Source organism: Littorina saxatilis, linkage group LG12, assembly GCF_037325665.1.
Source record: "Littorina saxatilis isolate snail1 linkage group LG12, US_GU_Lsax_2.0, whole genome shotgun sequence".
Classification (NCBI taxonomy): Eukaryota; Metazoa; Mollusca; class Gastropoda; order Littorinimorpha; family Littorinidae; genus Littorina; species Littorina saxatilis.
The window spans coordinates 65405904-65470658 of record NC_090256.1 but is presented as its reverse complement, the minus strand read 5'-3'; the positions used below and the strand labels follow the sequence as shown (position 1 = coordinate 65470658).

Sequence of the window (64755 nt, the reverse complement as noted above, 5' to 3'; positions counted from 1 at the left end):
TCACAGATACTGTCAGGCTTTTACACACAGTACAAACACCCGGCTTCCATTTGAACGCTCACCAAACGGGAACATCCAAGGTGCCCTCCGTAAAGAGCGAGCAATTGTCAAAGAATTTATTTTTGCGTGGTTTATCTTACCCCTGAGCCATCGTAAACCCGTGTGATCCAGTTTCCCTTTTGAAGCCGCCATTAGTATAATGGGGCTTACTGGATTTGCTCTGTCTGTTTGTTTGTTTGTTTTGCAGTTTGTTTGTTTGAGGCCGGCGGGCGGGCGATGTCTTACAAACAAGTCGGGTAAGACTTGTATTTCTGGGTCAATGAAGCTCAAATTTCGTGAAATTGTAAGGAATAGGGTTAGACGGGTATATGCAAAAAATTACATTCCTAACGGTAGTCAAACGGAAGATATTAGCTTTTAACGCATTTACAAACCGAGCCAGGGGACGAAACTGACAGATTCCTATGTTTGTGGGAATTCCCGCACCCAGAATCCGAGTTACTTCCCTTCGAGTGCTTGGCCATGTCACGTGCATGCATTCGTGAGTGGTTTTGCTCTGAGTGAGTACAGGTGACCTCAATTAGCTGACGGTGACACCTCTCTGCCCACTGAGGGACTGGGGAGGGGGGGGGGGGAGACAGGGGGGGTGGGGGTGGGATGGTAGTCAGCTGGAAGTGAAAGATCTCTGGAGGTAATGAAGAGGTGTACTCTTCCAAAGTTCAGTTGTCACGGCTTCGGGTAAGGAAAGCGGTGTTGTGTACAAGCGTCTCAGTGGTTAGTCGAGACTATCTGAAATAAGGTCTCGGCGACCACTGTTGTTGTTAATCTGTTACTTTGATGCCGACAGCTCTGTCTGTCTGTCTGTCTGTCATTCTGTCTCTCTCTCTCTCTCTCCCCCCCTCTCTCTCTCTCTCTCTCTCTCTCTCTCTCTCTCTCTCTCTCTCTCTCTCTCTCTCTCTCTTTCTCTCAGAATCTGCACTAACAAACGCCTCGGCGTCGAGCATGCAAGAAGTAAAATACGGTGTACCACAAGGATCGGTTTTAGGACCCCTCCTCTTCTCTATATACATTAATGACCTCCCCCTACATATTCAAAATGTATGTGAACTTTTTGCAGATGACACCACAATTCACTCCAGCAACACAAATTTAACTCGCTTATCAGAATCACTTCAAAGGAGTTTAAACCAGTTGACAGAGTGGACTGAACTAAACCATATGTCTCTTAACCCAAAGAAAACCAAATATATGGTCATAACAACAAGACAAAAACGCCAGAATATTTGTTCAGCTGGTCCTGCTTTAATGATAGATGGTGAAATAGTGGAAAAAGTCGACCATCACAAACTGCTGGGTGTTAATATCGATAACAACTTGTCTTGGTCAACCCACATAGAGCAACTTAGTAAAGTGGTGTCAAAGAAAGTGTATCTCTTATCTAGAATTAAACACTTCCTGAACTGCCACACCAGAAAGTTATTCTTCATTGCTCATATTCAATCTGTTATTGATTACGCATCCACTCTATGGGACTCAGCAAGTGAAAATTCCTTAAAACCACTTAGCAGATTACATAAAAGAGCGCTAAAAGTAGTATTACTAAAGCACACTACCCTCACAGAGTTAGACTACATACATTTAGGGATCTTACCTCTAAAGTCAAGACTGCTTTTTAACAAAGGAATCTTTATGCATAAAATTATATCCGAAACTCTACCCCAAACCATTTGTTCAAAGTTCTCTTTGAAGAATTCACATCACCTTATGAAATTTAACACTCCTCTTCCTAGGATAGACTTATTTAAGTCTAGTCTAGTTTATTCAGGTGGCCGTCTCTGGAACGCTCTTCCGAATGCCTTACGGGAAGCTACCAGCACAGATTCTTTCAAAAACAAATATATATCCCATTTAACGAAAATAGTATATTCTTGATTGTTATATCCTTTGGGGCACAGTCACTCACTTTTGATTTATAGTTTTGTTCACGAAATTATGATGTTCTGCATACTATCCATTGTCTTGCAGAGTTGAAGTACTATTGCATAGTATTCTGACTCTAATTGACTTGCAAATTTTTGCTTTGCACCTTGTCATGAACATTTATAAACTACAATGTTTCAAATAATGCACTTATGTACATAAACTTATACTGTTTTACTAATTATGTAAGTATGTAGTAGTAGTTATTATAGTAGATTTAGTCCCTCTTTAGGGCGAGGGCCAGATGCAAAAAAGTATACCAATGCTTATTCTGTTACCCTCGTAAAATAAAGAATTGTCATTGTCATTGTCATTGTCATTGTCTCTTTCTCTCGCTATCTCTCAGTATGGTTTGAAACTGTTGCGTGACTTAAGGTCGCGGATTAGGTCACAGGTCAACTGTTTCTGCAGAGACGGTATCCATGTCCTACCCCGGCTATTTTGACTGTTAAGGTCAATGCTTGTTCACAATGTAGTCGTCAGTTAGTAATTTGAATGCGACTAGATGTGAGCTTATCTGCAATAGCACGTTATTATGTACCTCTCACTATAGACGAAACAAACGGCTGTGGTTCACAAGAACTCTAGCGATGGCTTTTGACTGTTCAGAGGAACTGGCGATGCCTCTAAACCGTCGTCTGCAACGAGAACCACGACTTTGCGTTATGTCCTGCTTCCGGGCTTTTCTTTTTTCAAACTTTCAAAACTTCGAATTGTACTGATCTTGTCTTGATGAAAAAATAATTCTTTTATGATTTAAGAATGTTTGTGTAACAAGTTGTCAATTTATTATTTAGATTTTAAAAGTTAGATCTAGCGCCAAAACGCACCACGGTCCGATTGTCTCTGAGCAATCGGCGCAAAATTAATTCTTTAAAAATTGCTCGCTCTTTACGTAGGGCACCTACGATGTTCCCGTTTGGTGGGCGTTCAAATGGAAGGGTGTTTGTACTGTGTGTAAAAGCCTGACAGTATCTGTGATGGTTTACGGGAGGCTTACTGTGCCTTTAACTGACAGTGCGCTTTCGCCGATTTACAAGCGAAAGCCAGTCTCCTTTTAAACCAATTCTTACACCCGCCAAGGAGACAAAACAAAGCACATCAAAAGGAAATGACTTGGCGTATTATCGACATAACTCAAAACCTCGTACACAACTGGCAGTATTGTATTACACACACGGATGCTGGTGTAGCCTACTCGGTTGGCCGTATCTTGGTTGGCCGTATCACGGTTGGCCGTATCTCGTTTGACCGTATCTCGTTTGACCGTATGCATTCATTGGAACAGACTCGCAGTCTCGTTTGACCGTATTTGCTCATGTTTGGTTGTTTTTCATTTGTGCACACACACACACACACACACACACACACACACACACACACACACACACACACACACACACACACACACACACACACAAATCCCAAATTTTGTTAAATGGCAGGTGTATTCGCTAATAACAAATAGTAACACAGAGATAAAAGGTGTTTCTCATTCAAATATGTTTGTCAATTAAGAAAATCACATGTCACCGTGACTGTAATAAAAACGACTAAAAGTTGTTCTATAGAGGTAGTGATTCAACTGAGACAAAGGGAGATTACCCCAAGCTCACAACAGCTGCACAGGCATCGATATAACTAGTAATATCTCCTTTTGCTGTGTCCAGTTCTTCTTTCAACCGTTCAAGACGCTTTGATGCGTCAACGTATCGCCTTTTGCGCGGCTGTGGTGGTTGACCAGCTGTCAAAAAGCGGAGTGTAGCCTCATTTTTTTCTTGCACATACACACACACACACACACACACACATACACATACCAGCACGCGCACGATCAGGTAAAATCATACGGTCAAACGAGACTTTCCAATACGGTCAACCGCTACAACGCTTCGGTTACTGTCACGGTTAACTGGGCGGGGGCGACATCAATCATACGGTCAAACGAGATACGGCCAACCGGACCCTAACTGACGTGTGTGCGGCCTGGCTACCGGAAACGTGGGCCCAGTTGCCGGAAGTAAGTCAACGACTGTGTCTTTATGCAACTGGTATCGTCTGCGTGCCACGATTTTCATCGCTCGAGACATAGGAAAACAAGTAGGGTTGGTTTACTGTAAACACAACATTGAAAAAGACAGCCGCAGTTTTCTTGAAACATTCAATAACCCTGATTTTGTGTGAGCCAACAAAAGAAAAAAATATGGGCTGTTAGTGACGGCCCCTTGAAAGCTAAATGAAGTGTACAGTTTTATCATTTGAAGAGGTCTTCTGTGCGCAAGCCGGTGTAACACGAAATTTTTACTCCACGAAAAATTTACTCCGGAGTAAATATTTCGTACGAAATTCTTACTCCGAGTACACTTTTCGTACGAGAAAAGAACTCCCCAAGGCACGAAAAAATTACTCCCTCCACGAAATTTTTACTCCCCATTTATTTTACTTCCAGTAATAATCTCGTACGCAAAAATGGGATGCGGGCGAAGGGATAATGCCAGTAAGTGATCTCGCGTACACGAATGTCGCGCTACCCTCCTTCCACCCCTTCCACCACCAAGACTAACAGGGGACAAGGGAGTAAAAATGTCGTACACCTGGCATGGGAAGTTAAATTGCTTGTGTTTGGGTGAAGTAATTTATTCGTTATTTATTCGTCAGGGGAGTAACAGTTTTGTACGAAATGTTTACTCGGAACTCACCTGTCTTGGGGAGTAATTTTCTCGTGAAACGGGGGAGTGCTTTTTTCGTAAAGGGAGTAACTTTTTTGTACGAAATGTTTACTCCGGAGTAAAAATCTCGTGGGAGTAATTTTCTCGTGTTACACCGGCAATGATACCGTCCTTTTGTGACCGAACCACTATGCACGTTGCCAGTGAAACTCGGACATTTGTGTAACAGGACACGCCAAGTTCCGGAAGAAAAAAGAAGAACACATAATTTATCTGTTGAATAAAACTGATCAAATCTGTGTGATTTATTACTGACAGTGATACAAAATGGATCTCTTTGTCAATGCTCGGTGTGTGATCTTTCTGAGTAGCGTTGTGTTTCTTTCGGAGTCTTTCAACATTGATGTGAAAAATGCTGTGGTACACCAAGGCAGTAATGGAACATCATTCGGTTACACCGCTGAATTCATCCAGTATGCGAATAAATCAACAAGGTACGTTACAAAAAAAAGCTGCAACTGCGCTTTATTCTTTACCAAAAATCACCCTCAGATTTTTATGCCTTGATGCAAAACAGTCTGAAGAACTTTTTTTCTCAGATGTATGTGTGTCTTTTGACCATCTCACCTCACTTCGACACCGACGTTGACGATCTTCCATGAAATTATGAATGCATGACCTTGACATAGAGTATCTTCCACAAATTATCAATGTTTTCATCAGTGATAGGGTCAGCACAGAATACCTTACAAAAACAAAATCAATGTCTGACACTGACATTTAGGGCCTGACATCAAATAATGAATGCATTACACTGACGTAGAGAATCTGATTTAAATCATGAATACATGACTACCATAACTAAAAGGATCTTATATAACTTATGAATGTCTTTACTGACTCAAAAGAAAATATCGATAACGGACACTGACCCTAAGGATCTGACATGAATCTGTCAATGGCTGTCATTGACACTGGGGATTTGACATCAATCTGTCAATGTCTGACACTGAGGCTCTGACTTCAATCTGTCAATGACTGATTCTGACACGGAGTATTTGACATCAGTCTGTCAATGTAAGTCACTGACAGAAACGATCTGACTTTAAATGATCGATGTCTGACACCGACTCTGTAAGGATCTGTCATAAATCTGACAATGACTGACATGGTGACACTGAAGATCTGACATATATCTGTTAATGTTGACACTGAGGGTCTGGCTATGATTACTCCAAAGAGTCAAATGTCTGACACTGGCACTGGCGATCTGACATTAATCTGTTAATGTCTAACACTGACACTGAGGTTCTGGCATCAACTTGTCAATGTCTGACACTGACACTGACGATCTGACTTCAATCTGTCATCAGTAACACTGACACTGAGGATCTGACATTAATCTGTCAGTTACTGACGCTGCACACTAAATATTTTACATCAATATGTCAATGACTAACATTGACACTGAAGATCTGACATTATTCTGTCAATGTCTGACACTGACACAAACAAGCACTGCTGGCTTCAAGTTATAACTGTCTGGACGCAGGTTATTAGTCGGCGCCCCCAAAACGGTTGTGACCATTCGGAACACGTCTGGAATTCACTACTACTGCTTTCCAAACATAGCAAGTGCCTGTGCCAAAGATACCTCAACACCTGAGCAAAGTGAGAGAGAGAGAGAGAGAGAGAGAGAGAGAGAGAGAGGGCACATTGGAGGGATGGGGCGGGGGGGGGGGGGGGTGGGGGGGGTGGGGGGGGGGGGTGGGGGTGGACAGGGGAATGGTAGTGGGAGGAGATAATGTATGTGTGTGTGTGTCTGTGTGTGTGTTTCTATGTGTGCGTGCGTGCGTGCGTGCGTGTGTGTGTGTGTGTGTGTGTACGTGTCAGTGTGTGTGAGTGAGAGTTGGCGTACCAGTGTGTGTGTGTGCGTGCCAGCGTGTGTGTGTGTGTGTGTGTGTGTGTGTATGTGTAGGTGTTTGCCTATGTAGCCTATTTGTGTGTGTATGTGTGTATGTGTGTGAGTGTGTGTGTGTGTGTGTGTGTGTGTGTGTGTGTACGTGCCGGCGTTCCTGCGCGTGCGTGTGTCTCTGTCTTCACGTGTGTGTGTGTGTGTGTGTGTGTGTGTGTGTGTGTGTGTGTTGGGGGGGGGGGGCGTGTGTGTGCGTTTGTTTCTAAGTAAGGTCAGTAGGCCATGACACTGTTCATAACAAGAACTTTCATAAATTACTTCTACATATATTTAAGACAACATGAATAGAAAATCAGCCCACACTGTCAATGTTTGTTCGAAGTACGTGTACGTAGTGCTTGCGATCACGGAACGTGTCTTTACACGACAGTGACCAAAGACGAAAAGTGCTCTGTGATCTCTAATAGCTTTGATGCAATCTAATAGGTGACTTAAAATAAAGAAAAGATCCTCTCACTATCAAACGTTCATTTTATTTTTTTGCGGTTGAACAGATTTTCAGCGTGCGGGAAGGTTCAGTGAAGACAGCGAACTGTTTGGACTAGCCATGGCATTGGCGAACAAAAACACTGCCGTGGTAAGTTACCTTTTTTCTCATATTCCACCGTACCCTCTCTCCTCCATCGTCTGCCCCCCGCCCCCCCCCAAAAAAAAAACCAACACCCACCCCAAAAAACAACAACAACAAAACAAACAACCCCAACAACAATAACCAAATAAACAACAACAACAACAAAACACCCTTAAACAACAACCACCACGGTAGTTAAAGGCACAGTAAGCCTCCCGTAAACCATCACAGATGCTGTCAGGCTTTTACACACAGTACAAACACCCTTTCATTTAAACACTCACCGCTTGAGAACATCCTAGGTGCCCTCCGTAAAGAGCAAGCAATTTTCAAAGAATTCATTTTTGGTGGTTTATCTTACCCCTGAGCCATCGTGAACCCGTGTGATCCAATTTCCCTTTTTTCACAATGTAGACGTTAGTTAGTAATTTGAATGCGACTCAATGTGAGCTTATCTGCAATAGCACGTTATTATGTACAGAGGTCTCTGACTATGCACGAAACAAACGGCTGTGGTTCACAAGAACTCGAGCCGATGGCTTTTGACTGTTCAGAGGAACTGGCGATCGGCATAAACCGTCGTCTTCTACGAGAACCACGACCTTGCGTGACCTTGCTTCCGGGCTTTTCTTTTTTCAAACTTTCAAACTTCGAATTGTCTTGATGAAAAAAGAATTCTTTTATGATTTAAGAATGTTTGTGTAACAAGCTGTCAATTTATTATTTAGATTTTAAAAGTTAGGTCTAGCGCCAAAACGCACCACGGTCCGATTGTCTCTCAACAATCGGCGCAAAATTAATTCTTTAAAAATTGCTCGCTCTTTACGTAGGGCACCTAGGATGTTCCCGTTTGGTGAGCGTTCAAATAGAAGGGTGTTTGTACTGTGTGTAAAAGCCTGACAGTATCTGTGATGGTTTACGGGAGGCTTACTGTGCCTTTAAGTTATATCAGATGTGTAATCAGTAATGTGAACCACGACAGTATACTAGCCTGTACATCTTGTTCAGTAATGTGAACCACTGCACTATACTCATCCATACATTTTGTTCAGTAGTTATAACCACGACACTACTTTTCAGTAATGTGAACCACGACAGTATACTCGCCCATACATATTTGTTCAGTAATGTGAACCACGACAGTATACTCGCCCATACATATTTTTCAGTAATGTCAACCACAACAGTATACTCGCCCATACATATTTTTCAGTAATGTGAACCACGACAGTATACTCGCCCATACATATTTTTCACTAATATCAACCACGACAGTATACTCGCCCATACATATTTTTCAGTAATGTGAACCACAACAGTATACTCGCCCATACATATTTTTCAGTAATGTGAACCACGACAGTATACTCGCCCATACATATTTTTCACTAATATCAACCACGACAGTATACTCGCCCATACATATTTTTCAGTAATGTGAACCACTGCACTATACTCGCCCATACATATTTTTCAGTAATGTCAACCACGACAGTATACTCGCCCATTCATATTTTTCAGTAATGTCAACCACGACAGTATACTCGCCCATACATTTTTGTTCCGTAATGTGAACCACCGCAGTATACTCCCCCATACATCAAGTTCAGTAATACGAACCACTGCAATATACCCGCCCATGCATCTTGTTCAATAATGTGAACAACAACACTATATCCGCCCACACCTTTAGTTCAGAAGTGTGAATCACAACAATCAACAGGTATGTGAACGCCACTAAAATCACAAAAGCAATGTCATCACGAAACCCACACAATCCCACATACATCTTGGTCCAATTCAATTATCAAGTCACAACTGTTTAATTGCCTCCAGGTGTGTGGCCCGATGTGGTCAGACTTGAAATACTGGGATAAGAATTTCATATTCAACGTGGGTCGATGCAAAGTCCTGTATGGGACCGACGACGGCCGCCCCGGCATCTTGCCCTACTTCAACAGTAGGGGCAACAATTACACCGCTGACATCTCCATATCTGGACGAATAACGAGACAGATGAAGAACGGTGCAGCGGAGTTTGGCTTCTCTGCAGACGGCGATGGGGTAAGAAATGGGAATGAATTGGTCACTGTCATGGAAAGGGGGGGGGGGGGGGGCGTATTGCAAGGGTTGATGGATTTCTTTCTTTATTTGGTGTTTAACGTCGTTTTCAACCACGAAGGTTATATCGCGACGAGGGAAAGGGGGAGATGGAATAGGGGAAAGGGGGGAGATGGGATAGAGCCACTTGTTAAGTGTTTCTTGTTCACAAAAGCACTAATCAAAAAATTGCTCCAGGGGCTTGCAACGTAGTACAATATATGACCTTACTGGGAGAATGCAAGTTTCCAGTACAAAGGACTAAACATTTCTTACATACTGCTTGACTAAAATCTTTACAAACATTGACTATATTCTATACAAGAACCACTTAACAAGGGTTAAAGGAGAAACAGAATCCGTTAGTCGCCTCATACGACATGCGGGGTGCAGAGAAATAAGGATGTGGAAAAGAAGACTTTTGGTAAGTGAAATAAAGGTGATGGATCCAGTCAGGTAGAAATAAGACAACAAGAAAAGAATTGGAAAACTGCAGGGAATAGTAGGGAGAGTTTTCTTGGAAGGAAATATAGGTGAAAGGACTGGTAAGGCAGAAATAAGAAAAAGAAGAGAAGAAACAGAACCGTTAGTCGCCTCTTACGACATGCTGGGTAGCATCGGGTAAATTCTTTCTAGTCCCAACCAATATGGGACTCCCCCTAACCCGCGGGGGGGTGGGTTGATGGATGTCAAGGGTTGATGGATACAAGGGTTGCCGGATGCAAGAGTTGATGGCTGCAAGTGTTGATGGATGCGAGGGTTGATGGCTGCAAGTGTTGATGGATGCGAGGGTTGATGGATGCAAGGGTTGATGGGTGCAAGGGTTGATTGACGCAAGAGTTGATGGATGCAAGAGTTGATGGATGCAGGGGTTGATGGATGCAAGGGTTGGTGAATGCAGGGGTTGATGGATGCAAGGGTTGATGGATGCAAGGGTTGATGGATGCAAGGGTTGATGGATGCAGGGGTTGATCGATGCGAGGGTTGATGGAATCAAGAGATGATGGATGCAGGGGTTGATGGATGCTGGGTTGATGGATGCAAGGGTTGATGAATACAATGATGGATGCAAGGGTTGATGGGTGCAAGGGTTGATTGACACAAGAGTTGATGGATGAAAGGGTTGGTGGATGCAGGGGTTGATGGATGCAAGGGTTGATGGATGCAAGGGTTGATGGTTGCAAGGGATGATGGATGCAAGGGTTGATGGATGCAGGGGTTGATGGATGCAAGGGTTGATGGTTGCAAGGGATGATGGATGCAAGGGTTGATGGATGCAAGGGATGATGGATGCAAGGGTTGATGGATGCAAGGGATGATGAATGCAAGGGTTGATGGATGCAAGGGTTGATGGTTGCAAGGGATGATGGATGCAAGGGTTGATGGATGCAAGGGATGATGGATGCAAGGGTTGATGGATGTAAGGGATGATGGATGCAGTGGTCAATAGATGCAAGGGTCGCTGGATGCAATGGTTGATGGATGCAAGGGTTTCTGGCATGGACACAAAAGTTGATGAATGCAAAGGTTGGCGGAATCCAGTGTCATATTTGGATGAATGGGCCGTAAGAGTCAGTTAGCGCGGTGCTCGATGGATGTGAGAATGCACTAAGATAAACCTGTAACCCATGTTTTCATGGTGTGTGTGTGTGTGTGTGTGTGTGTGTGTGTGTGTGTGTGTGTGTGTGTGTGTGTGTGTGTCTGTGTGTGCGTGTGTGTGTGTGTGAGTGTGTGTATGTGTGTGTGTGTGTGTGTGCGTGCGTGTGCGTGTGTGTGTGTGCGTGTGTGTGTATGTGTGTGTGTATGTGTGTGTCTCTGTGTGTGTCTCTGTGTGTGTCTGCTAACCTAACTCAACCGAACGCTTGTGTCATTAGTTATTATCAGAATAAGTATGATGGTTTTATTTTTCAGTCAGGAAAAGTTGTGATTGGCGCTCCGGGCTTCAGCGCCTCGAGAGGTCAGTCAAATGCAAGACCTTTTCTTTGTTCTTAGACTCAGCTTCTGCCACAGAACACTTTTCAAAAACAAACAAAGGGGTTTAAGTTCTTTAAATACATACGGCTTTACGGTGTAACTAGATTAAGTGAGAGTAATACGGATCCAATCTCATATCATCTGAAAGAATAAGAAATATTGGGTGTATATATTTTTTTTAAAGGATGGATATTATTTGATCAAAAGGAATCATTCTCTTCACAGGAAACAGCCAGATAGATAGATACATGATGTTTTACGCCCTCACGGTGAAACCAATAGGGGCATGTTACCTGTTGTTACCTTGACTTTAGATGAGATACCCAGTTGTATGCGTATTTAGGCGGTACATATTTCAGCCACTTGCACTTATGGCAGAATGACCGAGGTCTTTTACGTGCCACTGTGGTGACGCGGGAATGGCACGTGGATACCGTCTCTGAGTCTGCACATGAAGTTGACACGTGTCCGTCCCGTGACGCCAAAGCATAGCTACCCGGTGTAACACGAGAAAATTACTCCCACGATATTTTTACTCCGGAGTAAAAATTTCGTACGAAAATGTTACTCCCTTTACGAAAAAAATACTCTCCCATTACACGAGAAAATATCTTCCAACGACAGGTGTGTTCCGAGTCAACATTTCGGTCGAAAATGTTACTCCCTTGACGAATAAATAACGAATAAATTATTCCACCCTGACACGAGCAATTTACTGCCCACGCCAGGTGTACGCAACTTTTACTCCCCTGTCCCCTGTTAGTCTTGGTGGTGGAAGGAGTGGAGGGAGGGTAGCGTGACATTTGTTTGCGCGAGATCACATATTGGCATTATTCCTTCGTCCGCATCCCATTTTCGTGTGCGTGATTTTTACTGGAAGTAAAACATTTGGCGAGTCAAAATTTCGTGGAAGGAGTAATTTCGTACAAAATTATTACTCCGGAGTAAATTTTTCGTGGAGTAAAAATTTTGTGTTACACCGGCCCCCTCAAAAGAGTCTGTTGATTTGTTGTTTATTGGCTATTCAAGTGAAATGGTACGTCAGGGCATAGACCAAATAGCCTGGACCGCCAACTCGTCACGTGACCCTTCGAGGTTACGACTCTCGACTTTCAGGGGCGCGTCGCGTCCGGTTTGAAAGGCCAGCGATTCGAAGACAGTGAAAAGAAAGCATGCTCCAGTTATTTGTGACAATGGGAGGTGACAATGAACTGGATTTTCCAAAACTCCAAACTAAACTTAACAAAACTCATCGAAAAACATGTTCCATATGCACTTTTGCTGAGTTTATTTTAGCATTTTCAGAACTTACCTCAGCAACTTCGTCCATGTTTACAATCGACACCGGATATCACGTCCCCCTGAAAGGCTTGAAATCGTAGGTTCCTATGCGAGAGGCCGCTGTCTCGTAATAGAGAGAAAGAGCGGAGAGAGAGAGCAAGTTGGCGGCCCAGGATAAATGGTCTATGGTCAGGGCCACTGTGGACTCGACTTAGTTTACAGGAAAACGTGGTCTTTAGGCGCACGCACGCACGCACGCACGCACGCTCGCACGAAAGCACTTTTGATATTTGATTGAAAATAAACCTGGTTTGTTGATTGTGCAGGTGGAGTGGTTGTTTTTGATGTGGAGACGGAATTGTATGATCGGATGGAAACCATTCTTGACCAGGAACAAGACAGCGTGCTCGGTATTAGTGTGTGTGTGTGTGTGTGTGTGTGTGTGTGTGTGTGTGTGTGTGTGTGTGTGTGTGTGTGTGTGTGCGTGTATTTGGGAGTGTGTGTGTGTGTGTGTGTGTGTGTGTGTGTGTGTGTGTGTGTGTTAGATCACTCATTTACTTCTGTCATTTTTGGTATCTTTAAAGGGTATGACGTAGCAGTTGGCAACTTTTGTGGATCTACACGGTTCTGTTTTGCTGTGTCTAACAAACAAATCAAGGGAAAGGTACAGTGCAGGCGCTTGTATGTTGTTGTGTTCGCATTGTTTCTTTGCAAAAGTCATGTGTTGTTTCTCTCTCTATTTCTTGTTATTTTATTTATTGTGCATGGATCTGCGTGCGTGTGTATGCGTGCGTATATGCGTGCGTGTGTGCGTGCTTGTATGTGTTTGCGACAGACATTGAGTGTTTGTGCGCGCGTTCGTGAAAGCGTGCCTGTGCGCGGCGTGCGTGCGTGCGTGCGTATGTGTGTGTGTGTGTGTGTTAGTCGGCGTAAGTTTGTGTGTGTTATGTGTGTAAACGATCATGAGATACACCATACCCCTGCCGAAGGTTTTACGATTAGAGCATCCCTCCACTTTGACACATAGGCTATATACCTTCTTCTTCTGCGTTCATGGGCTGAAACTCCCACGTTCACTAGTGTTTTTGCACGAGTGGATGTTTACGTGTATGACCGCTTTTACCCCGCCTTTTAGCAGGCGTACGTCGCTTTCGGAGGAAGCTTGCTGGGTATTTTCGTGTTTCTATAAATCTGACATTGAGCTTTTTCTTGATCTTGGTCTTGTGCTTGCATGTACACACGAATGGGGATAAGGCACTGGCAGGTCTGCACTTAAGTTGACCTGTGAGATCGGAAAAATCTCCACCCTTAACCCACCGGGCGGCAGCGGCCGGGATTCGAACCCACGACCTTCCGCTACGGAGGCCGGCGTCTTCCCACTAGGCCACTGCGCCCGTCTGACACATATACTGTTCAAAAAAAGAAACGCATAGCTTGTAATATTTGGTTAATTTAGTTATATGGCAACAAGGATATCCACCAAACTGCAGAAAATGTTTATCTGGTCGTCGACCTTTCGTCCATTGCCACAAGTGAGCTCTGCACGTGACGCATGCGTTATCAGTGGCTACAATGTCAAAATTGCTCATTTGGCATGACCACTCGTCATGCTTGAGTGTAATCTCGTGAAACTCGGGGAATATTGAGCTCTCACCATGTCTTCCAAAACCCATAAAAGCGGATTGTTCGCCACAAAGAAATCAGACGACAATTCAGCGACGAAAGATGGCCCGATTGAGCAGAGAAGACCGCCAAATTGCATTGGGTCGTTTACAAGCAGGCCAAAGTCAAAGTGCAATCGCCAGGCACTTCCACGTGTCCCAGAGCACCATCAGTAGACTGTGGGTCAGGTTTCAAGCCACTGGCTCCGTTGCTGACTTGCCACGAGCGGGAAGACCAAGGGCGACAACTGCTGCTCACGACCGCTTCATACGGCTCCGCCACCTCCGGAATCGTTTCCTGTCGGCCTCATCTTCTGTCCAGGCTCTCCCCGGGCCACACCGATTATCGGACCAGACCGTGCGGAACCGCCTGCATGAAGCTGGTTTGAGAGCTCGCAGACCTCACAGAGGAGCTGTCCTCACCCGCCGCCATCGCCAGAACCGAGTGCAGTGGGGCAACCAGCACCTTCGCTGGACCGTCCGGAATCACTGGAGACACGTGTGGTTCAGCGACGAGTCCTACTTCCTGCTCCAGCGACATGATGGTCGGAGGAGGGTCTACCGGACAGTAAACGAACGTTACGCGCCCAACTGTGTGGATGAGGCACCCGTTCATGGTGGTGGAGGCGTCATGGTGTGGGGGGCGATCAATACCGCTGGAAGGAGCACCCTAGTGCACGTTCAAGGGCGCATAACTGCCCAGCGATACGTGGAGGAAATTCTGCGCCCACACGCCCTTCCTCTTCTGGCTGACCAGGATGCCATATTCCAGCAGGACAACGCTCGCCCGCACACAGCACGACTCACCACCCAGTTCCTCACCGACCACCATGTCCAGGTGCTTCCCTGGCCATCCATGTCGCCAGACATGAACCCGATAGAACACCTCTGGGATGAATTGGACAGACGTGTGCGCAGGCGAGAAGAAGCGCCGGCAAATCACCGCGATCTATTGCAGGCACTTCAGGAGGAGTGGGACACCATCCCACAGCAAGATATCCGGCATCTGATCCAGTCCATGCCCAGAAGGTGCCGGGCAGTTGTTGCTGCTCAAGGCAGTCACACCCCCTACTGACTTGACAGCCTCGGCACCCAATCGTATTGATTGACTGATTGATTTGAAGATGCAAATGAACTGTGTGTGCATTCAACTGTGTCCATACCAAATTTCAAACAAATAATCTAAATATTGGATTTTCTGTTAATTTTTTCGAAAAATAAAACAAATTTGGCAAGTAGCAACTATGCGTTTCTTTTTTTGAACAGTATACCAACAATCACAAGCTCATTATTCGTTGCCACGTACGTTATCTAACCGTTGGCGTTGTCAATCTGGTATGAAGCTCATGAGCACCATTTACTGATATTATTTTTTTTAATTTTTTTTTAAAGAATATTAAAACAAGTCGCGTAAGGCGAAATTACTACATTTAGTCAAGCTGTGGATCTCACAGAATGCAACTGAACGCACTGCATTTTTTCACAATGACCGTAGTCCGCCGTTCGTGCAAAACGCAGTGAAACTGACGAGCCTGGTAGTGGTTTCGCTGTGCTGCATAGCACGCTTTTCTGTACCTCTCTTCGTTTTAGCTTTCTGAGCGTGTTTTTAATCAAAACATATCATATCTATATGTTTTTGGAATCAGGAACCGACAAGGAATAAGATGAAATTGTTTTTAAATTGATTTCAAAAATTTAATTTTGATAATAATTTTTATATTTTTAATTTTCAGAGCTTGTTTTTAATCCGAATGTAACATATTTATATGTTTTTGGAATCAGAAAATAATGGAGAATAAGATGAACGTAAATTTGGATCGTTTCATATAAAAAAAAATTAATTACAATTTTCAGATTTTTAATGACCAAAATCATTAATCGATTTTTAAGCCACCAAGCTCAAATGCAATACCGAAGTCCGGCCTTTGACGAAGATTGCTTTACGAAAAATTCAATCAATTTGATTGAAAAATGAGGATGTGACAGTGCCGCCTCAACTTTCACGAAAAGCCGGATATGACGTCATCAAAGACATTTATAAAAAAAATGAAAAAAACGTATGGGGATTTCATACCCAGGAACTCTCATGTCAAATTTCATAAAGATCGGTCCAGTAGTTTAGTCTGAATCGCTCTACACACACACACAGACAGACAGACAGACAGACACACACACACACACACACACACACACACACACACACACACACACACACACACACACACACACACACACACACACATACACATACACCACGACCCTCGTCTCGATTCCCCCCTCTACGTTAAAATATTTAGTCAAAACTTGACTAAATATAAAAAGGAACGAAAGAAAGAGGGAAGGAGGAGGGGATTTTGTTGTTATGTGTTAGGCTAGAATTTGTTTGCCAATTTTGTATTGAGGACACACGATACTAATATGTCTTTCATAATGATTGCGGTTCAATCGCCATGACTGTTTGCAGGTGTACGTGATCGAGCATGCCGTCGAGTCACGAGTCCACTTCAGGGTGCTGTGGTCAGCGCAAGGCAAGCAGGTCAGTTCCAGACACCTTGAAATATTAACACTTATAATTATTATATCTAATAATAAATAACAATCCATAGAACGCTTTTTCAGAGCGCTACTCACCACTAGGTAGCTGACTGAGGGTACTTTATACATTTAATAACAAGTCGCGTAAGGCGAAAATACAACATTTAGTCAAGTAGCTGTCGAACTCACAAAATGAAACTGAACGCAATGCAACGCAGCAAGACCGTATACTCGTAGCATCGTCAGTCCACCGCGCACGGCAAAGGCAGTGAAATTGACAAGAAGAGCGGGGTAGTAGTTGCGCTGAGAAGGATAGCACGCTTTTCTGTACCTCTCTTCGTTTTAACTTTCTGAGCGTGTTTTTAATCCAAACATATCATATCTATATGTTTTTGGAATCAGGAACCGACAAGGAATAAAATGAAAGTGTTTTTAAATTGATTTTGAAAATTTAATTTTGGTAAAATGTTTTATATTTTTAATTTTCAGAGCTTGTTTTTAATCCAAATATAACATATTTATATGTTTTTGGAATCAGAAAATGATGGAGAATAAGATGAACGTAAATTTGGATCATTTTATAATTTTTTTTTTTTTTTTACAATTTTCAGATTTTTAATGACCAAAGTCATTAAGTAATTTTTAAGCCACAAAGCTGAAATGCAATACCGAAGTCCGGGCTTTGTCGAAGATTACTTGACCAAAATGTTAACCAATGTGGTTGAAAAATGAGAGCGTGACAGTGCCGCCTCAACTTTCACGAAAAGCCGGATATGACGCCATCAAAGATATTTATCAAAAAAATGAAAAAAACGTCTGGGGATATCATACCCAGGAACTCTCATGTCAAATTTCATAAAGATCGGTCCAGTAGTTTAGTCTGAATCGCTCTACACACACACACACACACACACACACACACACACACACACACACACCACGACCCTCGTCTCGATTCCCCCCTCTAAGTTAAAACATTTAGTCAAAACTTGACTAAATGTAAAAACGACATTGGACATTACAATTTAACATTGTGCTGCCTGTTTTAATCTCTTGAACATTGAGGAGGATAAAAAAAGAAAAACCACAGGGATCATGTAAGCTAGTAACCAAGCGGTGAAACAAGCAAGCAAGCAAGGTATCAACTCCCCATTTTCTCCATCCACATACCAGCCAGAAACTTGTACACAAACAAAGGAGGATTTTGTAATCGACAAGGCATCGTTGATTTACAGATCATGAAAATACAGAAGTAAGGACCGATTGACAGTGAGCGGACACTGATCAACACCCTCCCCCCCCCCCCTTAACACCCTCCCCCCTCCTCCTCCACCCTCCCCCACCTCCACTTTAAGGTAGAGAGAACTAAGGACCGAGCGACGGTCGAGGGAGGACAACGATCAGAAACAATCGACCCGGTGTAACACGAGAAAATTACTCCCACGAGATTTTTACTCCGGAGTAAACATTTCGTACGAAAAAGTTACTCCCTTTACGAAAAAAGCACTCCCCCATTGCAAGACAGGTGAGTTCCGAGTAAACATTTCGTACAAAAATGTTACTCCCCTGACGAATAAATAACGAATAAATTACTTCAGCCCAACACGAGCAATTTAACTTCCCATGCCAGGTGTACGAAATTGTTACTCCCCTGTCCCCTGTTAGTCTTGGTGGTGGAAGGAGGGTAGCGCGACATTCGTGTGCGCGAGATCACTTATTGCCATTATCCCTTCGCCCGCATCCCATTTTTGCGTACGAGTTTTTTACTGGAAGTAAAAAAAATGGGGAGTAAAAATTTCGTGGAGGGAGTACATTTTTCGTGCCTTCGGGAGTTCTTTTCTCGTACGAAAAGTGTACTCGGAGTAAAAATTTCGTACGAAATATTTACTCCGGAGTAAATTTTTCGTGGAGTAAAAATTTTGTGTTACACCAGTAGTGAGTACCCAAATTATGTCTAAAAGGAGATTATGTCTATAGGGAGATTATGTCTAAAGAGAGATTATGTCCAAAGGGTATTTGTGTCCAAAGGGCTTTCATGTCCAAATGAGGGTTTTGTCTAAAGAGCGTTGTATGTTGTCTATTAAAGGGTGTTTGTGTCCAAAGGATGTTTACATAAAATTATAAAGAAAGATCATGTCTGAGAGGTTGTTAATGTCGACAGGACATTTATGTCCAAAAGGAGATTATGTCTAAACAGTATTTATTTGAAAAGAGCTTTTTACGTCTAAAGAGAGTTTATTTATTAAGCCTTTAAAAAAAAAAAGGCGTTTGTATACGTCTAAAGGACGCTTATGTCTAAAGGGAGATTATTTCTCAAGGAAAATATATCTTCAGGATCTTTAAGTCGAAAGGGCGTTCGTGTCTACAGGAAATTTATTTCTAAAGGTATGTATACATGCGCAAAAGGTGTTTATGTCCAAACATTCTGAAGACGGACAGCGATTATACAACGGGTTATTCTCCAGAACTGTGTACCATTTTGTGACATGCATTTTCAGTCCTTTAAATGATTATAATGAATATTAAATGGCAACTAGGATGTACTCTTTTTACTTTTTTCAGTAACACTCCAGTTAAATAATGATACAGATATGCAACAACAAACATAGAATATATTTTTTAATTATTTTTAATTAGTGTTAGTGTTCAAATCCATGTCACAACCTTTGGTTTCCATGTTACGAAACTGACGTACTTTAAAAACCTTGTAATTTACTGAACGTAGACAAACACAATGTAAAAGTATTTCTAATTCTTTATCTTCAAGTCAATCAATCAATCAATCAATATGAGGCTTATATCGCGCGTATTCCGTGGGTACAGTTCTAAGCGCAGGGATTTTTTAAATTTTTTTATTTTATTTTTTTATTTTATGCAATTTATATCGCGCACATATTCAAGGCGCAGGGATTTATTTATGCCGTGTGAGATAGAATTTTTTTACACAATACATCACCCATTCACATCGGCCAGCAGATCGCAGCCATTTCGGCGCATATCCTACTTTTCACCGCCTATTATTCCAAATCACACGGGTATTTTGATGGACATTTTTATCTATGCCTATACAATTTTGCCAGGAAAGACCCTTTTGTCAATCGTGGGATCTTTAAGCCAAGAATATATATATAATTATATGGAACAAGTTCTTATTTAGAAAAACAATTTGTATGGTTAAAATGTTTCAGTTAAGTAAAGAAATACCAACTTCTTAATATTGTTTCCACTGGAACACAGCTCTGGAGAATAACCCATACATGTTATGTGCACACAGGAGTACTCGTCGTTTGGGTCAGTGCTGTGTGCCGCGGACGTGACGGGGGACGGGTGGGCGGATCTGCTGGTGGGGGCACCCGTACACACGGCGACCCTCAACGAATCCCTGTCCTACGACGAGGGCAGAGTCTTCGTCTACATCAGTCATGGAGAGGCTGTCAGTGGCGATGTGAGTTACTTTCCTGAGCTTTTTTTCTTTCTTGAGATGTGTGTTAGTGCGTGTGTTAGTGTGTGTGCGCATGCGCGCGCGTCTGTGTGTGTGTGTGTGTGTGTGTGTGTGTGTGTGTGTGTGTGTCTGTGTGTTTTAACATTTTGTAGCTATAGTTGGCGGTGGTGGGAACTGGTCGTTCCTGTGTTCTCTCTCATTGTCTGCACGCATCAACCTAAAATAAAACGTGGCAATCTACAAACAGTAAGTAAGAGGTGCGCGGAACCAATTGCAAGCTCCTGCCACTTGAGAGAATAATGAGAAGCAAAGGGCTTTAAGGAAACCCGTATTTGAGTAGCTAACATGTTAGTTGTTGTTGTTCTTCTTCTTCTTCTGCGTTCGATATTCATGACCGTGGCTGCCATGAAGTCCGCAGTAAGTTCGCTGTTGTTTTACATGCAAGATCCTTCTTCTTCTTCTTCTGCGTTCGACGACATGCAAGATCCAATTTCTGACGTCTGTTTTCAGGATAATTTCAACATGACAGTGACGCTGGCTGGTGACCATATTCCATTCGCTCGCTTCGGTTCTGCCATCAGCAGCATTGGAGACATCAATCGGGACTCCCTGAACGGTATAATTAGAGTTGTAGGCTGCTGTATCTACCTGGTTTTTGTGCCAACGCGTGGAATGCCTCTCAAGCCGGGTTTCAAAAGACGTATTCCCAAGTTATTTACATTGCAGTGGTCTTATAGTTTGTTTGTATTATTATATATTATACATATAATTAAAAATTGGGTATATATATATATATCTATTTATATATATGTCGTGCCGAATTGACGTAATTGCCGACTTCGCGGAATCGGCAACATTTTTGCCCATTTGGCGTAATCGGCAAAACGCTGCCCATTACGCGAAATCGGCAGCGTTTTGCCGAAAACGCGTAAAGGCTTCTAAAATTTACCCATTTTGAGAAATCGGCAGCCACTTTTTGGCTTTAAAGTTCTCAAATGCCTGGGATATCATCACACTTAGACAACTAAATACTCGAATGGATAGATATTGCAATAATCGATAAGTTATGGCAAGTTATTGCAAAAAGTGTTGTTTTCGTGCATTCTTGGAGTCATGCTCGACACAGACCAACATAGACCATAACAAACATAGTAGGGAGGTAAAGTAATGTTAATGCAATGTTCTGGTGACACAAAAAGGAACAGACTGGCTGTCGCTTTTGTGAAAATTCATGGGCAAATTTTAGAGGCCTTTCCGCATTTTCGGCAAAACGCTGCCGATTTCACTTAATGGGCAGCGTTTTGCCGATTACGCGAAATGGGCAAAAATGTTGCCGATTCCTCGAATTCGGCAATTCCGTGAATTCGACACGACATATATATGTATAGGTTACAACACGAGTGGTTTTTTTATATGGCTTGTATTTCAGTCAAGACCCAGTGGATGAATATCATAGGGATTCACGAGCCTCTGGCTACGGTTGCCAACACCGGTTTGGTTAACTCGGATCCCAATTCTAGTTTAATTTTTGTGTTGGAGTGTAGAATTACGAAAATAAACTAACATTTTACTGAATAACTTCCTTTAGATTTAAGCAGTCATTTCATGTTCGTGAAATATATCTCTTAGTTAATTTGTTCGATCGTGCTTGCGTTAATCAACCCATACCGGTAGCGTCAATTCTGTCTAAAACGGTGTAATGGCTGCTCCTTGAAACTGCGTGTTGAATACCGTTTGGACTGATTTTACTCCATCAGGATGAAATACACGTTTGCTGAGCTCTTGGATACTTTCATATAACCATGAACTTACGTCAGTGTAAAGCAAAAAAGTTGGACATGCTCGAAAAATGGATGAAACAGCCTGTGCTGGATGACGAAGCGAACCGGCCAGTCAAAAAGGTACACTCATAACACTGACGCAGTGCATCTTTGCTTGTTGGAACACACGGAGGAAGGGAGGTTACTCTAGCTTCACCTCAAATGAACAGCGAGGTTCGTTTGCTGTCACTATCAGTTGATTCTTCGCTTTTGTTCTTTTTTTACTCGACCTGCACCCAAAGATAAACGCTTTGTTTACTGTATCGCATACCACAGATGCGTATCATGGTTTTGTCCTCTGTGAATGTTGTGTTTTCTTTTGTTTAGCCATGTGAGCAATGCGATTCATCAATCCACTGAAACATGTTCGGTGCAGTGTCAAGTGTAGGCAGAAGTATAGTTCCTCGGCCAAACCGGAATCGGTACTATGATATATTTTTTTGAGCCCATTATGTATTTATTGAAGCCGAAAAATACAACATATATACCCATAGTAGCATTACAGAGACAAAGAAGCAGCTCATGGGATATATATATATATATCACATGACATTATCTATCAACAAAATCAAGAATAAGAAAAGCCAAACAAAGAACTTCAGGTGGCTGTCCACATTTCGACCTGTTGCCAGGCCTTCCTCAGGGGCGTGTTGTTCTGCGAGATACTAATTCATGCATCATTTACTAAGTTTTCGCAACACTTCTTCTTCTTCTTCTTCTTCTGCGTTCGATATCATGGCCGTTAAATCTCCAGGTCGGTGGCTGCCATGAAGTTCGTAGTCTTCTGTAGTTCGGCAGCGGGTCCCCAAAGCTTGGTGCCCAGGCTGGTGTCTTCCGGCCAGTAGTGCTGGCGTGCCGATCCAGGTGTGGGCATGTTTGTAGAACGTGTTCAGGGGTTTGCTCCCCTGAGCCGCACTCACATTGGGCTGTGTCGCTGAGTCCCAGTCTCTTTATGTGTTTTTTCAGTCCACAGTGACCAGTGCGCAGAAGAAGAATGGTGGTCTGGCTTCTTCTGTCCAGTTTCCTGTGGGGTTTAGCAACACAATACCATGGTTATTTCAATTACATCATGTACTGATATATTTCATATATCATGTGCAGAGCACACGGGATTTTGAGAATCCACCACTTTTTTTCTTCTTCTTTTTTTCCCGGTCATCAGATATTGCTGTGGGAGCCCCGGGGGACGAGTCTGGAGCGGGAGCACTATACATCTATCTTGGGAGCCCCAGCGGACCTAGCACCAAGTATTCGCAGAAGATTCGAGGCCACGAATTCGAGCCAGCTCTTTCGTCGTTCGGGTCGCACATCTCCAAACCCACCTCCGACCTGAGCCTGTATGGCTATCCCGGTAAGAAAAGGTTGTCTTTGCCTTTGTTGTAAAGGACTTTGTGACCGTCGTTGAGCTTTGTCATCGCGCAAACACACAGGCAATACAACAAACAGACAGAGAGACAGACAGAGAGACAGACATTTCGTGGCATTTTTCGTGTGCAGACTTTGCAGTCGGGGCCCCAGAGAGCGACGCAGTTGTGTTCCTGAAGACTCGTCTGATCGTGAATGCCGAGGTCAGCGTTGAGGCCAAGCCCAACCCCGTGGATCCCGCTAATCAGGTGTGCCCTCCGTTGGTGCAACGTGGTTTCGGCTGTCTCAATGTCAGCCTGTGTCTCAACTATACCTACAAGGTGTCCGAGGACTCGAGGGGAAGCGCACATGACCATGTCGGTAAGAATCGCTTCCTGTGTTTGCGACACCTATGTTCGGTTAAAGGCACAGTCCTTCCCGCATAAACAGCTCGGCTCAGCATCTCAGGTCACCATCTCAGGTCACCATCTCAGCTAGGTCACCATCTCAGCTAGGTCACCATCTCAGCTAGGTCACCATCTCAGGTCACCATCTCAGCTAGGTCACCATCTCAGGTCACCATCTCAGCTAGGTCACCATCTGGGATCCGGCCAGGCTTTTACACAACATAAGAGCATCCTTTAGCTAAAACACATGCCCAAATAATATGCAGAGGGGAATTTGTGTGTGGAATTAATTTCTTCTTCTTCTTCGTTCATGGGCTTAGACTCCCACGTTCACTCATGTTTTTAGCACGAGTGGATTTTTACGGCACACGCCGATTTCGAGGGAGGCATGCTGGGTATTTTCGTGTTTCTATAACCCACCGAACTCTGACATGGGTTACAGGATCTTTTCCGTGCGCACTGGGTCTTGTGCTTGCGTGTACACACGAAGGGGGTTAAGTCACTAGCAGGTCTGCACATAAGTTGACCTGGGAGATGGGAAAAATCTCCACTCTTAACCCACCAGGCGGCAGCGACCGGGATTCGAACTCACGACCTCCCGATTAGGAGGCCGACGTCTTACCACCACGCCACTGCGCCCGTCGAATTAATTTAGTAAGTGACAGCTATTCCAATCTGCTAAATCAATTCCGCACACACATAAATCCAGTATGCACAAAAGGCAGCCACGATATTAAATTGTGGCATGTGTTCCAAGTAAAGGAATGCTCTTATTCAGAAACACACACACACACACACACACACACACACACACACACACACACACACACACACACACACACACGCGCACACTACATTGGGGTGTGCACGTTAAAGATCCCACGATTGACAAAAGGGTCTTTCCTGGAAAAAATGTATAGGCATAGATAAAAAAAAAAAAAAAGTCCACCAAATACCCGTGGGACTTGGAATAATAGGCCGTGAAAAGTAAATATTCGCCGTAATGGCTTGAGATTTACTGGCCGATGTGAATGCGTGATATATTGTGTAAAAAAGTCTATCTCACACGGCAGAAATTAATATGTAAAGCGCTTAGAGAACGTCAAGCGCTATATAAATCTCCCTTATAAATAAATAAACATTGTGATAGCCTGGACAGATCTGCGGATGTGAACATGATCGTGTACGCAGGCAGGACGGTGTCAAGTTGTTACAGAGGGGACAGCTTTTTATATTTAGTCAAGTTTTGACTAAATATTTTAACATCGAGGGGGAATCGAAACGAGGGTCGTGGTGTATGTGCGTGTGTCTGTGTGTCTGTGTGTCTGTGTGTCTGTGTGTGTGTGTAGAGCGATTCAGACTAAACTACTGGACCGATCTTTATGAAATTTGACATGAGAGTTCCTGGGTATGAAATCCCTGAACGTTTTTTTCATTTTTTTGATAAATGTCTTTGATGACGTCATATCCGGCTTTTCGTGAAAGTTGAGGCGGCACTGTCACGCCCTCATTTTTCAACCAACTTGGTTGAAATTTTGGTCAAGTAATCTTCGACGAAGCCCGGGGTTCGGTATTGCATTTCAGCTTGGTGGCTTAAAAATTAATTAATGACTTTGGTCATTAAAAATCTGAAAATTGTAAAAAAAAATAAAAATTTATAAAACGATCCAAATTTACGTTTATCTTATTCTCCATCATTTGCTGATTCCAAAAACATATAAATATGTTATATTCGGATTAAAAACAAGCTCTGAAAATTAAATATATAAAAATTATTATCAAAATTAAATTGTCGAAATCAATTTAAAAACACTTTCATCTTATTCCTTGTCGGTTCCTGATTCCCAAAACATATAGATATGATATGTTTGGATTAAAAACACGCTCAGAAAGTTAAAACAAAGAGAGGTACAGAAAAGCGTGCTATCCTTCTTAGCGCAACTACTACCCCGCTCTTCTTGTCAATTTCACTGCCTTTGCCATGAGCGGTGGACTGACGATGCTACGAGTATACGGTCTTGCTGAAAAATGGCATTGCGTTCAGTTTCATTCTGTGAGTTCGACAGCTACTTGACTAAATATTGTATTTTCGCCTTACGCGACTTGGTTTTTTTTTTTTTTTAGCGCTTTTACCGCTGACATTTTCCACGAAATAATGTACTGGAGTCAAATTAAACTTCGTTGTAATAATTATTTTCAGATTGAACATCAAACAACACAATTTGAAACTATATGAAGTCAAACAAGGTAGGAATGGTTTAAGGTAGGTTGTAACGACAACGACGGGGCATGCTATTACACTGTTGATTCTATTTCTTTTTTTTACATTTAGTCAAGTTTTGACTAAATGTTTTAACATAGAGGAGGAATCGAGACGAGGGTCATTGTGTGTGTGTGTGTGTGTGTGTGTGTGTGTGTGTGTGTGTGTGTGTGTGTGTGTGTGTGTGTGTGTGTGTGTGTGTGTCTGTCTGTCTGTGCGTGTGTGTGTGTGTAGAGCGATTCAGACTAAACTACTGGACCAATCTTTATGAAATTTTACATGAGAGTTTCTGGGTATGATATCTCCGGACATTTTTTTTCATTTTTTGCATAAACGTCTTTGATGACGTCATATCCGGCTTTTTGTAAAAGTTGAGGCGGCACTGTCACACCCTCATTTTTCAATAAGATTGATTGAAATTTTGGCCAAGCAATCTTCGACGAAGGCCGGACTTTGGTATTGCATTTCAGCTTGAAGGCTTAACAATTAATTAATGACTTTGGTTATTAAAAATCCGAAAATTGTAATTAAAATTATTTTTTTATAAAACGATCCAAAATTACGTTCATCTTATTCTTCATTATTTTCTGATTCCAAAAACATATATACTGTTCAAAAAAAGAAACGCATAGTTGCTACTTGCCAAATTTGTTTTATTTTTCGAAAAAATTAACAGAAAATCCAATATTTAGATTATTTGTTTGAAATTTGGTATGGACACAGTTGAATGCACACACAGTTCATTTGCATCTTCAAATCAATCAGTCAATCAATACGATTGGGTGCCGAGGCTGTCAAGTCAGTAGGGGGTGTGACTGCCTTGAGCAGCAACAACTGCCCGGCACCTTCTGGGCATGGACTGGATCAGATGCCGGATATCTTGCTGTGGGATGGTGTCCCACTCCTCCTGAAGTGCCTGCAATAGATCGCGGTGATTTGCCGGCGCTTCTTCTCGCCTGCGCACACGTCTGTCCATTTCATCCCAGAGGTGTTCTATCGGGTTCATGTCTGGCGACATGGATGGCCAGGGAAGCACCTGGACATGGTGGTCGGTGAGGAACTGGGTGGTGAGTCGTGCTGTGTGCGGGCGAGCGTTGTCCTGCTGGAATATGGCATCCTGGTCAGCCAGAAGAGGAAGGGCGTGTGGGCGCAGAATTTCCTCCACGTATCGCTGGGCAGTTATGCGCCCTTGGACGTGCACCAGGGTGCTCCTTCCAGCGGTATTGATCGCCCCCCACACCATGACGCCTCCACCACCATGAACGGGTGCCTCATCCACACAGTTGGGCGCGTAACGTTCGTTTACTCTCCGGTAGACCCTCCTCCGACCATCATGTCGCTGGAGCAGGAAGTAGGACTCGTTGCTGAACCACACGTGTCTCCAGTGATTCCGGACGGTCCAGCGAAGGTGCTGGTTGCCCCACTGCACTCGGTTCTGGCGATGGCGGCGGGTGAGGACAGCTCCTCTGTGAGGTCTGCGAGCTCTCAAACCAGCTTCATGCAGGCGGTTCCGCACGGTCTGGTCCGATAATCGGTGTGGCCCGGGGAGAGCCTGGACAGAAGATGAGGCCGACAGGAAACGATTCCGGAGGTGGCGGAGCCGTATGAAGCGGTCGTGAGCAGCAGTTGTCGCCCTTGGTCTTCCCGCTCGTGGCAAGTCAGCAACGGAGCCAGTGGCTTGAAACCTGACCCACAGTCTACTGATGGTGCTCTGGGACACGTGGAAGTGCTTGTAAACGACCCAATGCAATTTGGCGGTCTTCTCTGCTCAGTCGGGCCATCTTTCGTCGCTGAATTGTCGTCTGATTTCTTTGTGGCGAACAATCCGCTTTTATGGGTTTTGGAAGACATGGTGAGAGCTCAATATTCCCCGGGTTTCACGAGATTACACTGAAGCATGACGAGTGGTCATGCCAAATGAGCAATTTTGACATTGTAGCCACTGATAACGCATGCGTCACGTGCAGAGCTCACTTGTGGCAATGGACGAAAGGTCGACGACCAGATAAACATTTTCTGCAGTTTGGTGGATATCCTTGTAGCCATATAACTAAATTAACCAAATATTACAAGCTATGCGTTTCTTTTTTTGAACAGTATAGATATGTTATATTTGGATTAAAACAAGCTCTGAAAATTAAAAATATAAAAATTATGATCAAAATTAAATTTCCGAAATCGATTTAAAAACAATTTCCTCTTAATCCTTGTCGGTTCCTGATTCCAAAAACATATAGATATGATATGTTTGGATTAAAAAAACGCTCAGAAAGTTAAAGCGAAGAGAGGTACAGAAAAGCGTGCTATGCAGCACAACGCAACCGCTACCGCGCTAAACAGGCTCGTCAGTTTCACTGCCTTTTGTACGAGCGGCGGACTACGGTCATTGTGAAAAAATGCAGTGCGTTCAGTTTCATTCTGTGAGTTCCACAGCTTGACTAAATGTAGTAATTTCGCCTTTCGCGACTTGTTTAATTTTAGAATTGTATCTCTTTTTTCGACGTTCTTTTTGCAGGTTTTGACGTGAGTTTAGAACTAGACAAGCTGATTTCCAGTGATTCGTCGCGGCGTGTTCGTCTTCATGACAACAGCGACAGTTCCTTTGTAACCGTCTTCAGAACCTCCCTCACTGTTCCTCGCAACAGGGGGCTGTGTCAGCAATACTTGGCTATCCTCAACAAGGTCAGAGTTGGACATGGGTTGTGTCTGTCTGTCATTTCTTTTCTGTCTGATCATTGATCATGTTTTTTGTCTGTCTGAACTAATCATCGAACGCTGAAGAAGAAGTCTGTTTATTCTACATACGTGAGAGAGACACCCGTGAGATAATAATCGTTCAAATCACACGTGTGTATATCATGTAAATGAGGTCATGTCAAGCAAGTCTGGCAGGGACCTGTTTTTCCACTGCTTATGATGCCAAAGTCACCGAGACAAACGTCATTATAGAAACAAAAATTGCGCTCGCTAATTACCCTCGATGAATCTTTAGAACTAACCATTCACGCCACACTTTCAGAGTGACGTTCCTTTGCTTTGACGTAATAGATTGCACGAGGCTTTAGAAGAGATCGAGGTTCCAAAACAAGCGTCTTCAATTTAGCTGCCTCGTCTGCAAGACATTTTCAGTAAAATACACGTAAGTACAGTATGTAGGATAAACAGAATACTACATGGCTTGCTGTGTCGTACCAGATTTACACTCGTTGCTTTTTCAAATAGTGAACAGCTCGCTTTCGCTCGCAGTTCAATATTTAAAAAAATAACTCGTGTAAATCTGGTACGACACAGCAAGCCATGTAGTATTCTCTTAAATGGTTATACCTGATCTGAAATTTCGTTTCCTGTGTGAGTTGTTTGTTCAGGTTTTGTGTCTTGATGACTGGTACACTGATCTTCATTTCGTTTTCTGCCTGACTGACTGGTTTATTGACCAAGTCTTCTGTCTGTCTGGATGACCGGTTCATTGATCTATAGTTCGTTTTGTGTGTGTGACTAACTGGTTCACTAACCCTTGATGTGAACTTTCGTTTCTGTCTGACTGACGGGTTCATTGAACTGTAGTTCGTTGTCTGTGTGACTAACTGGTTCACTAACCCTTGATCTGAAATTTCGTTTCTGGCTAACTGACTGGTTCATTGATAACATTTTTGTCTGTCTGGATTGCTGGTTCATTGATCTGGCCCCTCCCCCAAAAATAGGTCTGTTTACGGTAACCCGACCGACCCTAGTTTTTAGGCCCGACCCTAATCTTTTTTTTGGATCGTCTGAAAAAAAAAAAACCGCATCCAAAATAGAGCTGTTTGCGCTCAAACAGCAGACGACAGAAGGGAGGTAAGCTCAAAGTACTGTTTATAGTTATGTTGGGCAAAAACAGGGATTGATGAGAAGAAATGAACTGTGAAACATCATAGAGAGGGGAGGAAAAAAAAAAAAAAAAAATAAAAAAAATAAAATAAAATAAAAAGCCGACCTACCGACCCTATTTTTTTACCCTATGTTACCGTAAACAGACCTATTTTTTGTGTGGCCAGACTGTATTTTGTTTTCTGTCTGACCGACTGGTTCGTTGATCAAGCGTTCTTGCCTGTCATTCATTATGTGTGACTGATTGGTTCCTTGATCGAGTTTTCTGACTGTCTGTCATTCTTTTTCTGTCAGACTGACTGACTCATTGTTCAAGTATTTTGCCTATCCTTTAGTCATGTTCATTCGTCTTCTGCCTGTCTGTCACTCACTATGATTTGCTCTCTGGCTGACTGCTTCATTGTTCAGGTTTTCTCATTTTCCGTCCGTCACGCCCTTTCTGTCTGGTTTCTTCACCGACCAAAGAAACAGAAGGGAAGTACGCGCTCAAAACACAAGACAAAATATGGGAGATTTATTAGGCACAAAAGGCTCATGGCACTTTTTGGAATCAGGTAGAAGTTGAGCTAACGACAACTTATATCTTCTTAACTACCGCATCTTTTTGGCATTGTTGCAATATCCCTGTCACTGTGTCAGTCTGTTTTTCGCTATCTCCTTCTATCTGGAATGCAAAAACTGACATTACGGAATCCTCTTCCCATAAACACTTCTAACACACAAACACAGACAGAAAGACAGACAGACACACACACACACACACACACACACACACGCACACACACACACACACACACACACACACACACACAAACACACACTGATACACACACACACACACACTGACACACACACACACACACTGACACACACACATACACACACACGCACACACACTCACGCACGCACGCACACACACAGACACGTGAACACACAGACACACTTCACCATATGTACTGGCATAAACTTCAAAAGACCTTATCTTAGAAGCAATCTAACCAACACGGTTTTCAGGATCAAATTGATCGGAACCCCTTCGTACCCGTACACCTGTATGCCAACTTCAGCCTGAATATGACTTCCTTCTCTGGCACTGTGGCCCCTATCCTCAACCAGTCAATGCCAGACAGCCATACGGAACAGGTATGGAAACCCTTTTACACGGTTGACTGAGTGTTTTAATTTTACACTGTCGATGTATGCAACGTACAATCAACGGGAGGGGGTGGGGGTGGTCGGAAGTGGGGATGGGGGGGGGGGGGGGGGGGGAGGGGAGAGGGCGTCATGGGGACCCGGTTATTGGGTTGGAATTTGTTTTCTTCTATACAGATGGGTGAGTGCTGTGTGTGAGTGTGTGTGTGTGCGCGTGTGCGTGCCGTGCGTGCGCGCGCGTGTATGCGTGTATCTGTGCGTGTGCGTGCGTGCGTATGTTAGTGTGTGTGTGTGTGTGTGTGTGTGTGTGTGTGTGTGTGTGTGTGTTTGTATATGTTTGGTTGTTTTTTGTTCTTTCTTGAACAGTCTGTCAAGTGCATTTTGAGTTGACACAAAGATGGAAGGGTTTAACTCACGAACATATTTGTTGAGATAGAATCTTTAAGACCTCATTTTCTCAGATCTTTGTAGGTCTTAATCTTTGTAGGTCTTAATCTTTGTAGGTCTTAATCTTTGTAGGTCTTAGAAAGGGGGTTCCAGTGTACCTCCACCCTGAATCACTCACCCCTCCCACACACGCAAGCTTTACCCCTGTCTACGGCAAGGTACCTCCACCCTGAATCACTCACCCCTCCCACACACGCAAGCTTTACCCCTGTCTACGGCAAGGTACCTCCACCCTGAATCACTCACCCCTCCCACACACGCAAGCTTTACCCCTGTCTACGGCAAGGTACCTCCACCCTGAATCACTCACCCCTCCCACACACGCAAGCTTTACCCCTGTCTACGGCAAGGTACCTCCACCCTGAATCACTCACCCCTCCCACACACGCAAGCTTTACCCCTGTCTACGGCAAGGTACCTCCACCCTGAATCACTCACCCCTCCCACACACGCAAGCTTTACCCCTGTCTACGGCAAGGGCCAGATGTAAAAACAAATACCAATCAACCTGATTATTCTCCAACCCTCGTACACATAAAGAATTGTCAATGTGTTCGCTTGAGTTCGTGTCCCTATTGTTTATCGTTGTATTATTGTATCATGTTTGATTTAATAAAACATCGTTTAAACCAATTGTCAATGTGTCGTTGCCATCTTTTCGCAGGTCAAGTTCAAGAACAAGTGCGGGGAAGACGGTGTGTGCAGGACTAACCTAGTTCTGACAGGACGCGTGCAGCACGTGCCAGCAGAAGACAGCCACCCCACTCTCAACGTGGTCAACCGCACCACTCAGGTGGAACTGGTGCTGGACCTGGTCAACCGTGGCGAGACCGCCTTCGGTATGCAGCTGACCGTCAACATCTCGGGACAGGTTGGAGCTCAGATTTTATGTTTCCCTCTGAAGACGGAATACGGCTGCCTATATGGCGGTATAATCAAGTCAAAACACGTACACGTAACTTTCCATTTGAACACGGTCTAACCTTCCCTTCGGATGATATGAGTTACCTTTCCTGTACCAAGTGAAGTCATCAACAACAGCAACAGCACAACAACAACAACAACACCAACAACTGAACAACAAAAACAACGACAATCACAACTACTGTTTTAGTCTTGAATGGTTTATTCTCTCTTTGTATAAATCCAGTATTGTTATGAATTTTTTAAAAATTGCTTTATGTCCCCTAGATACCACCACCCCCCTCTCTAGCTGTCCTACGACAATTTAGTATCATCATTTTTGCCGTGAATTTCCCATTTATATGAACATGAGTATAGTATGCGCCTTCTGGCAACGTTAACATCAAGTAATAATTTTACCAGTTGATAGTTATCAGTAACTTATTGGAGCAAATTCACGTTGCATGAAATCAGTCATAGCGATGAACATCACTCACAACTCCCCCTCTCTCGCTTGGGACAGATCGATTTCCGCGTTGCCACGGGCAACACCACCATCATCTGTGACGCAGTGGTGCAGTCAGTGCTTCGCTGCAGCAGCTGGGGACCCTTGGGCGAGGACGCAGCTGTCAGGATTCGTCTTCAGTTCCTCGCCGACACCGTGCCCTTGACAGCCGAGAACAAGGTCATCCGATTTGAGGTCAAGGTCATGCCCTATGACTCCGTGGAAAATCCTGAAAAGAAGTTGGCCGACAACGTGTTGACGCTGGAGTCTCGCGCCGCTATCGTCGCTGATCTAAACTTGGATGGGTTAGGCTTACATTTGATTCAATTTCATCATTAATTTACTTCAGTGTTTTTGCTTTGCATTATTGTGCTTGGTTAACAAGCCGAACCAAATTATTGTTTTGAATAATCATTCCGAACTTTCCATTTTATTTATTTATAAGCATGTTTGGAATTTTTTTTTGAAAGGAGCTTGAAAATAAGAGACATTCCCTCTACATTTTAAAGGTGCAGGAGACGTTTGAATGTATGCCAGTTAGTCCATCAATCTGATCTTGCACTGCCCCTAATTTTGCAACAACACTGTCCTCGTTTGTAGATATAGAAAGAGTTGCATCATTCTCAAAACCAAGACATGCATATGATACATATACACATTTCTTGCCTAGCTCAAGACTACGACACATCAACCAAACTGAATAGACGATGCTCGGAAATAACTCTGTCGGGTTTGTATGGGTTGTGAAAGAGTGAATACCCTTGCTTTTTAGGGGGACAATTGACGGGCGCTGTGGCGTGGTGGTAAGACGTCGGCCTCTTAATCGGAAGGTCGAGGGTTCGAATCCCGGCCGCGGCCGCCTGGTGGGTTAAGTGTGGAGATTTTTTCGATCTCCCAGGTCAACTTATGTGCAGACCTGCTAGTGGCTTATCCCCCTTCGTGTGTACACGCAAGCACAAGACTAAGTGCGCACGGAAAAGATCCTGTAATTCATGTCAGAGTTCGGTGGGTTACAGAAACACGAAAATACCCAGCATGCTTCCTCCGAAAGCGGCGCAAATGGCGGGGTAAAAACTGTCATACACGTAAAATTCCACCCACTCGTGTAAAAACGTGGGAGTTTCAGCCCACGAACGCAGAAGAAGAAGGGGGACAAACAAATCCACACGTGCTCCTTGTCCACGTGTCTCCGACACACCCCACGCTGGTGATTGGCCCGTGGAATGTGTGTCCGGGTAAAGCAAGGGTATTAACTCTGTCACAACCCATACGACCCCGACAGAGTTATTTTCGGAATTCTTCTATTAGAAGATGTTCGGGAATAATTACTCTGTCGGAGTTTTTCTTGGCTGTGGAAGAGTTTCGCCCCTTGAAAGCTACGGAGCAAAACACACGCGATTGTAGGACGAAGTCGAAGGCAAGCTATCATGGTGTGACAGTGAACGATGAGCCCCAATGTGCATGCTATAATAATACTAATAATAAAGTGTATTTATATTGCGCCTATCCCTTACAAAAAACAAAAATATTTGGCTCTAAGCGCATTACAACATGTGTAGGGACTTGGTACAATCAAGTCTGACAAATACAATAACACAATATACAGTCGGTCTCTTGGGTAAAAATGGGAAAAGCAGCTTCGACATTTAAACACTGCTACTAAAAAATCCTCTAACAATGCATACTGCTTTACAATATGCATTTATGTATGAATATAGTTAAAGAACATCGAGTTAATAGGAATTAGAAAAGGTTCTTATAATAAAACTATGCTATGCAGTGTCCGCTCGATATGATGAATGTCCACGCTTCGAAGGGGCGCAACCTTCTGTTAACCTTCAGTAAAACCCCAGTAGAGTTATTTCCAGAATTCATCTAAGGCCACAACAACAAAAAAAATAGGTGTGGTTAAGGTAACATAGCCAAAAAAAATAGGGTAGGAAGGTAGGCAATCACTTTTTTTTTAAACTTTTTTTTTAATGTGTACAAATTAAACCTACTTGACAGGGAAATAAGTGTGTGACTCGAGCGCTTTCGCTTTCATTGCGTTTTCTGCACTGTTGTTTTTGTTGTTGTTGTTGACAAATGTAATAAAAAGTTATAGGGTCGGCCCCTAAAAATAGGGTAGGTCGGGTTACCGTAACCACACCTATTTTTTTTTTATAGGCCTAACAGACAACAAATTACAGACTCGGGAGACCAGGCAGCTCAGTAAAATACAGCACAGGGCTTGTGGTCCTCAGGCCACGGGTTCGAAACCAGGCCTGGACAGACACGGGACAACATTATGTGCAGACTCAGAGATAGTTTCCACGTTCAAACCCCGTGTCACCGTGTTAGGAAACGCTGCCGTTGCTGAACTTTGGTTCAGTTTTGTGTGTTGCATGTAGTTGACTTATTTGTACTTTGTGGGAAAGTACCGATATTATATTTTGTAAACACAATATTTATGTTTGGACAAAAATGCAGGTGAACTTTCTAGTCCTGTTTAAAACAAGTTGTTTCCGTTGTTTTGAGTCGTTGATTCGTGGCGTTCGCTCGGATTAAGTGCGTCGGCGCTTTTGATGTACGTCACAGAGAATGTCACTATTCTAGTCCATTTTATTCATCTAATTTTAGTTGTATCATGTTCGGTCTGGAATATTCTCGAGATTTGAGTATATAGGCCAGCGTGATTTGTATGTTAAAAAAGCTTCTACTTTGAGTTCTGCTACGATGTGCAGTTGTATGTATGGAATGCTAAATAAATCCTCGAACTCAATTTGACGAGTTGTTTTCTGCTGCTGCGAAGACGGGCGACGTAGAATAAAAGAACACAACTATACGACGTTTGAGAACTTGTGGCAATCTCAAGTGTCGTGTAACACACCGCTATGGCAAAACCTCCATCATTTTGCCAGAAGTGCAGGTGGCATATTTCATCTTCATTCCAAATTTCCCAGCAATGGAATTATAAAGTAAGGAAAATGAAAATGAAGAAAACAAAATCATGCTGGTTTGTGGACAGGTGGGCTGACCCGCGCCAGCTGCGCGTGCAGGACTCTGACCAGGCTGACGTCACACTGACCCACAAACTGCTGGTGGTCAACAGAGGAGATAGCTTTCTGCCCGCCACCCCTTTGCGTGTCCGTGTGCCCTTCATTGACAAGACGGGCGCTGACATGCTGAAACATTCCAACGTCACGGTCAGTCTGTTTCATGTTTATGTTTAATGGGGCGGTATTGTAGTGATCGATAATAGGACGCAGCTTTCTGTCAGAAACCCGTCGTCTACTTGTTCGTGTGCCCTTCATAGAAAGCACGGGAGGCTGACATGCTGAGACATTCCATAGTCACGTGTTTTACATTTAGTCAAGTTTAACACAGACGGGGAATCGAGACGAGGGTCGTGGTGTGTGTGTGTGTGTGTGAGTGTGTGTGTGTGTGTGTGTGTGTGTGTGTGAGTGTGTGTGTGTGTGTGTAGAGCGATTTAGACTGCAAAACTACTGGACCGACCTTCATGAAACTTGACATGAGAGTTCCTGGGTATGATATCCCACACTTTTTTTTCTCATTTTTCCAATAAATGTTTTTGATGACGTCATATCCGGCTTTTAGTGATAGTTGAGGCGGCACTGTCACGCCCTCCTTATTCAACCAAATTGATTGAAATGTTGGTCAAGCAATCTTTGACTCAATTTGGGATTGCATTTCAGCTCGAAAGCTTAAAAATTAGTTGTCATTAAAAACGAGTTTTCGCTTAAAGATTAAATAATTATTGCATTGTATTCCTCATCTGCTCCTGAATTAAAAAGTATGTAGATATGTTGTGTTTACTTGAAAAACGCGCTCAGAATAAAAGAAAATAGGTCGAGTCTAATGTTCGCATGCTTCGCGGAGACGAGGATTTTTATTTATCTATTTACGAGGATTTATATCGCGCACGTATCTCACCACACAAGGCGACTCAAGGCGCATGTTACCTATTAATGCCGTGTGAGATGGAATTTTTTACAAAATATATCACGCACTCACATCGGCCAGTAGATCAACAGCCTATAGGCGCTGCATCCACCTTTCACGGCCTATTATTCCAGGTCACACGGGCATGACCTGTATCGGTCTTCGGGGAAGTTTAGCCGAGACTATTTGAATGCAGTCTCGGTGATACCTGGTTTTTTGTGTTGATCTTTTACTTTGATGCCTACCGATTGACTAAATGTTTTAATATCGCTTCACGCGACTTGTTTTCTCATATATTTATTTATTTTCTTTTTGTTTTCCTTCATTTTTGGATTTTGTTGATTGTCCGTGAAGGAGTTTTAGTGATGGTTTGGTTGATAGTGAAGACTGAGATGTTAAGACATAACAAATCAAAAAAATCAGTCTTTTTACATTATTTTATTTATGAGCTTTTGAAAAAATAATTCTGCACACTAACTTAGGACACACTGGAAGGTGCCAACGCTGTGCTTTCATTATCTTCAGGCTCTTGATTTCAGAGTCATGACTAGGACGCACAGACATGCAAGCAGAGAGACAAACAGAAATTCTCCTGTCTCTGCCCCACCTGCTCGAAACTGAGACACAATCCTTCCTGCCTGAACGAATCGGGTCACCATCTCAGATCCGGCCATGCTTGTACGTGGAATCAGACCATCCGTCCACTTGGACATATACTAAAAATCACCCGCCTGGGCGCAGAATAGGAACGTATTGAAGAACTACTTTCTCAACTGACACCAAAAAATGGCGATCTGTGAAATAAAAAAATCAAAAAAATCTCACTCTGCACAGAAAGAAGCCAAAATGTTGATTTTGGGTATGTGTCGAAGAAGAGGGGTGTTCTCTTATCACTCGGCATAGCCTGGCCAGATCTGAGATGGGAAGCCGATCAGTTTTCACGAAAAGGATTGTGTCTTTTTAAGTCCACCACCCCCCCCCCCCTCTCGACAGACCAGGCAACACGGAAGATAAATTCAATGTATTTTTTCCAGATCAAGCGAGCGAACGGAGAGGTGGTGGAGTGTCCCCATCACCTTGGTTCGGAGGGATCTCTGGAAGGGGGTTCCAGCACCGCGTCAACCACGACGACATTGCCCACCACCATCACCACCACCGCTGCAACGGCTGGAGCCAAAATCTCGCCCTCGCTAGGCACCGACGACCCCTTTGGACATATCGATCCTACCCGACGACGACGACGACAAGCTGAAAATGTTCAGAGCGATGAAGGCCGTGACAGTAACGACGGAAAGGTGTTGAAAATAGTGAGTATGTGAATCACTGTAGTGAGAAGTCACTGACAGCCATGATAGCTGTCAGAGGATAGAATGCGGAATATAGTCTCGGCCAGCCCTATTTGACTTCGACCGAGACTAAAGATCTTCACTGGATAGCTCTCACACAAGATCTCACCACCGTGGGATTTGGCCGGTGTCACGAACTGAAAACTCTGCCTGAACAATCCCTCTCAATGCGGTCAATGCGCATGCGCTAACATGGGGAGATTGATCGTGAACAACCTAACCCTAACCCTAACCCTAACCCATGGTTCGTTCGGTCAAAGGGTCGCATTTTTTAAGTCCAAGATTGGCGCATGCGCATTGATAGGGATTGTTCAGCAGAGTTTTCAGTTCGTGACACCGGCCGTCCGTAATCGTGATTGGCGTTTTTTGACCTTTCTGTGACCGTGATTGCCGAAATTTCCATTTCTGTGATCGTGATGGGACTTTGCCCGTGATCCGTGATGACAAAAAAATCAAGTCTCGTGATCGTGATCGTCATTTGTGTTCGTGATCGTGATGGGCATTATTGCAAAGCATTTTATTTTCAACGTACATTTTTTCACAGCTGTATCACTCTATGATCCTCTATTCGTCAAGGTGTTTGTGATCGTGAAAACAAAAATCAAGGTAACTGTGATCGTGAAAGCTAAAATTTCCCTTCCCGTGATCGTGATGATACCCCCCCCTTTGGGGCCCTCATTGTAGTTTAATCCCATCGGGCATTCTTTGTCTTTGGGGTGTTCGTTATGTGCAGGTGGTCCTCAAGTTATCGAGATAAGCAGGTTCGACTGTAGATTTCTATGTCGATCTTTGAAAGCGACTGCAGTTGAGTTCCTGTCAAACTCAATGTGGCCACTCGTATGAATTTGGGTATCACTGTAACTCAGCAGTTATGATAGTTTTTCCTTCGTGTTTAAATGACGAATAAATGGGCGTCTGTAATGGTATGCAAATGAAACTATCACATTATTTGCAACAATGTCTCCCTGCAAGACCTTTTATGTTTCTGATGTAAGTCCACATCCTTGGGGCTGGTTTTAACATCTCTGGTGTGTGTGTGTGTGTGTGTGTTTGTTTGTGTGCCGGTGTGTGTGTGTGTGTGTGTGTGTGTGTGTGTGTGTGTGTGTGTGTGTGTGTGTGTGTGTGTGTGTGAACAGGATTGTTTGAATTCAGCGTGTCGAGTGTATCAGTGTGACATGCCCGATCTTCAGCGCAACGACAAAGCCGAGATCAACGTGACAGTTACCATCCGGAGATCCGCCATCAGTTTCCCTGGTGTAAGCCCCTGTCTGTCAGTCTGTTTGTTTTTCTTTCGTTCTCCCTCCTTTCAACGCATTTACGCCGCACGCACGCTCGCACCAACGCACGCACGCACGCACACGCACACACGCACAAACACGCACGCACGCACGCACGTACGTACGCACACACACACACTCACACACAGACACACACACACACACACACACACACACGCACGCAGGTACGCTCTCACTTTCTTTTTCTCTCTGTTACTCTGTCTCAATCTGTCCCTATTTGTTCTCTGTCTCTTTTTCTCTCGGTGACTGTCTCTGTCTCTCTCTGTTTTTTTGCCTAGTTACTAGTGTTGCGTGAGACTGATTCTCAAAGAAATTATGTTGCTTCTTCTGACTGTCCAAGTTATCAGGTGATAATGATCTTTCAGACTGTCGACACGCTTCACTACACCGTGACCACAAACGTCTTGGAACCGAAGCATCCCTTGTTCTATCCCTGGAAGGAAGAGCGGAGAAGAGAGGTCAGTTTCTTTTTACTTTTTTTCCAGTTGACTTATGTTACTAAGCATTGTCTCGGCCGCAGGTTTTCGATGAGACCTTGACCTACTAGTCGTTGAAGAAAAATGCAATGCGTTCAGTTTCATTCTGTTAGGCCGAGAGATTGACTAAATGTTTTGATTTTGCTTTATGTGATTTTTTTTCATCTGTGCTTTTTGTGTGTTTGCTTGTTTGGTTCATCTTCATCATGAAAAGAAAATGCTGTATTTCTTCATTGTTTGCTTTTCTATACAATTATGTTCAGTTTTTGACAAAGTGAAAATTGTGTCAATTCGAGCTTTCTGTCGTTAAGTCCGAAAAAGCTATTAATACATCCGGCGTAAAAGGATGATAGTGTATGAAAAAGACGGTGGTTTACTTGACAATAAGCTATCTTGGAAAAAGGATGATATTCTGAAGCATCCCCCTAGAGTTTGCAAAAGACCATCATTTACTTGACAGAAAGGTATCTCAGATAAAGAAATATTAAACCTAACACACAATTGTAAGAGGGTATTGCTGTTTGCAAACACACAAAATCCTTAGGAGTCATTTGTTGAATGACGGGACAGTTTCGTTGGTGCGTGCAGCTGTGGTCTGGAGGCAGCACTCCGACAATTTGATAAGCTTCCTGGCAACTGTAAAAGTCTAAATGAAGGCAGAATGAAAATCATCTGAATGTGTCAGTGTCTCTGAAACACTTTCAGGCAGAGCGTTATTCGCCCATATGAACCACTGTAACTTTGGTGTTAAGATTGTTTGTTCTCTCACGAAGAAACTTATTTTCCACATATGCATCTCAACTTGATTTATTTTTGTGCCTTGCTTTCCATTGCTATCACTGAACGAGTTCCAGAGCTCTACATTGAAGCGCTTCTTCTTTTATCGTTTGTGAGTGGATGCGATCGGATTTCAAAAACCCAAGTCACGCTTCTCAGCAGTGTTGCACATGAAGAAACCGTATATTATTGCATATCTGCGAGCATTGCCGCAGGATTCGACAGAAAGATAAAGTTCACATGCTCAAAATAACTGCATTTGCGCATGTGTTGATACTCTTACGCAGCTGATCGGCTGATGGTATTCTCATTCCGAGGCAGAGGATACACGAGCACAGTTTATCTGCTTTTTATCTATCTATAGAATATTTTTCTCTACTCATGCATGATTTTTTACCTCATAGGTGCGGACCTTCATCAAAAGAGTCAGTTCCGCAGATGATATCAACATCTGGATTATCATTGGCGGGGTCATCGGCGGTCTTCTTCTACTCATTATCATCGCCGTTGTGGCTTGGCGGGTGAGATTTAATTTATTTTTTTAAGTTCAATTAAATTTATCTTTTTATTGCTGAGAAATCCGAGTCGCACCCTCCCAGCTGAAAGCTATTAGCAACAAGAGTTGCGCAGGGGCGGATCTAGGGGGGGGGGGGGGGGTTTCCGGACCCCCCCCACCCCTTGCCTAAAAAAAAAAGAGAGAGAATTTTTGTGTGAAAATAATGAAAAATTGATGGCTCAGATTGCACCAGATTGCTCCATTTACCTTGATTTTTATGAACATTTCCGGGAGAGGGTTGCCCCCGATCCCCCTATGAGCCGGTGTCACGAACTGAAAACTCTGCTGAACAATCCCTCTCAATGCTGTCAATGCGCATGCGCCAATCTTGGACTTAAAAATGCGACCTTTTGACCAAACGAACCATGGGTTAGGATTAGGGTTGGGTTAGGGTTAGGTTGTTCACGACCTGATTAATCTCCCCATGTTAGCGCATGCGCATTGACCGCATTGAGAGGGATTGTTCAGGCAGTTTTCAGTTCGTGACACCGGCCTTTGTGTTCTTAGTGACGGTTTCGGAAAGTAGTTGGGCAATTGGTTGGCTCAGGTTGCACCAGATCAGTCATGTATCCTTGTTTTGATCCAAATTTGTCTTTAATTTACTTATGGAAGGTGCATTAGAGGAAGTTTCTTGGCTCAGATTGCTCCATTTTCCTTGTTTTTATCAACATTTTCCGCGATGGGAGGGGGGGGGGGGCATGACCCCGGACCACCCTTAAAGGTGCGAACGCTTTGTGCCCTCAACTAAACGTTTCGCGTCGTCGAATTGTCCCAAAAGTAACTTTGGAAACCCCCCCTTAAAAATGATGTGATCCGCCCTTGATTGCGCTACCTATTCTGACAGAATGCTCGAGGCCCTTTACGTGCCACAGCGGTGACGTAGGGGTGGGATATTGATACAGTCTCCGAGTCTGCACATATGCACATCAAGATCTTGAAGACAACATTGTGATGTGTCGGACAATATTTTATCAATTCATAATATTCAAACCAATAAAAACAACAACAAAGTTTGGTAGAGAGAGAGAGAGAGAGAGAGAGAGAGAGAGAGAGAGAGAGAGAGAGAGAGAGAGAGAGAGAGAGAGATGGGAGGGGGGGGGGGCATCCACTAAATATCATATGCTTTTTCCGTTTTCTATTTAATATAAAGATATGGAACTGATGAAACGTCGCTGTGTTTTCTCTTTGCGACTTGTTGCTTTTTACCGTACCATAAGCAGGGCTGGATCAACTATAACAGAGGGAGGGTGGGGGTTCTAAAAATGGAATCCAGGACCCCCCTTCCCTCAGGTCCGGCCCTGCATAGGTATATGATCGAATAAGTTACATCGTGTCAGGTGCGGTGTTGTACTTCCGCCCCGCTTTTGTCAGGTTATCCCCCGTGATCTTTTCCTGCGTTAAACGTTTCGTGCTTTTGGCGACCAGTCCTGTTGATACTCAGTAAGATATTGTCTATCGTTCGACATTTTTCCTAAAGTAATGGGCGATGCTAAATATGAAGCATTGGCATCATGAGATGTATTGCACATGTACTTTGTGGGTGGTGACTTCTGTTTCTTTTTCCCGAGACCTGGCTCTCTTGCTTCTACGAAGTTCAAGACAGTTATTTCGCCCGAGGACGGCACTAAAACGCCTTTTCTTGTCGATTTCTCTAACTTACTAGACAATTTCGTTAAGGGAGAGGAAATTGACAACGACTATGTATAAATCAGAGGTTTTCTCCTAACACCGGACTTTGAAAGCTTGTAGCCGACAGTTTGGCAAGGGAATTGGCTATTACCTTAAGTGGAAAAGGATGACGGTGTTAATCCTTCGGGACAAATAACAAAAATGCGTTCTCATTTTTTTTATCTCTCTCAATTCCCTCCCTCCAATCCCCCCCCCCCCCCCCCCCCCGTCCCACCATCCTCAGAGTTACTGCAGTTTTTTTGTGGTCTTTTTACATTTAGTCAAGTTTTAACTAAATGTTTTAATATAGACGGGGAATCGAGATGAGGGTGTGTGTCTGTGTGTCTGTGTGTGTGTGTGTGTGTGTGTGTGTGTGTGTGTGTGTGTGTGTGTGTGTGTGTGTGTGTGTGTGTGTGTGTGTGTGCATGCGTGAAGAACGATTCCAAGACAACAAATAGACCGATCTTAATGAAACTGCACATGAAAGTTCCGGGGTATGATATCCCCAGACTATTTTTTCCTTTTTTTGATAACTATAATTGATGACGTCATATCCGACTTAACGTGAAAGTTGGGGTGGCACTGTCACGCCCTCATTTTTCGATCGAATTGATTGACATTTTAGTCAACTAATCTTCGACTCAGTCCGGACTGTGGATTGCATTTCAGCTATGAAGCTTAAAAATCAATTAATGAGTTTGGTCATTTACAATCTCAAAATTGTAATTAAAATTAGTATTTTAGTTATCGACCCAAACATTATTTCATCTAATTCTTTATTATTTCTTGAATCCAAAAATACATAGATATGCCATGTTTACTCTGAAAATGTACTTACAATTAATGAAAACATATTAATTAGAGAAAATTATGATTACAATTAACATTTGAGTAATCGATCTTAAAATAATTTCATCTTATTCTGTATCATTTCCTGAATCCAAAAATATATAGGTATGCCATGTTTACTCTAACAATGTGCTCACAATTAAAGAACATAGAACTCGTTGGCATTGTTTGTTTTAAAACTTGCACTTTTACTCCGCAAAGAAAACAAGCTTACAAAAAACTCAAACAAAAAATATAAACAACAACAGCAACAATAGTAACTCATGATTATGTTGGTGGAGAGGTGGGATGGGGGTAATGCAGTGCATTAATTCCCTTATGTCCGATTTTCTCTTGTTACACTGGTATATTTATTACGGGACACTCGTGGTACTCCCAATGGTACGATTTGTCCCTTAGCCATGCAGTTTGTTTCTTTTTACATTTAGTCAAGTTTTGACTAAATGTTTTAACGTAGAGGGGGGAATCGAGACGAGGGTCGTGGTGTATGTATGTCTGTGTGTCTGTGTGTCTTTGTGTGTGTGTAGAGCGATTCAGACTAAACTACGGGACCGATCTTTATGAAATTTTACATGAGAGTTCCTGGGTATGAAATCCCCAGACGTTTTTTTCATTTTTTCGATAAATGTCTTTTATGACGTCATATCCGGCTTTTCGTGAAAGTTGAGGCGGCACTGTCACGCTCTCATTTTTCAACCAAATTGGTTGAAATTTTGGTCAAGTAATCTTCGACGAAGCCCGGACTTCGGTATTGCATTTCAGCTTAGTGGCTTAAAAATTAATTAATGACTTTAGTCATTAAAAATCTGAAAATTGTAAAAAAAATTTTTTTTTTATAAAACGATCCCAATTTACGTTCATCTTATTTCCCATCATTTTCTGATTCCAAAAACATATACATATGTTATATTTGGATTAAAAACAAGCTCTGAAAATTAAAAATATAAAAATTATTATCAAAATTAAATTGTCCACATCAATTTAAAAACACTTTCATCTTATTCCTTGTCGGTTCCTGATTCCAAAAACATATAGATATGATATGTTTGGATTAAAAACACGCTCAGAAAGTTAAAACGAAGAGTGGTACAGAAAAGCGTGCTATCCTTCTCAGCGCAAGTACTACCCCGCTCTTCTTGTCAATTTCACTGCCTTTGCTGTGCGCGGTGGACTGACGATGCTACGAGTATACGCTCTTGCTGCGTTGCATTGCGTTCAGTTTCATTCTGTGAGTTCGACAGCTACTTGACTAAATGTTGTATTTTTGCCTTACGCGACTTGTTAATTTTGTATGATGAATTGATCGGTTGGCCTCCATTCACTCATGCGGACGCCATCATCATCGTCGTCGTCGTCATCATCATCATCATCATCATCATCATCATCATCATCATCATCATCATCATCATCATCATCATCATCATCATCATCATCATCATCATCATCGTGCAAAATCATCATCATCATTATCGTGCATTATAATCATCGTGCATAATCATCCTCGTGCATCATCATCATCATCATCATCATCATCATCATCATCATCATCATCATCATCATCATCATCATCATCACCATCATCATCATCATCAATTTTGTTTCACTCATCGCTCAAAGCGTTTATATTTCTCTTTTCTACTGTGTAGCTGGGATTCTTTGCGCGCAATGACAAGGCGAAGCTGGAGCGACTGAAGCGCCAGAGTGGTTTCTACGAGAACAAAGGCAGCGTGAAGTCGAGGAAAAGCCAGCGTCCGCCGAGCTCTGCCAGTTCTGGCGCACAGAAATGACACGCGGGACCACATGTGACACTGGCTTAACTTTGGAACAATAACAAACATGCCTTAACAATGGATAATATGTAACACCGGTTTAACTTTGGAACAATAACAGACATGCCTCAACAATGGATAATATGTAACACCGGTTTAACGTTGGAACAATAACAGACATGCCTTAACAATTAAATAAAAAGAAAACACACCAGTAACCAGGTTAGGTAAGTTTAAATCAATATTTCGGCATGTAAGTGCCTTCTTCAGGATGGTATGGAAAGAATGGAAAGACGGCACGTTTTAAAAGCTAATTATCAAAACTGCTAAAGAGAACATCGAAGAAATACGTATACAATGTATAATATATATTTTTATTTTTTTAAATTTGTTTTAATGCTTGTATGTTATTTCTTACGAGGAAACTTTTTATATGTAAAATGTTGAATTTTAATGTCTAATGTAAAGCGCCATGAGACTGCCATTTGGCGGTGAACAGCGCTATAAAAGAATGTTTTATTATTATTATTATTACTATGTAACACCGGTTTAACTTTGGAATAATTACAGACAAACCTTAACACAGGCCTTCACATTGAACACTATGTATAACCGGCTTTACTTTTGAACAATAACAGACATGTCTTTACTCTGGGCCAAATGTTACATCGGCTTAACTTTGGAATAATAACAGATATGCATTCCCACTGGATCATATTGAACACCGGCTTAAAATTTGAACAATAACAGACATGTCTTTACACTGGGAAATCATTATGTAACACCTGCTTAACTTTGGAACAGAAATAGAAAATGTCTGGTGTTACTGGTATGACCTAGCGTCCAACTTAATACTTGTGAAGAAGACTAATTATCAAAACTGCTCTAGAGAAGACCGAAGAAATATCCCTATTTGCAAGATGGTTTGAATCCAGACTTTCGACGCTGGCTTGCTGCCATAAAGATGATCCAAAATTGAAACAAGTCGCGTAAGGCGAAAATACAATATTTAGTCAAGTAGCTGCCATTTTTCAGCAAGACCGTATACTCGTAGCATCGTCAGTCCACCGCTCATGGCAAAGGCAGTGAAATTGACAAGAAGAGCGGGGTAGTAGTTGCGCTAAGAAGGATAGCACGCTTTTCTGTACCTCTCTTTGTTTTAACTTTCTGAGCGTGTTTTTAATCCAAACATATCATATCTATATGTTTTTGGAATCAGGAACCGACAAGGAATAAGATGAAAGTGTTTTAAAATTGATTTGGACAATTTAATTTTGATAATAATTTTTATATATTTAATTTTCAGAGCTTGTTTTTAATCCAAATATAACATATTTATATGTTTTTGGAATCAGCAAATGATGGAGAATAAGATAAACGTAAATTTGGATCGTTTTATAAATTTTTATTTTTTTTTTACAATTTTCAGATTTTTAATGACCAAAGTCATTAATTAATTTTTAAGCCACTAAGCTGAAATGCAATACCGAAGTCCGGGCTTCGTCGAAGATTACTTGACCAAAATTTGAACCAATTTGGTTGAAAAATGAGGGCGTGACAGTGCCGCCTCAACTTTCACGAAAAGCCGGATATGACGTCATCAAAGACATTTATAAAAAAAAAATGAAAAAAACGTATGGGGATTTCATACCCAGGAACTTTTGTAAAAGTTGAGGCAGCACTGTCACACCCTTACCTTCAGTCTTTGTCACAAGAACAATTTTTGTTATTGAAATTCATGTTTCAATTCAAAATCCTAGTTTGTCTGTTTGGTTTATTTGTTTGTTTAACTTTTAGTTACCATATTCGTTTTTGTATGCACATAGTTGCTTCTCCAATCTTTTATCTTTCATTAACAAATATGTTGCCTATGCATGCATATAATACTGGTCATTAATTTAAAAAACGTGTAAACAACTTCAGCATTCTATTACAAACTATTTTCGTTCTTCCAAATAAAAAAAGTTATTTCATGTGTATTACTTGCGTTTGTTCTGTGTGTGTGTTTTTTTTTTACCTTCTTGTTTTTGTTACCTTCTTTCGTTCGTTCGATGTCACACACACACACACACACACAAACGCGCGCGCAGGCCCACAGAATCTCTCATTAGCCTATCTCTTTTCTGCTGAGTCTCTGTCTCTCTCTCTGTCTGTCTGTCTCTGAAACCCTTCTCTTTTTCTTTCTCGCAGAGTCCCCAAGGGATGTTTAAAAAAAGGATATTGCAGTTCAAAGCGTAGTGATCAATTTAGTTTTGCTTTGCATCCTGACAGTTCTTTTGATGCAATCTTTCCTCATCAAATAAGTTGTGTTCGGAAAGTTAAACAACTTGGTCTTCATTCATTCAGGCCTCTGTATATATTACTGTTTTTTTCACGAGCAACCGATTTTTGAAGTTTGTCGCATTTTGTAGAAAAGTCACAGTTTATCCCAGCTGTCTCCAGTAGCTCATTAATTCGCCAAATAATTGCTACAAGGGTGCGTCAAACAAGAATGAAGAGTGGTCTGTATGAGCATTTTATCTTGCAATTTTATATACAGACTCTTTCCCCTTCAGTTTTTCAAAGTACTCTCTTCGAGCCGTCACACACTTACGAAGTCCGTCTCAGTCCCAGCTAAGAAATGTCTGTTTAAAGTCGTGTTTTGGTATACATGTATGTGAGAAACACGGGTATTCCGCCGGGGGAATGTGCTTGTTTTTCTTTGCCGTTGATGAGTTTTTGCTGAACCTCACGACATGTTTGTGGTTTAAGCAATGTTCTTGCTGTTGGAACTCTCGTTCTAGTTCTGCGACTGAACAATCTTTGGTTAGGAGACGTTTTTATGGTTTCTGATGGAGTGTTCCTGAGCTCTAGCAAAGCTAAATATGGGTCTGACTTGCTCTCTAGTGTTTTCTTCATCAGTGTTTTTGCTTGCTTGACTGCGTTCTCGGCTTTCCCATTTGATTGTGGGTAGTATGGTGAGCTTGTAATGTGTTCCAATTCCCATGCTTCTGCGAAGTCATGAAACTTTTGTGAACTGAACGGTGGCCCGTTGTCTGTGATCATGCGCTCCGGAATGCCATGTCTTGCCAAATGCGACTTGAGTTTGTAGATGACTTCTTCCGCTGTTTTGTTTTCTAGCCTGTCTATCTCAAAGAAGTCTGAATTGTAGTCAACCAGGACCACATACGGCTTGCCGTTGAAGTCCATCAGGTCGCATCCTACCGATTCCCAAGGTCGTTCTGGAATCGGGTGTGTGATCATTGGCTCTTTTATCTGGTTTCGTTGGAACGTTTGACACGTTGCACACTGACGCACCAGGTTCTCCATGTCGGTGTTGAGTCCTGGCCAGTATACCACTTCCCTGGCTCTTCTCATACAGCCTTGGATTCCTGTATGTGCTTGATGGAGTAGCTGGAGGATCTTCTCCCGCTTCTTCTCTGGCACCACTATCCTCTCTCCCTTGAAGATGAGTCCATTCTGTGCGGACAGCTCTTCCCTGAATGGAAAATATGCCTGAAGGTTGAGTGGTACTTTTCGGCGTTCTTCTGACCATCCCGACTGTATCAGGTTCATCAGCGTTGCCATATCTGGGTCTTCTTTTGTCGCTGATTGCAGTTCTATCATCCGGCTTTCTGACACTGCAATGTGAACTGCCATGTCGATGCTTTCGACCTCTCTTTCAAACTCCGTCTGAAAGATTTCTTCTCTGTTTGTGCTTCCTCTTCCTTGTGACCCTGCTTTCACAGTGTGTCTGCAAGATACATCTCTGTACCCTTCTTGTACACTAGACTGTACTGATACTTCTGTGTTCTCAGTAGCATCCTCTGCAATCTCTTTGGTGCTGATAGAAGGCTCTTCTTGTGTATTGGAATGAGCGGTTTGTGGTCTGTCTCGACCTCAATTTGTCGTCCATACACGTACCTCTCGAAGCGTTCCAGTCCGAAGACAATCGCTAGCATTTCTTTCTCAATTTGAGCGTAGTTGCGCTCAGTTTCTGTCAATGCTCTTGAGGCGTATTGGACTGGTTGTCCATCTGCAAGGAGACAAGCTCCTAGTCCAAACTCAGATGCGTCACACTGGAGTGTGATTTCTGCATTTTGATCGAAGAATCGTAGCACTGGTGGTTCTGACAGCACTTTCTTGATCTCTTTGAGCGCTCTTCCATGGACGTCGTTGTCCCATCTGAAGTTGTTCTTTTTCACCAGTTCTCTCAATTGTGTAGCGATTTCTGACAGGTTGGGGCAGAACTTCTGCAGGTAACCCACCATTCCTAGTAGGCGCTGGACTGCTGCTCTGTCTTCTGGAGGCTGAATCTGTTTCGGACTGCATCAATTTTCTTTGGGTTCGCTTTGAGACCTTCTCTTGAAATGATGTGTCCCAGATATGTCCGTTTCTTCTTCTTGTACTCGACCTTCTCGCGGTTGAGTTTCACCCCTTTCTTCCTGCATCGCAGAAGAAATCTTCTCACGTTTTCATCATGGTTGGCTGACGCAGTTTCCCCCAAATGATGAAATCATCATGGACTGCAAAGACACCCGGCAGGCCTTTGACTGCATCGTCGATCCTCCGTTGGAATTCTTCTGGACTTACTGAGACACCAAACGGCATACGTTTCCAGCGAAACTTACCAAATGGAGTTTCAAATGTGGTCAGCATAGAGCTCTCTTCATCCATGACGACATGCCAAAACCCATTTTTAGCATCCATGTGGGTGAAGTATCGTGCTCCGACCATGTCTTCCAACGCATCGTCGATGGTTTTCATCGGGTAGTGGTTACGCTTCAATGCTTTATTCAGCGGTTTGGGGTCAATGCATAACCTTGGCTTGCCATTGGGCTTCATAGTCACAACCAGACTGTTGACCCAATCTGTTGGTACGTTCACCGGAGTAACAACTCCTAGCTCTTGGAGCCTCTCAAGTTCTCCTTTGACCTTCTCCTTCACTGGACTTGGCCATTTTCTGCACGGTAACTTGACTGGATGGACTGTCGGGTCTACTACTAGATGCAAATCTCCTTCAAGTCGACCTAGTTCCCCTTCAAAAACATCCTTGAACTCTGAGATGACTGTTTTCTGATTGTCTGTGATGACTGCGATGTTCTCTTTGTTGACCGTGACCAACCCCATGTGTTGTATTGCCCTACAACCCAGGATAGACTTGACCTTTCCCTCTACAACAATAAATCTGACTTTGTAGTGACTATTGTTTTGGGGGTTTTTGACTGACAGAATCCTTTCCCCTAGAGGCTTCACTACCGACTTGTCATACATCAGCAGTCTTTTGTCACTCCTTTGTAGGTCTGTCAGCTTACTGTCTCCTGTCACTGTCTTGTATGTGTCAACTGAAAAACTGTTGATTGTCGCGCCACTGTCAAGTTGGAAAATCACATTTGTCTTGTCTTGTCCAACTAACATTTTGGCATGCACTGACTTTTCTGACTTGTCATCACCATCAACATGAAACACAACATCACTATTCTGATCATCATCTACCAGCAAAACATCATCAGAGTATTCATCTTTCTTTCCTGCATTAGAAACACCATTCACATGCAAAACAAGATCATCATCATCAAAGTCATCATCTTCATCGCACACTTCATGTACTGTTTTTCTTTCTTTCAGTTTGCACATCACTGCGAAGTGATTTTTCTTGCCACACTTCTTGCACTGCTGACCATAGGCTGGACAATGTTCTTTGCCTTTCTTGTGACTTCGCGCACAATAGGAACACAGTTTACCTTTATGAGAGTCCTCGTTCCCACCTTTCTTGTAGGTTGTCTCTGCCGTTCTTCTCATCTTGCCCTTGGTCTTCAGGTGATGAATCTCCTATGCCGCCATAGACTTCGACTGCTGTGCAGATACTTCATGTACCCGGCACAAGTCAATGCACGTTTTCAGCGTCAACCCCTTCTCCTGAAGAAGTTTGATACGCACAGCGTCGTCTGCAATCCCCGCGACAATCCGATCACGAAGCATACGATCTCGAAATTGTTCAAAGTTGCACGAACCTGCCAGTTGTCGTAGTGCACCAACGTAGGCGTCGATGGATTTTCCCTTCTCCTGCTTCCTCTGATGGAACTTGTAAGTTTCGTAGGCCTCGCACGTTTCTCCAACGCAGTAGGCAGTGAACTTATTCAGCACACTGTCAATGTTCTTCTCTTGGCCCGCTTCAAACTGGAACCCGTCGAGCACGTCTAGCGCTCCTTCCCCCAGTTTTCAATCTCGACGCAGTTTCGTAAGTGTCCCATGTTCGACGAAACTTCTTCCATGCCCCTCAGTTCCAGGTTCGACACGTTGATTTCGAACTTCGTTGGCAACGGAATTCTTGCTGTCACTACAGGCGGAAGGTATCGTCCACTGGACTAGGGGAAGGGCTCCTAATATGGACCGGCTCCTAATATGGACCACCTCCTGTTCTGACAAACTAACGGCGCTAGAGCGCTCAAAAAAGTTTTATTTGCTGTATTTACCCTCTCTGGATAACTTGCACATGTCAAAACAGTTGCAGAAACACAAATCTCAAAACCGTTAGGCTTTTTCTCTTTTTTTCACTTTTGGCAGCGTTCACTCTAAATTTGCCGCCTAAAAAGGACTCGTTTCTGTCCACAGCCAAAGCTTTTATCACACAAAAATTGCTACATATGACAGCTAAGACCGTATTTGTTTCATTTTAGCAGTGTTGACCCCGAGTTTCTACTGCAAACAACAAATAATAGCAACATTTCAAAGTATGTGCGAGTCCCCTAATATGGACCACCTTCAACAAATCGAAGAAAATAAAAGCTAAAGGCTATTTTCATTAATTCAGTAAAAAGCTTGCTGGAAATAACCTATAACTAGCCCTCGAGATTTAAAAAAAATATAACAAAATGTCTTCTTTTCGTGGAAGATGATAATTTCACTTATTTTCACTCTGTTGTTGATAAGCTTCTTTAGTTTCCTGGTGTGCTTCAAATAATGCTCTCATCATCCCGAAACAGATAAATCTAAAGCATATTTTAATTAGTCTGACTTGTACACTAAGTTGTATCATGTTATTTTGAAGTATAGGGGGATTTTTACAGTGATTCGTGAAGGCCGCTTCACTGGTCCATATGCACACCGGTGACACTGTGACGGTTCCCCTACGCTTTGTGTTCGGTGCCCTGACCCTTTGTGTTCGGTTCCCACTCGGTTCCCACACGCCAAAATTCGCGGACAAAACATCCATTTATGGTAGTATTACGCAATGTTGCTCTCTGAGAATGGTCTTGTTAGATCTGTGAGTGTTTACACTACATGCCTAGGTGCTGTTGGATTGAAGGTTTTTGATATTTTAGCCGTTATTAGGTAGAATGCCTTCCATTTTACTGCAAAACTGCATAATTCGTAGCATCGGCAAGAAATATCCCACCAAAAAATGCCTGCTTGGAACTGTCGTTGGTCCAGCAAAAAGTTCAACATGTCTGTAGCAGACAGCCCAAGTTTCAAGATTGTAGGGCCATCCAAACAGCCGTAATAATAAAAACAACAAAAGTAGTCAGTGAAATTGGCTGTGTTCGGTCCCCCCACACTTTTGTGACGTAGGCGTGACGGTTCCCATAATTCATTGTGTCGGTCCCCACTTTCTGTGTCGGACCCCACTTTCGACCTAATTTCTCTGTGACGGACCCCACAACCAGCCTATTTTGTGTCGGTCCCCACACCTTCTTGGATTTATGACTTGCCGGTTACTTGTATCATTGTATTCATTGAATCTAATTGTCTCGGAGTTATTTTTCAGCAAAAACCGGCAAGGCAGCACCTTTTGTGATACCAAGTAAGTCAGATGACATCAGTATGTGTGTGTGTGTGTGTGTGTGTGTGTGTGTGTGTGTGTGTGTGTGTGTGAGAGAGAGAGAGAGAGAGAGAGTGAGTGAGAGAGAGAGAGAGAGAGAGAGAGAGAGAGAGAGAGAGAGAGAGAGAGAGAGAGAGATTGACACCTTTCCAGATCACTCCGGTTATGCGACACTACCGCGAGCGTCACTACCGCGTGTCACACTACGGCGAGTACGACACTACCGCGTGTAACACTACCGCGTGTCACACTACCGCGAGTACGACACTACCGCGAGTATAACACTGCCGCGTGTCACACTACCGCGCGTACCACAACCGCGAGTACCATAACCGTAGAGAGAACGCATGCAAACTTACTTCTTGTGAGTTTGTGTTCTAACTTTGATTGGAAGCAACCCATTCTATATGTATTCTGATAGTGTGTTCTGATCGTTTTGAGTTCTTGGTTAGCATGACAAACATTGAATTAGTGTTCAGAGAACAGACCAGGCCTTTTTGTTTTATATTTCAAGGAAACATTTCAACCTTTGCCTTCAGCCATGGAAGTAATAAAATGACACGCGGTAATGTTATACTCGCGGTAGTGTGACACGCGGTAGTGTCATACTCGCGGTAGTGTCGTACTCGCGGTAGTGTCGTACTCGCGGTAGTGTCGTACTCGCGGTAAGTTCTGTTTCCGTACCCGCGACAGCGGCAGCGACAAAAGAAAACGCGCGCAAACGCGTGACGTGTTTCCGTACTTGCGTTTTAAACATGCGGTAAAATCTGTAAACTCCCGCGTTGCCGCGCGACAACGCGAAAAAATCGCTCCAGGACCCTTTCAAAAAAATCGCGTCGCTTGCCGCTTGTCGCGCCGCTAACGCGTCGCGCGTGTGGAAACACTCCTGGTCATTTTCTATGTGCTTGATTTTCGTCGCACCGCTGGAAAAACGCTGTCGCGGGTACGGAAACACAACTTTAGTGTGAGACGCGGTAGTGGTACTCGCGGTAGTGACGCTCGCGGTAGTGACCAGCACCCGATCACTCCACATAAACGCTGGTTCTGGTTGCATTGTGCCGCTGACATACAGCTAATAGGATTTTTACACCCCCGGTATAGGGGTGTGTATAGGTTTCACTCGATGTGTTTGTGTTCGCAAGTAGATCTCAAGAATGAACGGACCGATCGTCACCAAACTTGGTGAACAGGTTCTATACATTCCTGAGACGGTCCTTACAAAAATTGGGACCAGTCAAACACACGGTTAGGGAGTTATTGGTGGATTAAAATTATACAAGGCCTGGTATAGACGGACACCCCCGTTGGTCAAAGGGAAATAACCATTCTCACTGCCACCAACTGAGAAGGTTATTTCCCTTTGACGGGGGTGTAGTTCCTATCGGAGGAATTTCTTGTTTTAATCCTTTTGTGGTATTGCTGATGATGCTGAACATGTATTTTACTAGTTTACCAATATGTATCTTTGACCCTGATAGCCTACGAAAACGGAGCAATCATGGCCCAACATTGGCCTTGGAATGCTGAATTTATTGGCGCGGTGTTGAGCCTTAGTCGAGCCGTTGTCGTAGGCTGTCAGGGTTTATGTAGCCTTGTTCCATTGTATTCTGACTGTCATAAAGTAATTAATTTTAAGAGAAAGCAGTCATGAACACAAGGAGCTGGGAAAAGTTGCCTCTTACAACAAGCGTGGATAAAGACACATACTTGACACAGGCAAGTACTCTTTTTATATTTAGTCAAGTTTTGACTAAATATTTTAACATCGAGGGGGAATCGAAACGAGGGTCGTGGTGTATGTGCGTGTGTCTGTGTGTGTGTGTGTCTGTGTGTCTGTGTGTGTGTGTGTGTGTGTGTGTGTGTGTGTGTGTGTGTGTAGAGCGATTCAGACTAAACTACTGGACCGATCTTTATGAAATTTGACATGAGAGTTCCTGGGTATGAAATCCCCGAACGTTTTTTTCATTTTTTTGATAAATGTCTTTGATGACGTCATATCCGGCTTTTCGTGAAAGTTGAGGCGGCACTGTCACGCCCTCATTTTTCAACCAAATTGGTTGAAATTTTGGTCAAGTAATCTTCGACGAAGCCCGGGGTTCGGTATTGCATTTCAGCTTGGTGGCTTAAAAATTAATTGATGACTTTGGTCATTAAAAATCTGAAAATTGTAAAAAAAATAAAAATTTATAAAACGATCCAAATTTACGTTTATCTTATTCTCCATCATTTGCTGATTCCAAAAACATATAAATATGTTATATTCGGATTAAAAACAAGCTCTGAAAATTAAATATATAAACATTATTATCAAAATTAAATTGTCCAAATCAATTTAAAAACACTTTCATCTTATTCCTTGTCGGTTCCTCATTCCAAAAACATATAGATATGATATGTTTGGATTAAAAACACGCTCAGAAAGTTAAAACAAAGAGAGGTACAGAAAAGCGTGCTTTCCTTCTTAGCGCAACTACTACCCCGCTCTTCTTGTCAATTTCACTGCCTTTGCCATGAGCGGTGGCCTGACGATGCTACGAGTAAAATGGCATTGCGTTTCATTCTGTGAGTTCGACAGCTACTTGACTAAATATTGTATTTTCGCCTTACGCGACTTGTTTTTTTTTCAATCACCACTAGAAGTCCCTGGGCAGCATTTTGCTCTGAAAACTGAATCTCACATACGACAGGTGGATCTTTTATTTTAAAAATGTGCCAAATTGCATATCTCCAAGGCCGTAAGACTAAGAGTAGATATTGGGAAGGCCAGTTCAAGAAGGTGTGGGTGGATCAACACATAATTTGATGGTATACTGGGAACCATCCCAGAGATAAATAATGTTATATATTATTTGTGGCATAAACTAATAAAGTTAGTCTCTCTCTCTCTCTCTCTCTCTCTCTCTCTCTCTCTCTCTCTCTCACACACACTGTCACACACACACACACACACACATACTGATGTCATCTGACTTACTTGGTATCACAAAAGGTGCTGCCTTGCCGGTTTTTGCTGAAAAATAACTCCGAGACAATTAGATTCAATGAATACAATGATACAAGTAACCGGCAAGTCATAAATCCAAGAAGGTGTGGGGACCGACACAAAATAGGCTGGTTGTGGGGTCCGTCACAGAGAAATTAGGTCGAAAGTGGGGTCCGACACAGAAAGTGGGGACCGACACAATGAATTATGGGAACCGTCACGCCTACGTCACAAAAGTGTGCGGGGACCGAACACAGCCAATTTCACTGACTACTTTTGTTGTTTTTATTATTACGGCTGTTTGGATGGCCCTACAATCTTGAAACTTGGGCTGTCTGCTACAGACATGTTGAACTTTTTGCTGGACCAACGACAGTTCCAAGCAGGCATTTTTTGGTAGGATATTTCTTGCCGATGCTACGAATTATGCAGTTTTGCAGTAAAGTGGAAGGCATTCTACCTAATAACGGCTAAAATATCAAAAACCTTCAATCCAACAGCACCTAGGCATGTAGTGTAAACACTCACAGATCTAACAAGACCATTCTCAGAGAGCAACATTGCGTAATACTACCATAAATGGATGTTTTGTCCGCGAATTTTGGCGTGTGGGAACCGAGTGGGAACCGAACACAAAGGGTCAGGGCACCGAACACAAAGCGTAGGGGAACCGTCACAGTGTCACCGGTGTGATATTATTAGGCGCCCAAGCTCCTAATATGGACCATTTGTGATTTTTTTCTGTATTTAATTTTTGCTGAATATCTATCAAAGCGATTTCACTCTGATTAGGCCTCATGGTTAACCTAAGAGAGAAGGACTACCAAACACAAAATGAAACTTCTTCGCAAGAAAACAAGCTAGTTATTAGCATGAAACAAAAAGTGGTCCATATTAGGAGCCCTTCCCCTACTACTATCACAGAAAGACTACAAGGTACGTCACTCACCTTCGAGTCTTCTGTGTTCTTGGAGTCGCTTCCTGGGGGAAAATATTGTTCAAGACGGTTTGCCTCTTCCTACAGTCTGTGTAAGGTCAAATAAATACAGTTGAATGATTGTTTGAACTGTATGTACCTTTAATTTTCAGCTTCCGTCCGCTGCAGGTTGTTATTAATCATCATTTGGACGAATCTTCGTTTGCGAGCCGCTAACTTCCACTTGGCGTCAAATCATGCATCCGCACCGAATATGCATACCAGCGCTCATTGGTTAATAACAGGATATTCGATGCCGATTATTTTCCCGTGGGTAGCTTCCCTTTGCTGCGCAATATTTACATATGTTTTAGACCAATGAGCACTGGTATGCATATTCGGTGCGGACACCATGTAACGATTTCTTTCGTGTTCTGTGTGTTGTGGGCATTGATGTTCGTGAGTCCTTGCGTAAAGCACACAGAAGGCACAGCAGGTTCAAATGACAGTTAGTTTATTCCGCCATAGATCGGGGGAGAGGGCCCATATGCATGCGCGATCATGACGTACATTCATGACGTCATATTCATGCGCGTGTACATAGTCTCGGCCATGTGCTCGCAGGCACAGTAATACATACTCTCGTAACACCGGCAACTACAAAAATAGGGCACACTCTTTCTTTTTATATTTAGTCAAGTTTTGACTAAATATTTTAACATCGAGGGGGAATCGAAACGAGGGTCGTGGTGTATGTGCGTGCGTGTGTGTGTGCGTGTTTGTCTGTGTGTGTGTGTACAGCGATTCAGACTAAACTACTGGACCGATCTTTATGAAATTTGACATGAGAGGGCCTGGGTATGATATCCTCAGGCGTTTTTTTCATTTTTTTGATAAATGTCTTTGATGACGTCATATCCGGCTTTTCGTGAAAGTTGAGGCGGCACTGTCACGCTCTCATTTTTCAACCAAATTGGTTGCAATTTTGGTCAAGTAATCTCCGACGAAGCCCGGACTTCGGTATTGCATTTCAGCTTGGTAGCTTAAAAATTAATTAATGACTTTGGTCATTAAAAATCTGAAAATTGTAAAAAAAAAAAAATTTATACAACGATCCAAATTTACGTTCATTTTATTCTCCATCATTTTCTGATTCCAAAAACATATAAATATGTTATATTCGGATTAAAAACAAGCTCTGAAAATTAAATATATAAAAATTATTATCAAAATTAAATTTTCCAAATCAATTTAAAAACACTTTCATCTTATTCCTTGTCGGTTCCTGATTCCAAAAACATATAGATATGATATGTTTGGATTAAAAACACGCTCAGAAAGTTAAAACGAAGAGAGGTACAGAAAAGCGTGCCATCCTTCCCAGCGCAAGTACTACCCCGCTCTTCTTGTCAATTTCACTGCCTATGCCGTGAGCGGTGGACTGACGATGCTACGAGTATACGGTCTTGCTGCGTTGCATTGCGTTCAGTTTCATTCTGTGAGTTCGACAGCTACTTGACTAAATGTTGTATTTTCGCCTTACGCGACTTGTTTTGTTTACGACACTAAGTATACAAAACACAGGCATTTTTTCGTTTTGTTTCCTTTAACCGATCACCGTTTCTTTCTTTTCTTTTCTTTTCTTCTCTCTTTTTTAAATTTAGTCAAGTTATGACTAAATGTTTTAACATCGAGGGGGGAATCGAGACGAGGGTCGTGGTGTATGTGTGTGTGTGTGTGTGTGTGTGTGTGTGTGTGTGTGTGTGTGTGTGTGTGTGCGTGCGTGCGTGTAGAGCGATTCAGACCAAACTACTGGACCGATCTTCATGAAACTTCACATGAAAGTTCCTGGGTATGATATCCTCAAACGTTTTTTTCTCTCAATTTTTCGAAAGATGTCTTTGAGGACGTCATATCCGACTTTTTGTGAAAGTTGAAGCGGCACTGTCACGCCCTCATTTTTCAACCAAATTGATTGAAATTTTGGTCAAGTAATGTTCGACGAAGCCCGGACTTCGGTATTGCATTTCAGCGTGGTGGCTTAAAAATTAATTAATGACTTTGGTCATTAAAAATCTGAAAATTGTAAAAAAAATATTTTTTTTATAAAACGATCCAAATTTACGTTCATCTTATTCTCCATCATTTGCTGATTCCAAAAACATATAAATATGTTATATTTGGATTAACAACAAGCTCTGAAAATTAAATATATAAATTTTTTTATCAAAATTAAATTGTCGAAATCAATTTAAAAACACTTTCATCTTATTCCTTGTCGGTTCCTGATTCCAAAAACATATAGATATGATATGTTTGGATTAAAAACACGCTCAGAGAGTTAAAACGAAGATAGGTACAGAAAAGCGTGCTATCGTTCTCAGCGCAACTACTACCCCGCTCTTCTTGTCAATTTCACTGCCTTTGCCGTGAGTGGTGGACTGACGATGCTACGAGTATACGGTCTTGCTGCGTTGCATTGCGTTCAGTTTCATTCTGTGAGTTCGACAGCTACTTGACTAAATGTTGTATTTTCGCCTTACGCGACTTGTTTTGTATTGGGGAGGGGGGGGGGGGGGGGGGGGAGAAATTGTTCCCCAATGTGTTTCTGAGAAACTATCGAACGACTTTGGAAGTACTCCCCTGATATTAGAATGCACGGGTCGGAAGAAGGCCTTTGCCAAAAAATAAGATCATAACATTATTGCGGTCACAAAAGTAGCTTGCAAAAATAATGTCTGTTTGTCTATTCTGTGCGTGTGTGTGTGTGTGTGTGTGTGTGTGTGTATGTGCGTGCGTGCGTGAGTGCGCGCTTGCATGCATGCGTGCGTGCGTGTACTGTGTGTGTGTTTGTGTGTGCGCGCGTGTATGTGTGTGTGTGTGTGCGTGTGTGTGTGTGTGTGTGCGTGCGTGCGTGTGTGCGTGCATGTGTGTGTGTTCTTGTGATATATCAGTGTGTCCGTTTCCTTTTTTTCCTGAGTAATCTTCTTCGCCATGCAGGGCCCGTCACCTTTTGAGATGTATTGCACAGCTTCGCAAACATTCAGCGTCTTCTCAGACCTTTATTCTCGAACTGCGGCGGTTCAAGTTCGTCCTGCGTGAATAACGGTTCCTGGTAAAATAGGTCCCACGAGTATGAATAAGAACAGTAGATTCCAATGCCAAGACTCACCCATCTCCACTCTATTAATGCGTCCATAAAATGGTTTGCCTGTTTGAAAAATAAAAAGGCACCAAATCTGAGATAATAAAATATGTTGTCTGTTAGTGTTAAAATAAAATTGTAATATCTAAACTGACGTGTGCCCGTTAAAAGAGCACCATATCCTAAGCTCAAGAGGTAGATGAAACACAAAGGAATACGGCTTTTACATTTCTGTGGCATTACTGTAATTCCTATTAACAAATCCAGTCAGTCGTTGTAAGACAAAAGCTTATTCCTTAAAATGCACACTGGTAATTATTCACGCCTCCGTCACTTATAAATCAGATGTCAAACACGTTCGTTTGTTTGTTTGTTTGCAACGCCCAGTCCACCACGAAGGATGATATCAGGGCGGTGCTGCTTTGACATTTAACGTGCGCCACACACAAGACCGTGTGTGTAGTGTGTGTGAAAAAGTGAGAGAGAAAGAGAGAGAGAGAGAGAGATAAAATATAATTCCTATTTCGTAAGGTTGTAACAATATGAAAGAAACAGGGAAACGTATTGTACACTTTTGCTAGCAAACAAAGAAGGGCTTATGCATGTTTGTTGTCAATTTGGCAGTTGTCATCGCCTCAGCATAATACATTGTTATAAACACAGTCTGTACAGGGAATATGACACTCGCTTATTGTTCGGAATGATCTAAATGCTGTTATGATACTACATGGTGGAACTTAACACCTATGTTGACCAAGTTTATTTTTAGCCGAGACCAGCTGTGCTGCAGCAGGTCACTCACAATTGTAGTGACTGTGTGGTAACTGTATATCAACACGCTGGAATGCAGGCGTTGGATGGACGTCACAGGAAGCGACTGAAGCTAACAGTCTGAGCTGATATATCCGTACCTGGTCAGATACGGATATATCCGTTCCTGTGAGACAATGAGTTAAAGGGTGGCGCTGAGAAGTCGCAGCACAGACTTCATGTCTCACCCAGTCACATTATTCTGACACCGGACCAACCAGTCCTTGCACAAAACCCATAATGCGGGAGCAGCCACTAGATTGCCAATTTTAAAGTCGACCCACGACCTCCCGCACACTGGGCGGACGCCTTACCACTAGGCCACCGAACACGTTCGTTAATTACGGTTAATAAATCTTTGATAAAGCTGATCATCACAGTTTTGGCAAATAGTAGATTTTGTAATACATTACCCAAACTGGGGGATTACATTTTTTTTTTAAATAAAAACAGATGAAACCTGTTTATAGATGATGTCGATTGGTGACATGAAGCCAGATCAGTTTCGACGGATGTATTTCCTAATTCACGCATTAGAAATAAAGGTTACTTAAATTAAAACAATGCTCATTTTGTAAGGGAAATAGATCTTCAGTCTAATTCAGTGCAAGCGCTGTTTAATTAACCATAAGAGCGTAAAGTTATTAAGATACAAAACAAGGCCCATTGTAGGTGCAAAACGTTAGAGAATAATTTACTCCCAACGCTAGTGAAAGCACTTTTAGAAATTTGCTAACGAGCTATACTGTCTGGTTATCTTTGTCACTCTTCACAAAACGTAAGGCAGGCAGCTCTTCGCTCGCAACAGCAGCGCGTGTCCATTACCAGTACAACAGCGAAAAGTCACTGAAGTAGGAACACTGAAAGTAGGTCAGGGGAAAACGTAATGGAAATAGCTCTTCAGTCCCTCAGCTGGAGGACGTAAGTCTATGGGAATGAAAAGAATGCCCTAAGGTGCAAAACCGAGTTTGATGGAAAGTTGTAGTCGGCGAAGGTAGAATATTAACAGTTTGTGTGTGTGCGTGTGTTTCTTTTCTTTGTTTCTTGGTTTGTTTCTTCGTTAGTTGGCGTTGTTTGTTGTTGATGTTGTTGGTGGTTTTGCTCGCTCCGTTTTTGACTAAATGTATTATAGACGAGGGTCGTGGTGTATGTGTGTGTGTGTGTGTGTGTGTGTGTGTGTGTGTGTGTGTGTCTGTCTGTGTGTGTGTGTATAGAGCGATTCAGAGTAAACTACTGGACCGATCTCAAGTTTATGAAATTTGACATGAGTATGGGTATGATATCCCCAGACATTTTTTTCATTTTTTTGATAAATATCTTTGATGACGTCATAAATTATCCGGCTTTTTGTAAAAGTTGAGGCGGCACTGTCACACCCTCATTTTTCAATCAAATTGATTGATATTTTGGCCAAGCAATCTTCGACGAAGGTCGGACTTCGGTATTGCATTTCAGTTTGGTGGCTTAAAAATTAATTGATGACTTTGGTCATTAAAAATCTTTTTCTTTTTTTTTAATAAAACGATCCAAATTTACGTTTATTTTATTCATCATCATTTCTTGATTTCAACAACATATACATATGTTATATTCGGATTAAAAACAAGCTCTGAAAATTAAAAATATAAAAATTATGATAAATTAAATTTCCGAACTCGATTTAAAAACAATTTCATCTTATTCCTTGTCGGTTCCTGATTCCAAAAACATATAGATATGATATGTTTGGATTAAAAACACGCTCAGAAAGTTCAAACGAAGAGAGGTACAGAAAAGAGTACTATGCAGCACAGCGAAACCACTACCGCGCGAAACTGGCTCGTGAGTTTCACTGCGTTTTGTACGAGCGGCGGACTACGGTCATTGTGAAAAAATGCAGTGCGTTCAGTTTCATTCTGTGAGTTCCACAGCTTGACTAAATGTAGTAATTTCGCCTTACGCGACTTGTTTAATTTTTAGTTTTGTTTGTTTGTTGCTGTTGTTGCTGTTGTTCCTGCTTCTGCTGCTTGCTTGCTTATTTGTTTGTTTGCTTGTTTATTCATTCTTCAATCATTCTTTCTTTCCTCTTTCGTTCCGTTGTTTTGTTGTTGTTGTTGTATTTGTTTTTTGCTTGCTTGCTTGCTTCTTTGTTTCTTTGTTTTGTTTGTTGTTGTCATTGTTTATCAGTACCACTTTCCCACTACCTTAGGTTGACCCCCCCCCCCTCCCCCTCAATTTCTTCAGTACGCTGTCTACACGCTGAGTTAGACATGGTGGCAGCAAAAGCACTCTGCCAGTTGAGAGAAGACGAGCTTTCCTTCACAGTCAGGGGAAAACCAGTGCCTGGCCTGTCTGAAAACACCTCATCGTGAGGGATTTTGCAGCCAGCCGCAGTGAAGATAAAGAGGAAAAATTTTCTCTGCGCGCGCAGCGGCAAGTAGGATGTCTCAGAACTGTTCAGACAATGCGGCATTTGAAAGGTGACTTTCTTTTTGCTTCTTTTTACATATTCTTCAACTCTAGTGTCCCTGATTAATTTTGTGAGTGAAGTGTACTACAGATTTTCATCCCGAGTTTTTTCTAGTCACAGCAGAAACTGACTGGCAGACAGATAGACAGACGGACAGGCATACAGGTAGGCAGACAAGAAGACAGGCAGACACGTAGACACACAGACACGCAAACACAGAGACATAGACAGGCAGAAAGAGACGCTTTTTATATATATGTGTTGCTTTTCTTAAAGTCCCTTCGTGCAATGTAATAGGACTTAGCTCTCATTTTAAACACATTTCGTTCAGAAAAGTCGGATGACATTTACCAGAGTATCTTGGGACCAGACAACAAGCTATCCTTTGTGAAAGTGCGGCCTTATATTTATATCACAAAAAGAATTGCTTTGACAGATGCTGTCAAAGTGGATTTAGATCCTGATCATTCCCACTGCCAGTGAAGGCACTTTCACAAAGTTGCATACGTGCTGAAACGTACGTTTATCTTTTTCTTGTCATTAGGCACAACGCCAGGCCCTGCTTTGCTTACATGTATACAATGTTTCAGATAGACTGGGAATCAAGACGATATCAAGGTGTATGTAAATGTGTGTGCGTGCATAGCGATTCCTAGAAAACGACAGATGTTTATGAAACTTTGCATCTGAATATCCCCAGATGATTTTATTCATTTGTTGATGTCGCCATATCCGACTTTTTGCAAAAGTTGAAGCCGCACTGTGACGACCTCGGCCTGTTTTTCACCAAATTGATTGACATTTAAGTCAAACAATCTTTGACTCACTCCGGCCTTTGGGGTTGCATTTGAGCTTGGAAGCTTACACAATAATGAATGATCAGTTTGTTAATTAAAATGTGAAAAATTCGAATTAATCTAAAATGTTACTGTTAGATTAAAAAAAAAGATTGCATTATATTCCTTATCATTTCCTGCATACAAAAAAAAAAAAAGGTTTGTCATGTTTGCTCTGAAAATGTGCTCAAAATGAAAGGTTGGTTCATGCAAATTCGGTACTACGTTCGCACGGTTTGCG

The 64755-nt window shown here is 42.6% G+C and overlaps 1 protein-coding gene across 1 annotated transcript; it reads left to right on the top strand.

Annotated features, from left to right (window-relative positions):
• The first annotated feature begins 4839 nt into the window (after nt 1-4839).
• On the top strand, nt 4840-46558 carry LOC138982569 (integrin alpha-4-like). The gene is made up of 22 exons (XM_070355893.1): nt 4840-5143; nt 6202-6320; nt 7119-7201; nt 9032-9259; nt 11207-11252; nt 12877-12960; nt 13135-13214; nt 16676-16747; nt 20021-20191; nt 20699-20804; nt 23171-23359; nt 23506-23733; nt 28535-28701; nt 30901-31029; nt 32150-32356; nt 32912-33198; nt 35901-36078; nt 37870-38142; nt 39318-39437; nt 39845-39937; nt 41137-41253; nt 45452-46558. Exons 1-22 carry the CDS (start codon nt 4977-4979, stop codon nt 45590-45592), a joined length of 3285 nt encoding a protein of 1094 aa, XP_070211994.1. The 5' UTR covers nt 4840-4976; the 3' UTR covers nt 45593-46558.
• The last annotated feature ends 18197 nt before the right edge of the window (nt 46559-64755 follow it).

What these genes read in the sequence shown, in the direction of transcription:
- LOC138982569 (XM_070355893.1), top strand. Translation starts at nt 4,977, where the DNA reads ATGGATCTCTTTGTCAATGCTCGGTGTGTGATCTTTCTGAGTAGCGTT. An exon ending in CAATCGGGACTCCCTGAACG is followed by an intron (nt 20,805 to 23,170) that starts GTATAATTAGAG and finishes CCCGGTCATCAG; the next exon opens with ATATTGCTGTGGGAGCCCCG. An exon ending in ACGGAAAGGTGTTGAAAATA is followed by an intron (nt 38,143 to 39,317) that starts GTGAGTATGTGA and finishes GTGTGTGAACAG; the next exon opens with GATTGTTTGAATTCAGCGTG.